Source organism: Cheilinus undulatus, linkage group 22 (assembly GCF_018320785.1).
Source record: "Cheilinus undulatus linkage group 22, ASM1832078v1, whole genome shotgun sequence".
In the NCBI taxonomy this organism is placed as follows: Eukaryota; Metazoa; Chordata; class Actinopteri; order Labriformes; family Labridae; genus Cheilinus; species Cheilinus undulatus.
Genome location: NC_054886.1, coordinates 25,275,101 through 25,347,189, shown reverse-complemented (window position 1 = coordinate 25,347,189; position 72,089 = coordinate 25,275,101). Strand labels below are relative to the sequence as shown.

The 72,089-nt window shown below is 37.4% G+C and overlaps 3 protein-coding genes across 7 annotated transcripts; all 3 read right to left on the bottom strand.

Annotated features, from left to right (window-relative positions):
• Window positions 1-36,986: 36,986 nt before the first annotated feature.
• LOC121504904 (macrophage mannose receptor 1-like) lies at window positions 36,987-46,047 on the bottom strand. Its single transcript, XM_041780000.1, has 5 exons — window positions 46,012-46,047; window positions 45,694-45,763; window positions 41,631-42,005; window positions 40,920-41,246; window positions 36,987-37,708 (listed from the first exon to the last, which is right to left on the bottom strand). The coding sequence occupies exons 2-5, from the start codon at window positions 45,761-45,763 to the stop codon at window positions 37,362-37,364; spliced, it is 1,119 nt and encodes a 372-aa protein (XP_041635934.1). The 5' UTR covers window positions 46,012-46,047; the 3' UTR covers window positions 36,987-37,361.
• A 5,063-nt stretch (window positions 46,048-51,110) lies between these two features.
• Window positions 51,111-62,543, bottom strand: ltb4r (leukotriene B4 receptor). 3 transcript variants are annotated; one of them, XM_041780051.1, is made up of 5 exons: window positions 62,442-62,525; window positions 59,497-59,570; window positions 58,833-59,365; window positions 55,749-56,025; window positions 51,111-53,581 (listed from the first exon to the last, which is right to left on the bottom strand). In XM_041780051.1, the coding sequence occupies exons 3-5, from the start codon at window positions 59,327-59,329 to the stop codon at window positions 53,195-53,197; spliced, it is 1,161 nt and encodes a 386-aa protein (XP_041635985.1). In that variant the 5' UTR covers window positions 59,330-59,365; window positions 59,497-59,570; window positions 62,442-62,525; the 3' UTR covers window positions 51,111-53,194. The 3 variants fall into 3 exon arrangements, with proteins under 3 accessions (XP_041635985.1, XP_041635986.1, XP_041635987.1); XM_041780052.1 differs by lacking the exon at window positions 59,497-59,570 and having other exon boundaries at window positions 62,442-62,543; XM_041780053.1 differs by lacking the exon at window positions 59,497-59,570 and having other exon boundaries at window positions 58,833-59,382; window positions 62,442-62,514.
• Window positions 62,544-65,906: 3,363 nt separating this feature from the next.
• Window positions 65,907-71,462, bottom strand: LOC121504776 (leukotriene B4 receptor 1-like). Of its 3 annotated transcripts, none has more exons than XM_041779838.1 (5): window positions 71,437-71,462; window positions 70,742-71,323; window positions 68,695-68,895; window positions 68,542-68,582; window positions 65,907-66,716 (listed from the first exon to the last, which is right to left on the bottom strand). In XM_041779838.1, exons 2-5 carry the CDS (start codon window positions 71,312-71,314, stop codon window positions 66,410-66,412), a joined length of 1,122 nt encoding a protein of 373 aa, XP_041635772.1. In that variant the 5' UTR covers window positions 71,315-71,323; window positions 71,437-71,462; the 3' UTR covers window positions 65,907-66,409. The 3 variants fall into 3 exon arrangements, with proteins under 3 accessions (XP_041635772.1, XP_041635771.1, XP_041635770.1); XM_041779837.1 differs by having other exon boundaries at window positions 71,416-71,461; XM_041779836.1 differs by lacking the exon at window positions 71,437-71,462 and having other exon boundaries at window positions 70,742-71,429.
• Between the last annotated feature and the right edge of the window lie 627 nt (window positions 71,463-72,089).

Here is a 72,089-nt window from a genome sequence, read left to right as displayed (position 1 = left end):
ATCAATGAACTGAAGCAACAAAGAAACTCTACATCAAATTTGAAGAACAAAAACAGCCGTTAAGACATTTAGATCATCAAATACTATGAAATGTTATTTTGATGAAAATCTCTGGCATGGTGAATGTAAATTTGTTTTATGTTTTTTTTTTTTTGGTCTGTATTTTCTTATTTTACTTTATGTCTGTTTAGAGTCACTTTTAAGATGTAGGGTTCATATTCTCTAGTAGAATATATCATCCAAAATACCAATAATATTCTTGGAAATACAAAATTATTACTTTATTTTCCAAACCAATGAAGAGCATATCTTAGTGCAGTGTTTCAGTGTTGCTTATTTTGCAAATGGCTGAAAATAACATCTGCTAACTTCCTGTCATTTTATCTTCCATCTTATCTTATTGTATTTATGTGTAGCATCTTCGTGTTGTTACATACTCATACAATCTCATTGTATCATATAGAATTTTAATTCTTATTGTATGGTATCAATTCGTATTGTATTGTATCGATTTGTATCGTATCGTAGCATAACATAACGATTCGTATCGTAGCTTAGCATAGCATAGCGTAGCATAGCCTATGGCGTAATATCATATTGTGACATACTGTATCCTATCGTACCATATCTCATTGTATCGTATCATATCATCTCTTAGCGTAGCATATGGTTTCATATCGTATTGTATCGATTTTTATTGTGTCATAGAGTAGCGTATGGCATGGTATCATACTGTATTGTATCATAACTTAGCGTAGCGTAACATACTGTATCCTATCATATGGTACTGTATCTCATTGCATCGTATCATATCATGTCATAGCGTAGCATATAGTATCCTATGATACCGTATCCATTCGTATTGTATTGTAGCATAGCGAATTGTATTGTATCCCATCATATCGCACCATATCTCATTGTATCATATCATCTCTTAGCGTAGCATGTAGTATTGTACTGTATCGTAGCATATCGATCATGTTGTATCATATCGCTTCATAACATACTGTACCCTATTATATCATACCATATCTCATCGCATCATATTGTTGCATAGCGTAGCGTAGCATAGCGTACCATAGTATAGCAAAATGTATCATATCATATATCTTAATGTAGCATATCATATCATATCATATAGTAGCATAGCGTATTGTATCATAGTTAATTGCAATTCATTAGATTAATCCTGACAGCCCTAATAGTATCATGATGAGATTAGGCTATCTCTAGGGGTCTTTGAACAGGCTGATCCAGTGAAACGTGTTTATGCATTTTAATTTAAATTAGTGCAAATTTTAGGCAAATTATAGCAATTATTTTCCACTTTTGGGCCATTTTTCCACTTTTAACCCATTCCTGACATGTTTTGCTGCTTTAAACCAATTCTGTCTCATTTTGGCCCTTTTCAACACATTTCCCACACTTTCTTGCCACTTTTAACACATTGAAGCATCTTCAATCAATTTTTACTACTTATGACAATTTTTAAGCCATTTTCCCACTTTCAGCCAATTTTTTCTACTTTCAGGCAAATTTCAATATCACATTTTACCATCTTTTTTGCCACCTTTAGCCCATTTTGAAACTGTAATCCCCTTTGCCAATTTTTACACTTTTGCCGCTATGAACCCACTCTTGCCATGTTTAGCCACTTTTAGTCAATTTTTGCATCGTTCTCGTCACCTTTGGACCATTTCACCACAGTTAACACATTTGCCAAATTTTCAACTTTCAGCATTTTTTTTTTTTTTTTTTGGTTTGCCAGTGGCAGACCTGGGAACTCCTCACTCTTAGTATTCTGGTATTCTTTGGTGCTACTTAGGCGAGTTAACCCACAATGACAGCTACAGGAAAGTTGGAAAATGGACGCTTAACAACAAAGGAGATCACTCACCAGTCAGGATGAGCAGAAACAGACTCCTCTTCATCTTTGCTCTGTTTGATTCAACTTTTATGATACCTCTATCTAATCAATATGATCAATAAATGACTAAAAAAAAACAACTTCTGAAAACAATCCAGATGGTAAAAGTGCCCTCAAGTGGATTATCAGTTACCAGATACACTTATGTATCAAATGAGATACAAACAATATATATGTTTAATTTTATGGAAATTTTGATTTTTTTTTTCAGTATAAAGTTGAATAAACATTTCAGTTCCAAAAAAAATGAGAAGTTTCTGGCTATAATGTGTGTTTTCAGGCTTTAATGGGTTAAACATACATATCACTACTAGCTACCTCAGCATCAGCATTCAAATCCAAAATATGCAAAAGAGTCAGACTCCTGCATGTCAAAGGCATCCTTGATGTGGAGAAGAAGTCAACATCAGTTATGAAAGATCTACTTTACATCAGGCGGTGGAAAACACGCCATAGAATAAAAGACATGTTTACTTCTCACAGGCAACATTTTCATTTCATGTCATTTATTCAAATACCTCAGAGCCAGGATCAGTGAGCCACACAGACAACACATTTCCATAACACCACAGCACATGTCATGACTGAATAAGGAGAAATGTTACTAAAGAGGCATCTGAGAAAATTAACCCTTTTAGAAAAATAACTGCCTCTGATTCAGTTCAAACAACGACAGATTTATTTAAACTTTGATAAATAACTTTATCTTTTTATTAAACAAACTAGATAGCAGTCATGCAGCGGCTGCAATCTTGCATTTGCCTTGCAAATTATTAGGAATGTCCAATGGAGCATAGCACCTCATTCCTAAAGAAGGAGTTTATTCTTCATGGACTTCAGCAAAATCATGATCCACCATAAAGAAACTGTGACAATCAGTTTTAATTTTAACCCTGAATAAAAATCACTGCAGTCAAAGTAACAAACACAAATTTTATGTATTTATGATGAAGCACAAAATGTAAAACCTTTTTTTTTGAGAGAGAGAATGACCTTTAATGGTTATATGTTAACAATGTTGATGGGCAGACTGGGCTAAACCATTACAAAAGTAACGTCAGACATCAGAGCTAAGCCATGACGTGCACAAACGCCAGGATATCAGAAAACTGTGGAAAAACATGAGACAGCTTTAATGAGGAAAATTTACATGGTTGTAAAAAGAGGCCAAAAGTTGAGGGAAACATTATCACAGGTTATAACTGGCAAAAAAAAAAAAAAAAAAGTCTATATATCCATCCATCCATTTTTCTCGCTTTTCTGGGGTTGGGTTGTGATGGCAGCAGGTTAACCCAGACATCTTTCTCCCCAGTGACATTTTTCCAACTCCTTCTGGGGGATTCTGAGGCATTTCCAGGCCAGATGCGATATATAAACCCTCCCAGAGAGTTCTGGGTCTACCCCGGGGTCTCCTTCCACCTTAACTGGCTCCTTTTGACATGATGTCAGAGCTCCGCACCCTATCCCTAAGGCTGAGCCCAGCCACCCTCCTGTGGAAACTCATTTCGATCACTTGAGCCGACAGTGCAGTACAACGTCTGCAATACCGCAGATGCTGCGCCTCTTCTACCCTCACTCGTGAACAAGACCCAGAGGTACTTGTACTCTTTCACTTAGGGCAAAGACACCCTCCCCACTCAGAGGGTGCAATCCGGCAGAGAACCATGGCCTCAGACTTGAAGGTGCTGACCCTCATCCCGACTGCTTCACACTCAGCCACAAACCGCCCCTGTGCCTTGAGATCCCGTCCATGAAAATCACAACCAGAATCGGAGTCAAGGGGCAGCCCTGGAGGAGGCCAACACGCATCGGGAACATGTCCGCCTTTGTGCCTAAGATGCGGACACAGCTCTCATTTTGGTTATACAGGGACCTGATGGCTCACCACAGCTTCCCTAGGACCCCATGTTCCCACAGTACACCCCACATTACCCCCTGTGGGACATGGTCGTAAGCCTAAAAATCCACAAAACACATGTAGACTGGATGTGAAAACTCCCCTCAAAGAGCCCTGCAAGGGTAAAGAGTTAGTCTGCCATCCCACATCCAGGGAAGAGTATATTTATGTAAATATAAATAAAAAAGGGTAAAAATGGCAACAATGAGAGGAAAGCAGCAGCAATGCATGAGCAAAAAGAATAAACACTTGGTTAACAGTTGAAAAACAGTGTCAGGAATGGGCTAAAAGTGGCAAAAATGAGACCGAAGGAGAAAGAATGGACAAAAAGCCTCACAATGGGGTTAAATGCTGCAAAATGGTTTAGAAATGGGCAAAAAGTGTCATAAATTGGATAAAGGTGGGAAAAATGTGGTAAAATGCATCAAAATTGGGTTAAAATGGTAAAACTCTCAAAATGGGAAAACATAACAGAAATCCCCAAAAACTGGCAAAATAGTGGAAAAAAACTGGTTTGAAAGGGTTAAAAAACCAACAACAAAAATGATGCAATGTTTCAATAAGTGGTGAAAAAGCACAAGTAGGTTTACAGAGGCAAAAATTGACAAAAAGCATCAAAAATTGGCCTAATTGTGATTTAACTAATTTTACAGTAGTTTTGTTTGAATAAAATGTCAGAAATCACTTTTTTAATTGTGAGTCTCATCACTGTTACATTGACTTAGGTCTTTAACATCTGTGATTATTATAAGTGTCCTCTGGAAATTAGTTTATAAAACTGATTGTTTCATTATTACTCGAACCTCACCATGTTTTGTAAAATAGATATTTTGTATTTGAATAACTTTTGAATGTGCAGATAAATACTCATTAGACTCTATAAGGGTTTATTTTACATTATAATCAACTTCATATGGATAATTTTGGACAAGCCACTTTTTGTTCAAATGTAAATAAAAGTTGAGAAATATCTTTTTTCCACAATGATGCCTCTTGTACATTGTCTTATTATCTTTTGGTTGACGCCTGTGTCATTTCCGGTCAAGAAAAAGACTTGCTGGTTGAGAAAAAGTAACTTTAAGTCAAAATTTGCCAGGGGTATGAATAATTTTGGGCTTGACTGTAATTTATACTGTACTGTTTAAAGTGCTTGTAAGTCACTTCATTTAGTAATCAGATTACATATAATTCCATTACATTTTCTCGAGTAGTCCGATTTCAAGTAATCAGATAGATTACCTGAAGTAATGAGATTACATGTTTTCAGTAATTTAGATTACTTTTTTGGAGCAATCAGATTACAAGTAATCAGATAACTTTCCCTAGGGCAAACTGATTACATGTTATCATATCCCTTCAAGGTGTAATCAGACTACACGTATTAAGAACATATTCCCCAAAGCAATCAGATTACATTTAATCAGATTATCTTCCTTAGAGTATTCAGATTACAAGACATCAAGTTATTTTTCGCAGATTAATCAGATTATTTTTCCTGGGTTAACCTGACACCATGCTATCAAATGACTTTCCCCATGGTAATCAGATTACATTTGATCAGAACACTTTCCCCAAATTAATCCAGTTACATGTGATCAGAAGACATTCTCCAAAGTAACCGGTTAACAGATAATCAGAATATCTTCTTCAGAGTATTCAGATTACAAGACATCAGGTTACTTTTTGCAGATTAATCAGATTATCTTTCCTTTGGGTAATCTGATGTTATCCGATAACTCTCCACAGGGTAATCAGATAACATGTGATGAGAATATCTTCCCCAAAGCAAACAGACTACATTTGATCAGAAAACATTGCCCAAAGTAATTCAGTTGCATTTAATCAGATTATGGTCCTTGGAGTATTCAGATTACAAGGCATCAGGTAAATTTTCACAGAGTAGACAGATTACAAAATAACCAAAACAAAGGCTATTTTATTATTAAGTGATAAAAAGGGTAAACTGAACCAATGCTGCCTTGCAGCTGACTAGAAACTTAACTCAAAGGAGACAGAGAAAACTATGTGCTAAAATAACTGAAACTGATGTTTAAAGAAAAACTAAAAGGCTGGGTAATGGCTTCCAGCATAATCCAAGGCACTTTTCCACTGACTGGTAGTTTCACCTGCTCACAAACACAGAAAAATCCTTGAAATGTCTCAAATGCTCTTATTTTCAAAGTTCACCCCAGAAAAGCCAAAGAAATGCTCTCCTTATCTCTGATGGTGAGATAATGAGTCAGCACAGAGTGCTGCAGCCCAGGTGCTTAAATCAGTTTGCCACACCTGGCCACAATCAGCGGCAATCAGCACTCACACACCTGGCACCGCCCTGATTGACTCACACTCAGTGAGAGGCCATGCTGAATTCCCTCACATCACTATCTATTGGGTAATCTGATGTTATCAGATAACGTTCCAGAGGGTAATCAGATTACATGTGATGCAAATATCTTCCCCAAAGCAAACAGACTACATTTGATCAGAATACATTGCCCAAAGTAATTTGGTTGCATTTAATCAGATTATGGTCCTTGGAGTTTTCAAATTACAAGGCATCAGGTAAATTTCCACAGAGTAGACAGATTACAAAATATCAGACTTTTCCCCCCAAAGTATTCAGATAACCTGAATTTAGATTACTGTCCTTGAAGTGTTCAGATTACGTTTCCCAGGGTGATCGGATTACATGTTATCAGAGTACTTTCCCCAAGGGGATTTAGGTTACATTTAATCATATCATTTTCTTTAGAGTTATCAGATTACAAATCATCAGATTACATTTCAAAGAGTTATCAGATTACATGTTATCAGATAAATTCCTACAGAGTAATCAGATTACATGTTAAAAAAAAATGACTTCTCCCGGACAGATCAGATTAGATGTGATCAAAAATCTATCCCCAATTTAGTCAGCTTATATGTCATCAGGTTACTTAATGCTGGCTAATATTCATGGATTAAGCATTTGAAGGAATGAAAAAACACCAAGCTTTGAGAAAAAAAATCTGTTCATTTATTCACTTCAAACCATGAAAAGCACGATGTTACAGGATATCAAACAAGTCTGTTTCACGAGAGAGAAAGAGGAAAACATGTACAAAAGAGAGCAGAGATTTTTTAATTCCTAAACTACCAGAAAGGGTTTAAATAAATGGCAAGGTACACTAAATGGACAAAAGTATTTGGCCACATCTGTTAACTATTGAATCCAGCTTTGTCAATCAGACCCATTGACACAGGTGTTTAAAATTAAGCACCCAACCATGCAGTCTCCATTTGCGAACATTTGTGATACCAATGGGTATTTCTGATGAGCTCAGGGACTTAAAGTGTGGAACTGTTTTGGATGCCACATTTACAATGAAACAGTTTGTGCAATTTCCTTCCTGCTGGATAATCCAAAGAGAAATTATTAGAAAGTGGAAGCATTTAGGAACAACAGCAACTCAGCCATGAATAATGCTTCTCTCTTTGGAGTTTGGTGGAGGAGGGAAAATGGTATGGGGCTGTATTTCAGGGTTTGTGGAATCTTGTAGAATGCCTTTGAAGAAGAGTGGTGACTGTTAAAGCTGAAAAAGGGCAAACTCCATATTAAGTACAATGACCAATATACCAACAGGGAGGTGGCCAAATACTTTTGTCCATATAGTGTATGTTAAAAGATTTACACTTTGACTTTAACAATGAAAAGTGTTATATTTCATCCTGCAATTACTATATATTATTAAACGAACCTTAAAAAGTCAATGATAATGTACAGAAGTATTTTTCTTGCTATATTTACATAATAAAACCTTTCTTTTCATATGTTATCCTTTGGGGATTTAGAATCAAACAATCAACTAGTAAAACTTTATTTTTAAAGCACTTTTCATACAAGACAATGTAGCACAAAGTGTTTTACAAACAGATGAATAAAAGAAGATTAAAAGAAATATGATCCAAACCCACTCCACCAAACCCTCTAACCCACCCACCCTGCAATCCATACACAATGTTGGCAAAATGCATCATAAAAAAGACACTATAAGAACAGGAGGACACTGGAGGTTATGTTGAAGTGTAGTGTAAAAAATAATATATCAATATCATATCTTTAATAATTCACCTTTCCAGTCACATTTTTGTCTGGATAGTGTTTTTCAGATTTTTCAGAGTTAAGACGAAAGAAATATAGAGACATCCAGTCTTTGAAAGCAGTTTCTGAGCAATGAAAGCTGACAAAGGTTATGTCATCTAGTGGAAAAGTATATCTAAGTATCATCAGCATAAAGATGCTATGAAACATCCTGAAAATGAATGAACAAATACAAGAAGAAGCAGCAAACTTTTCAAACCAGTGTTATGATTTTTGTTTCTCTAATCTTTTGGTGGATCTCTGTTTCTTATTAAAAATAAAAGTGAGTCAGACCTTTGCACATCTGACTGTCGTAGCAGAAGAAGGGTTTTTTCTCATCACAACCATCAGAGCCCCATTTTCCAGATTCATTTAACACAGTTGCACACTCCTTCTTGTCGATTCCATCCTTGAACAAGCCCTGATCCCAGTTTCTGAAACCTGAGTTGCTTCCATCCGACCAAGTCCAGGTGTCTCTGAAGAGTCCAAACCAAAACCGATAATGAAGTTTCAGAAATGTGTCGTCCTTCAAAATGTCGAGTCCACTGGCCAGATCGATGTGATGTTCCCTGCAGTAATCCTGAGCCTGGGTCCAGTTCATCCACTCTTTGATCAGTGTGAATCTTCCATCAGGATGATCTTCTCCTGAGGATGTTGATAAGAAATACTCAGTTTTCCCCAAATCATGATTACCAGCTAGTCAATCAGTTTTTCAAGGTACAAAAGCATTTCTCCAGAGCAGTATCAGGTATTTAATAATTCAAAGAGTTTCTATGGATGTCCCAACAACAAACTGATCCTGTGATTTGGATCTGCCAATACCGATCATATTTTACATTTTGGTAAAGCAGCTGGTTTAGCAGTTAGCTTTGTAACGTTCGGGGTAAAGCTGTGTATCTTCACTGGTCTAACGATTTGATTTGATTCATTTTATCAAGTCAATAATTTAAACCATCAGTGTCACACACTACCACTGTCAAGACCTAAATACACCCAAAAACTTCCTAAATAAATATGATGATTCTTTCAGTTAAGTTAGGTTTAAGAGCAGGGTCGTCCAGAGGGGGGAAAGGGGAGAGCTTATTAGTGCCCAGCCAAATGGGCGACCCATGGAGGTCAGCAAAATCATGGTCACAGTTAAGCTGTGTGTCGCGGAATCAAAACCTAAGTCTGCTCGATATCACACAATCCAAGGAAGAAAGATAAGGACACCCTGTCATAAAACCTGCAATTGGGAGGATCGCTTCAGAGGTTCTACCGGGGGAGGGGGGCGCTGTTTCTAAAAAAATGTTTCTTTGATGTTATATTATTCTAGAATTTTATAACCATTTATATTATTCCTACATGTTTAAATCACTAATTTGGTTAAGAGTGGTTCCCGTAGGAATATCTGGTCTCCCTAGAGGAGGGAGAGCTCATATAATGACTCCTCCCTCTCGTTTAAACTGATACCAGAACCGCGCTTCAAGTCAGTTTTGTTTCCCGCCTTTTCTCAGTTCTTCCAGCTCTGTCTTAGAGTTTTCCAGTCTGCTTGTTTCTGGAATTTTGCCTTTTCTTCAAGTTTAAGCCAGGTCCTCTTGAGACTTTGAACAACTTTATCTCCCTGAAACACGTTTGCTTCGTCAAGACTGAGCCAGGTCCAATAAGCCAAGTTGACTTTGAAACTCCATTTTTTTGATCCAGCACAAATTCTTTAATCTTTTTATAGCCTTTGCGCTAACTTTTCCAGCAAACAGTTTTTTTTGTCTCTTCTTCGCCCAGACTTAACTGTGATCCCATAGTGATGTCGATCGCTTTGAGACATTGATTTGATATGAATTGGACGAATTAAGAACTGTTTTTTTGGAACGAGACAAGTTTCATCAAGATCCTGGGAAAGATGAGTGACCCACATGGAGCCGTTGCAGACCCAGTCAAAACTAACGGAGCAAGAGATCCAATTCAACTGGCCCAAAGCGGCAGCCCAGGCGCTCAGAACCTCCTCCAACGGCTCATCTCCTTCCATCCTCCCTCAGCGGCATCCTTCTTCAGCGGCAACAAGTAAGATCTAATCCACCTCCCTGAATTGGTGGTGTCTCTTAAGTTCCATAAAACTATAGTGATTAATTCAGATCGATTTTCTTCCAAATTTACATTCCAAATTCTACGCCATTAATGATCTTTTTCTTAATTCTCAAATCATCCACTCTACATCAAACTAGGTTAGCATCATTTCTTTATTATTATATTTAGTCATTTGCTGTTTATTAACTCACATCATATTCATATAACCAGGTGATTTATGCTTGTCCTTGTGTGATTTAATAATAAATCTTCAAAACATCAGTCATTGTTGTCATCATTAGCTGGGAAGTGGAGTCACTGTCACAAGGACTCATTACTTTAGATATGAGATTGATTCATAATTAATAGTTATTAAATAAACAATCTGCATGAGTGGCGGTGCCCTATTCTTCTGCGAGGTTTATTGATAATATTTAAATATTATCACTATTTATCACTACATGTGATAATAATAATATTTAGCATGAAAAAAAATCACTCTTATCAAAACAAATGTTTTTTTTTTCTTTGCTGTAGCACAATATGTTCTTTTTCAACGTGTAAACTCCTATTCATAAAACACCTTACCCTTTTATTAGTGATGTGAACAATGTGGATGGGCACAGGAAAGTAATGTTGGATTTAAATAATCTGCACAAATCTCAGGATGCCAGAAATTAAAGTAGCAGAAATTTAGATGTTATTGGAAAAGTATAGAGCAATTGTGAAAAGTGACAAAAAACATGGTTGAATAGGGGAAAGAATGCATCAAAGTAATAAAAAAAAATTGGCATAAATTGGTTAAAATCAGCTAGAAGGAGTAGAAAGTGGCAAAATGGGCAAAAGTGGCAACAATGGGTTAAAAGTGGCAAACAGGGACAAAAATGGGCAGAATGTTGGAAACAACAATGTGTAAAATGCAGCAAAATCACTTGAAGACTAAAGGAGGAAAAAGTTGCTAAATGATGTCAGAAAAATGGGCAAAAAATGGTAACATTGGGTTAAATGTCCAAGGTCCACAGATCAGCTGGGCCCCTGAAAAACCCAGAGAGTGGGCCCTCCACAGGTGTGATTCACTGATAACATCAGTACATGTGTGTTGGATCAGAAGCGTTGCTGCTAGCATCCTGGCTAACTGTTACCTATTTGGACCTGAAGAGTGTGTCAGACTCTTACTGGGCTATGATGTTGGATTTTTTTGTCTGTTTGTTTCTTTTTTGCTGTTTGTTTTTTTTTTTGTTTTGTTTTTTGTTTTTTGTTTTTTTGTTGCAACTTTTTAACCCTTTTAACCCAACCATTTCTGTAAATCGTTGCTACTTCTTTTAACCACCTTTGCTGCCCTTTAATGCCACTATTGCCTCTTTTTACCATGTTTTGTCTATTTCAGTAAATTCTTTCTGCCACTTGTAACCCATTTTTGACACTGTTTTGCCATTTAAAACCCATCTTTACAATTTTTCTTTCCCTTTGTGCCACGTTGCCACATTTACATACATTTTTGCCACATTACCCTCATTTAAGCCACTTCTTTATGCCATTTTTATCCCATATTTGACTCCTTCGGCCTTTTTTACCCCCATTTTTTCTGTTTTTCACCAACTTTTGCTGCTTTTTGTCAATTCTAGCCAAGTTTTTTCCAGTTCTAACACATTTTTGCCACATTTCCCTCAACTTTTTGCCTCTTCGTATGACTATGTAAATATTCTCCATTAAAGCTGTCTCAGGTTTTTCTGCTTTATTTTCTGATGTCCTGGCGTGTGTGCACATCATGGCTTAGCTGACATTACTTTACAAATGGTTTAGTTTAATATGCCCATCCACATTGTTAACATTACAAATATAAGGTCATTCTGTTTTAAAGATTTTCTGATCCAGCTGTAGGCAGAATCTGGACTCATGGCTGAACACCACGTTCCTCCACATGTTCAGGTTCCAGAGCACATGTTGATGACATTTGATTGACCTTCACCTTGGCCTTCCTATGAATCTGAGCCTAAACACATTATATGCTAGCCTTATGTTACCTAATTGGCTAACTAGCATTTATCCTGACAATTCCAACACTGACCAATAGCAGCACCAGCAGCAGACAAGCTGAGGTACATCTGATTAGCATTCATTATAATCACACTTCAGTGCTTCACAGGTGATTAGCTTTAAAGTATTTGAAATGATAAATGTTTGAAAACGATCAGTGGCAGATCAACTGGGGCATCCTGAGTTTAGCATCATACCAACAGCTCTTGTTTGAATAAAGAGCAAAAATAAATCAATTACAAATGTGACATTTTCTTACCATTGAGGCAAATGAATCTACTGGAATAGCGGCACTGCTCATCGTTTAATTCACCTTTATTAAGTTCCACACAATTCTCATGATGACCTCCATAATCATCCGGCTGTTTTCTATGAAAATACTCCTTGACATCACTGAAGTCCACCCCTGGCAGCCCTGGCAAAGACCAGTGCCACTGCCTGTTGTCTCTTCCCTGGTTGCTGGAAAGACCGATCCAGGCTTCTTTTCCATCCACCAACTCACTGAGACTCTGAGCGTCTGTCATGTCAGACACTGTGGCCAGGTCTGTGTATTTCTCTCTGCAGTATCTCTGGGCTTCATCCCAGGTCATTTCATCCTCAATAAGGTGGTACTCATAGAGGAGACAGGTGACAGAGAAACACTGACCTAAAACCAGAGAATAGATAGTTTGGTGTATGCAAAGCAATCACAGATACAGCAGCTGGATTGGTCCTGTTGATTAAGGTAAAACTATCATGGCTCAGGGTTGTTTTTTTTTTTTTTTTTGATGTATAAAAATAAATAATAATATCTGCGTGTTTAACAATACAAGCCTCAATACCAACAGCAACAAACAATCTCTATGTTGGGATGGTTGCTAAAAGTTCATCCACTAGAGGGCACAGTCTCACTCAGATCTCAAATTCTCCTTCGCTGCCATCCAACTGACACTCAGTGCCTGTCTGATCTCCAGCCAACAGCCCAGCTGGACAAACCCCAGTTCCAAAAAATGTTGAGACATAAAATAAAATGTGAATAAAAAATGAAAAAAGAAAAAGTGATTTAAAAATACTTTTCAACCTACATTAACTTCACTTTAGTTATTTCGAGGTTCAGGGATACACATATAGTGTACATTTTAAATCTGTTCATTGTAATCATTGTAAATGTGTTACATAATAGTTGGGACAGGGGCATGGAATGACTGGAAATGTGCAAATAAAATCAAATCCAAAATTTAAAACACAACGTAAATAGTTAATTATCATTAATAATATTGTTATTATTATTATTAATATTATTATTGTTTTTTATTATTGTTATCAATACTAATAATAATACAATTGCTATTATTATCATTATTATTTTTTTATTTTATTTTATTATTATTTAAATTGTTATTTTATTAGTATTTAAAACAACAATAATATGAAAAATATAAACAATAATAATCATATCACTATGAAGCCTTTCTGATATATATATATACACACACACACGTGGTATCTCTCCTCCTCCTCTAAAGGTTCAGTAATTGACTGCTGCCTCATGTTCGTGCCTTACTGATGTTGCGAGAAGCCCCTGACTGCAGACCGCAGATCAGGCAGCACTTAATGTTCGGCGTTTGACTCCACCCATCTCAACGTTCCATAAACCAATCGCGTTCAGTCTCGTTACAACTTCACTTCATTTTGCAACCGCTTTTTTACCGTCTCCCGCTCGACTCCCGACTTGTAATTTCTGCCGCTTATCTCCCTATTTTTAAGTATGGTCCTGTCATCTCTAATATTTTTCAAGTCAAAGCAAGTCCTCTACTTATGCTTTATATCCAAACCTCAAAGACATCCACCTCTCTCCCCGTAGTTGGTTTGATTCAAAGACACGCATGAGATCCTCTATGCAGGTTACACAGACACATAGGTAGCTGTGTGTCACTCATTGCTGAAGAGTTTATTAGAGCATCAGCTCTTTTTTAAAATCATGTTTACATGATATGTGATGAGTTATACTGGTTGGTTAAAGAGTGTATTCATCCTGTGGTTTAGCCCTGTTGTTGCTATCTAACATAAACTCTGACGTGCTTTAACGTAGCATCCTCTAATATTCATAAGGAGATGTTAGAGCTGCGCGAATCTTAAAAGTAAGGAAGCTGACTGTTACTATCATGACTGACTTTCATAAAAAGCATCTTGTCTACAACCATCTACTTCGGACCATATCCATCTCATAGGTCCAGCTGTCTTCCTCGTCCCTCCCCTCATCCACAAACAGCTGAAACCTCATTTCTGTCTCTCCCCCACTCTTCGGAAAAAAAAACAACAACTCCTAATCAGCTAAATAAACGCCTAAATTTCTATCCCACTCATCTACATAAACTCCAAATCAGTAAATACTTTTCTAAATACTGCAAATCAGTAAATATCTTTCTAAAAACCGCTAACAATGTTGAGCTCCAACTCAGCCAATGGAATGACGTTGAGCGCCGCCCCCGAACTCAACTCAGCCAATGAAATGCTGACATTAAGCTGCGTTGAGCTCCACCCCAATCTGCGGTCTGCAGTCAGGGCTAACTGGATGTTGCTTTGCTTCCATATTGTTTTGAACAAGCTGCAACAGTTAAGAAGTCGTAAGCAAGTGCTGGCTGTAATTGTGTCAATTTAAGATCAACTCAACTGTGTGTTATGCAGCTCATTCTGAGTTCAAACATTTTTTTGTAACTTACATGTGATTTATAGCCACATGCAGCAGTGGGAGAACAGGTATGATTATCACTCACCGATCACAATGAGCAGAAATAAACTCTTCATCTTCACTCTGATCGATGGACTGATCCTTTAGTCTGCTGTAAACCAAGTGAAAACATTAACTTTTAATAGGGTACAAAAAAGCAGAATGACAGGAGCAGAGACCTGGGGGGCCATATAAAAGCATGGAACAAATACAACAGATACAGTAGGTGGCACTACAGAAAAACTATAAAATCTAAATTTAAATGCATAGAGGGACAGACCTCCATCATAAATGTGAGATTTAAGCAAATGACATAATCAATATGAGAGTTATGTTGACTTCCTGTCAAATAGTGAGATGACAAAAAAGTCGCCATCGCCAGTCAGTCTGGCAAAGAGTAGGATGAAGTTACTGAGGCCTTTGTATCTGAGCATGTTTGGGCTAGAATCATGAGGAGAGATCTAGTAGGCCCCTTTAGGGTCCCTGTAGGTGTGAAAATGACCTCTGCAAAGTATATAGAGTTTCTGACTGACCACTTTCTTCCATGGTACAAAAAGAAGAACAGTGCTGTCTGTAGCAAAATTATCTCCATGCATGACAATTCACCATCTCATGCTGCAAAGAATCCCTCTGTGTCATTGGCTGCTATGGGCATAAAAGGAGAGAAACTCATGGTGTGGCCCCCATCCTCCCCTGACCTCAACCCTGTTGAGAACCTTTGGAGCATCCTCAAGCTAAAGATCTATGAGGGTGGGAGGCAGTTCACATCAAAACAGCAGCTCTGGGAGGATATTCTGACATCTCACAAAGAAATTCAAGCAGAAACTCCAAAAACTCACAAGTTCAATGGATGCAAGAATAGTGAAGGTGATATCAAAGAAGGGCTCCTATGTTAACAAGATTTTTTTTGATAGAGTGTGTTATGCCTATTGAAATAGGCATAACACACTCAAGTTAGCTTCACCGTGGTTGTATTTATGGCTGGCAAATTCTAGACTCATTATTTTATCTGGGTTATAATGTTATAACACATAAAAACATACTAAAGATTAATAAATCAAAACAGGTCAATTTAAGTTCTAGTTTCATAAAGTGCTGCACTACAGTTATATAAAGATTGTAAACCAAGCACACCATAAATATTCAAATGACACCACAGTTCAAACTCACATGTGATGATTTTGTCTCTCAGCTTCTCTCTGATGTCTCTCCTTGAAGTGTCGATACAGATTGCTCTGATCAGAACAAAACGGACTTTTAACTCCCAAAACACGTCAGCGTCAGTATGCATATGTTTTTCTGCAGAAGTTTCAGTCCTCGTCACTTCAGGAAGAATCAATAACCTTTAAGCAGAACATGTCTGTTATTGAAGAAGTCATTTGAATAACACAGTGGATAAAGGATAGACAGCCTCCTGTAAAACAAGTATCCTTTCAAACAGCCATCCCTTGTTTGGTGAAACAAATGTGGCCCGAATTTGCCAGCCAAATTAAGAGATATGGCATGTTTTGATAAATGTGACCTGAATCCTTGGAATATTCCATATTCACTAAACGAATGGACTGACTCAGAACATACTCTCCTACATTTTATGATGAACTGAAGTAATATAGAAACTCTATGTAAACATGGAAGAACAAAAACAGCCATTAAGACATTTAGATAATTGAATGACTATAAAATGTTATTATGATGAAAATCTCTGTCATGGTGAATGTAAATTTGTTTGTGTTTGTCTGTATTTTTTTTCCTTTGTGTCTGTTTAGATGTAATGTGAATGTGTTGCTGGGTAATCATCTGGGCTTTATGGCAGAATGAAGTCTCTCCTAGTGCCAAACACAAGAAAGCCACATGGCTTTCATGTGTTTTTGGCACAAGGAGAGGCCTCTGTGTAGCCACTCTACCCTAAGGCCCAGATCTGTGCCTTGCAACAATGCTGCCTCTGAGCAGGGGTAGACTGGGACAAAAATTCAGCCCTGGCATTTTCTGTCCGGACCAGCCCTCTACATTATCAGCAGACACCAAGTGGAAGTCCACAAATCTTGCGGCATCTTCTCTCATGCAAACTGCAAAGGAGAGTCATATTTCTTGATAGCAGTTAACAAAAAAAGCACATAACTAAGAAGTCAAGGACTAAAATTGACAGCTATAGCAATCAACCAATCAATCTTTATTCATTATAGTATTAAATCACAACAGAAGTTATCTCATAAATAGGGGTGAGACGAGACTAAGGGGAAGAACCCTTAGTTCAAGTGTAACTAAGTCCCCAGGTTTTGGCTGAAGCGCCTCTGCACTCAAAATTTAAAAAATGCCTCAATGTGGGCGGGCTGGGAGGAGGAGCTAAGACCTGCCTGTCACTCTCTGCAGCCTCTACCCGCGCCGCCAACCAGACCCCCCTTCCACACACAAACCAAACAAGCACACATTTAGCTCACGTGAACCCCACTTATCAAGCTAATAATGAGCGACAAATTTCTCACATCACTATTAACATTTGTACAACAGCTGGTGCATTTCTAAAAACAATAAGTACGAACTGCAAAACCTCGTTGATAACCTGCAAAAGCAGGTCACATGCTCAAAATGTAGAGGTCATTCCTCAAAAGCAAGTATTCATGTCAATGAAAGTGTGTGTTTCATAAAAAAAAGTCCTGACACCATCATTTATGAACAAGATAGTCAAAAGGCTTTGTCATGTTTTCATTGTGACACTTTACTGGTGTTTTCCAATGCAAAAAAGTCAGATCTTTGTGACACTACCTGAAAATGCTCAAGACAGCACTATTTGCACAGCCATTTGAAAACCACAGTAAAAATTACAAATTACTGCATTTAATGAGGTAACTGAGTACAAGACACTGAATACATACGATTCACATTTTTACTGCATAATGCTCTTTGCAATATTAATTTCTTCACAGCATTGTGCAACAGAAAAATACAACCTTTGTAGAGAGCTCTGCACAAACAATATTATAGTCCACTGGAACTGTTCAATTAGACAACATTGTCTGGAAAAAAGTGCTAAAGAAATATCTAAAATTTGCTTGACAGATTTTGACAACTCGTTGAACATTTTTGTATGTAATGACTCAAGCAACTGAATGAGGACTATTAGTTTTATAAGGAATGACTATTCAGCATTCATGAGTATAGTTCATTTTGACTGACATGACATAAGCAAATGATAATGTTACAAAACAGCAGAGAATTGTATGAAAGCAATTCATGTATGCCCAAAAGCATTTGCAGTTTGTTAGAAGGAATGACAAACTGCTGCTATGATGTGCACAAATGACTCAGTGTTGTGGAGGTTGAACTAACAGTTAAGAGACTTTTAATTCTGATCAGAGAAATGCACCAAAACAACTGAGAAAATATATATTTTAGAGCCTTGAAATAGCCTGAGCACTTTTATTGAAGCCTCAAATTGACAATTTCTGACAATAACCATCCTTTCGTATCCTATCTCTCCTCGTCTTGTACTCCAGATCAAAATATGTATACCTTTATAAACATTTCTGTGCAGCCATTATACTTTTGAGGTGTTTGACCCTTAATAATTCAAAATCATCAGGCAAAACTAATGCTTTATTCTTTACATTCAAAACAGTTCATGTTTTTTTCCTGTTTTATGTCACTGGATACTTCACTGAATGGTCATAAATGTATTTTCTCCATTAACAAGAGTAAGAACGGACTAAATACTGTTCTCAGAAAGCTTTATGGGCCACTTTGCAGGTAAAGCATTGCATGAAGAAATGACTGCTTAACTTTATCAATAAAGGTAACATCACATTCAATGTAAAAACGTTTTTTCCTTTGTTTTGGACATGTCTCAAAAATGTAGCCTAGCCAGCCCCAGGCTAATGTTACTTATCATGTCTGCCTCCACTTGCTCATCATCGCTGATCACGGACTTTATCACCACTGACTCCATCTGCTAAGTCTGACCCCCTCCTCGCTCGTCTCCCAGCGCAGCACCCGCTGCTGCTGGGGTGGTGACAACAGCACCAAATAGGTCCATCAATTTTGCACATTTAGCAGCCTCAACCTCAAGAGATTTTAGCTTTTTGGTCCACTGTTTCTCAGCGCCACCCTGGTGTTCTTTCTTCCTGTCCATTTTGATTTTTCCTGGCTAGTTAGCAAAGTTAGCGAACAGTTTGCCCATCCTGCCCATGAGGTCCCGCCCCAGCCTGGCTCCTGTAGTGATTGACAGCACTGTCAGGGCTCTCTGTCAGCCCATGATTGATTGACAATAACAAACAATGGACCAATAATATGTGTCGATGGCTGCTGGCAACACACTGCTAGCCTTCTGTAGCCAATGATGAGTGGCTGGAAGGCCCAACTGGAGGGAGTTTAGAAAATGAAGAAACTTGCACCACCCTTTATCGCTAAGCATGTATTAACTTACATTGGATTAGTCTGATTAACTTTAAAATCCTCATGTGAGGAATATGAAAGTCGACCCACCATCCTAATATATTTCTGTATGTGGCCCTCTGTGGAAAAAGTTTGGACACCCCTGGTCTACATGATCACAATGCATTTCATCCAGAGCATTTAATTAGTTTTAAAAGAGTGCTATAGAGATTTACTGTGTTGATTCTTTTACTGCATCAATAGGGATGTACTTTTTTTATTTTGTTACTTTTTGGCAGAGGTGACTTAATATTTTTAAGGATGCCTTCTAAAGATGCCTTGACTAAAACAGTCAACAAAGCCTGCTTTAGAGTACACCTTCGATATAGCACAGAGAGGAAAAGGTACTGATTACATGGGCCCACAGTAGGGAGGGGCCCTTGAGAGGCCTGCAATTAAAAATGTGTTTTTTATGTATTCATAGTAATCGGTGTCATTATTGAATCAAAGGTGACTCACTGAATCGGTCAACAGATGGAAATTTGTATAGATACAGTAAAATAAAAAACTGGGGGTCCCTCCCTTTAAAAACGTTGAAATGGTGTCGTCAGTGCTACGAAATAATGCAAGTAAATTTAATTTAACCATAGTAAAAATCTTGCTTATAAATGGGAGAATGGTTCAAAAATACATTAAAATGCATAAGCATTTGTAAAAATGAAGCAACATTTGTTGCTTGGCTAGCTAGTTAAGGGGGCCCTGTGTGATATTCTTTCTGGGGGCCTAAGTCCCTAGCTACACCCCTGGAGTACACACAACATGCTTGAAGACATTACTTAGAGACTGGTGGTCATGTTGCTCTACCCACTCGACCAATCACATGACTTTTTTATCTGCATACTCAGTGTTCAAATGTTTTTAAGCAGACTCTTTTGTTAAGACCTCCGCTAGCCACTCTGCCATAAAGCCCAGATTGGTGGCTTTTAGCATCAGGCTGAACAAAACAAAATTCAACAAAGTAGAGGGGCTGTGAATATTTTCACATGTGCATGTTTAAAACAAAAGCCTCAAATGCGTGGAAAATGAATGTCAGTAGTTTTATTTGTGTAATTTTTTTAATTAGTTCTTTAAAGTGTAATTAACATCTGCATTGCATGTCCTGAAATTAAGCTAGCTTTTGTTGTGCTACTTTCTGAAGTTAAAAAGATGGCATGTACATAACAGGCATAAGATGCTATAAATTCATATATTCAAACACACAGAAAGGCTACCCCAGCCAAAAAAGTCAGGCCCAAAACTGACCACTAAAACAAAGTGATGAAAGAATAAAACATCTGCTACCAGTGTGGAAAGTTGTTTCTAATCCTTGGAGCAGATAAAGTTAAACTTTTCCTCATCCTGCTTTTTGAACCACTGATGATCTCCTTCTTTTGCCATGGCTCCAGACATGTCACAACCATCCATCTCTTGTTCTTGAGCCCAGTTCTCATAGCTGACCACCTCGTCACTGATCCAGAACCAGAAATCCAGAGTGCAGGTGTAGCGCAGTCCCAGCCACACGTGGGAGGTGGAGGCTTTCTTGGCTCTGGCTTGGACCCATCTCTGCTGGTGACGGTTTGTGATGGAGACCAGGTCATTGTAGTTATCTCTGCAGTAGTATAAGGCCTGCTCCCAGGTCAGCCTTTGTTTGACCAGGACCACTTTGTCTGTTATAAAAGGAAAATACACAGAAAGCACAAACTTAACCCTAAAACACTGGTATGCATATGAATACAGCAGATATCAAATAGATCCATATCATTTACTAGAGAGAAAGGTGCCAAACTCCCTTTGGGTTTGTTGTTCTCAGCTCTTTGTTCACACCTACAGTAACCAAGTAAGTAAATAATGTTTCTTATAATATATATTCAGCTCAGTTACAGAAACAGCAGAGTGTTGGCGACTTTAACGCTCCACCTTTCAGTCACTGACCCCACTCTTCTGCTTCATGGCTGAGTTGCTGTTGTTCCTAAACGCTTCCACTTTCAAATAATATCACTTACAGTTGACTCTGGAATATCCAGCAGGGATGAAACAAAGATGGCATCCATGACAGTACCATGATTGAAGCCACTGAGCTCGTCAGAACAACCCCTGTTGTATCACTAATGTTAGCAAATACAGATTGCTTGATTTTATACAACTGTGGGAACGAGTCTGTTTTGTACACATGAATTCAATAATGAAAAGGTGTGGCCAAATACGTTTGTCTGGATAGTATTTTTCAGATTTCTCAGGGTAATGACTGAGGAAATATAGAGACATCCAGTCTTTGAAAGCAGTTTCTGAGCAATGAAAGCTGACAAAGGTTATGTCATCTAGTAGAAAAATGTATCTAACTATTGTCAGCATAAAGGTGCTGTGAAACATCCTGAAAATGAATAAACAAATACAAAAAGCAGCAAACTTTTCAAACCCGTGTTATGATTTTTGTTTCTCTAATCTGTCAGGGGATCTCTGCTTCTTTTGAAGAAAAAAAGGGCGACAGACCTTTGCACAACTTACCGTCGTAGCAGAAGAAGGGTTTTTTCTCATCACAACCATCAGAGCCCCATTTTCCAGATTCGTTTAACACAGTTGCACACTCCTTCATGTCGATTCCATCCTTGAACAAGCCCTGATCCCAGTTTCTGAAACCAGAGTTGCTTCCATCCGACTAAGTCCAGGTGTCTCTGAAGAGCCCGGACCACAACAAACCATACTCTGAAAGTTTCAGAAATGTGTCGTCCTTGAAAATGTCGAGTCCACTGGCCAGATCAATGTGATGTTCCCTGCAGTAATCCTGAGCCTGGGTCCAGTCCATCCACTCTCTGATCAGTGTGAATCTTCCATCAGTGTGATCTGCTCCTAAAGATGTTGAAAAGAAATACTCAGTTTTCCCCAAATCATGGTTACCAGCAAGTGAAACAATTATTCAAGGTACAAAAGCATTTCTCCAGAGCTGCTTCAGGTATTTAATAATTCAAAGAGTTTCTATGGATGTCCCAACAACAAACTGATCCTGTGATTTGGATCTGCCAATATTGATCATATTTTACATTTTGGTACAGCAGCTGGTTTAGCGGTTAGCTTTGTAGCGTTCAGGGTAAAGCTGTGTATCTTCACTGGTCTAATGATTTGATTTGATTGATCTTATCATGCCAATAATTTAAACCATCAGTGTCCCACACTACCACTGTCAAGACCTAAATACACCCAAAAACTTCTTAAATAAATATGATGATTCTTTCAGTTAAGTTAGGGTTAAGAGCAGGGTCGCCCAGAAGGGGAAAAAGGGGAGAGCTTATTAGGGCCCAGCCAAATGGGCGACCCATGGAGATCAGCAACATCATGGTCACAGTTAAGCTGTGATAATAATAATATTGTTTAACCTGAATAATAATCACTCTTATCCAAGCAACATAAATGTGTTTTATTTCAGCTGTAGCACAATATAGTCTTTTTCAAAATGTAAAAACCTTTTCATAAAATACCTCACCCTTTTATTAGTGATGTTAACAATGTGGATGGGTACAGGAAAGTAATGTTGGATTTCCATGAGCTGCACAACTGGCAGGATGCCAGAAAATTAAAAAAGAAGAAGAAGAAGAAACTTAGACAGCGTTTTGGGAATAGGCTAGAATATTTTTGAAAAATGACTAAAACATGGATGAGTAGGGGCAAGAATGCATTCAAGTAGTAAAAACATGTGGCATATATTGGTTAAAAGCGGCTAGAAAGGGTAGAAAGTGACCAAAAATGGGTTAAATGGCCAAGGTCCACAGATCAGCTGGGCCTCGACAAACCCAGAGAGTGGGCCCTCCACAGGTGTGATTCATTGATAACATCAGTACATGTGTGTTGGATCAGAAGTGTTGCTGCTAGCGTCCTGGCTAACAGTTACCTATTTGGACCTGAAAAGTGTGTCAGACTCTTACTGGGCTCTGATGTTGGAATTTTTTTTTTTTTTGGTACAACTTTTTAACCCCTTTTTGACACAGTTTCTGCAAATCTTTGCTCCTTTTTTAAACAACTTTTGCTGCCCTTTAATGCTTTATTGCCTCTTTTTACTTTTTTTTGTCATTTGTCACCCATTTTGACACTGTTCTCCCATTTAAAACACATTTTTACTGTTTTTCATCCCCTTCAGGCCACATTGCCACATGTATGTATATTTTTGCCACTTTTTACCATTTTTAACCCAGTTTTTCATTTTTTAAACAACTTTTGCTGCTTGTTGTCAATTTATGTAATTAATGTAAATATTCTCCATTAAAGCTGTCTCAGGTTTTTCTGATTTATTTTCTGATGTCCTGGTGTTTGTGCACATCATGGCTTAGCTGACATTACTTTACAAATGCTTTAGTTTAATACGCCCATCCACATTGTTAACATTACCAATATAAGCTCATTCTGTTTTAAAGAAAAAGGGTTTACATTATGAAAAAGGCTACATTTCTATTGCAGTATAAATAAATGAAATCCTTCTCTTTTTTGCTTTGATCAGAGTGATAATTATTCAGGTTTAAAAATATTATTATCACAGCTTAACTTTACAGTGGACCATGATTTTTCTGACCTCCATGGCCCCAGAAAGCTCTCCCCTTCATCCCCCATTCTGGGCGGCCTTGATGACAAGTGAGGGAGATGCCGCCCCACACCATCACACTGCCTCCACCAAAAGATGATACTCAGCACTTTGACCCTACGATCCAGCTGTAGGCAGAATCTGGACTCATGGCTGAACACCACGTTCCTCCACATGTTCAGGTTCCAGAGCACATGTTGATGACATTTGATTGACCTTCACCTTGGCCTTCCTATGAATCTGAGCCTAAACACATTATATGCTAGCCTTATGTTACCTAATTAGCTAACTAGCATTTATCCTGACAATGCCAACACTGATTTGAACTTCCAATTATGATTGTCAGACTTTCTACAAAGGTTGTGGGATCTTTATTTGGCTGTTTTGGGGTAGAGGATGACTGACCAATGGCAGCACCAGCAGCAGACAAGCTGAGGTACATCTGATTAGCATTCATTATAATCACACTTCAGTGCTTCACAGGTGATTAGCTTTAATGTATTTAAAATGATAAATGTTTGAAAACGATCAGTGGCAGATCAACTGGGGCATCCTGTGTTTAGCATCATACCATTAGCTCTTGTTTGAATAAAGAGGAGGAAAGCTTGATAAAGTGATATGAACAAAAAATAAATCAATTAGAAATGTGACATTTTCTTACCATTGAGGCAAATAAATCTTCTAGAAGAGCTGCACCAGTAATCAATTAATTTGCCATTGAAAATTTGCACACAATTCTCATGATGACCTCCATAATCATCTGGCTGGTTATGAAAATAAATAAATAATAATAATATTAATAGTAATAATAATGAGAAGAAGTATTATTTTTATTATTATTATTATTATTATTATTATTATTATTACTAACAACATTGATTTTTATTATTATGGTAACAATTAATAATAATAATATGAATCATGACAACAATTGCTACAGATAAATTACTAATAAATAATAATAATAAAAATTGTTTTTATTTGTTTTATTATTATTATCATTTTTATTATTATTATTATTTATTCATTTATTTTATAAATCAGAGTAATGGAAATAAAAACTGTGCTGTGGCCAGATTAGTCCACTTTTCAAAGTTTTCTGGGAAATGACAGGTATTGAGTCCTCCTTGCAGAAAAGGAAACAGACCACCCAGGTTGTTATCAACATGAAGTTAAACAGTCAGCATCTTTGATGGTGACTGTTGAGGGTGGAGATACTGTCATGCATGTTGTCCAGACATGTCTCCCATTGAAAATGTATTCAGTTTTATTAAGCATAAAATTTAAAAAAATGGGAACAATGAGCTGTTGAGGAACTTAAGATGCACAACAACAAGAATGAGGAAGATTTCAACATTAAACACTTCAGCAAGTTCTGTCTTCAGTCCCCATACCAGTGTTTTTAAAAGAAAAATAATACAACACAAGTGGTTAGCATGCTCCTGTCCCAGCTTTTTTGGAGTGCATTAAAGGCATCAAACTCTGATGAGCAGAAATAAACTCTTCATCTTCACTCTGATCGATGGACTGATCCTTTAGTCTGCTGTAAACCAAGTATAAACATTAACTTTTAATGGGGTACAAAACAGCAGAATGACAGGAGCAGAGACTTGAGGGTCCATGTAAAAGCATGGAACAAATACAACAGATACAGTAGGTGGCACTACAGAAAAACTATAACATCTAAATTTAAATGCATAGAGAGACAGACCTCCATCATAAATGTGAGATTAATGCAAATGACATAATCAATGCGAGAGTTATGTTGACTTCCTGTCGGTTAATCAGAGAAAGAGAAAAGAATTTTATCAATCTTGTTGACCTAGATGTGTCCTTTTCTGTTGGTGTGACAGGACGCTTGATGAGATTTCTACATTAACAGGATCAAATAATAATGCAACAAAATAGCCATTATATCTCCTGTTGCCACACTGGGCTGCTGTGACAATTTGAATAATCAGAGGCATGAATGTATTCAGGTTGAATGTGTGATCATCCCTGTGATGTTTGGCGATGATTAACAAAAGCACTGAAAAGTGATGTGACTTAATTTGTCAAAGGACAGTGAAAAAAAGTAGGACAATATTGAACTTTGGCCCCTGGTTATGGCGCTGTCCTTTGATGAAAACTCATGGGGGGCACAAGATCAAATCGTCAAATGGGCAAGAATGAGCAAAACAAATGAGGAGTCAATCAGATGAAATCCCTCAGATGAGTTTGTTAAAATGAGAAACTTGTTAATGAGTGAAAAATGCCAAAATTTGATCTTTAGCCTTTTGTAGTTTGCTTCCTGTAAATTTTAGAGGATGGTCCCAGAGACTTTTATGTTCATCTAGTCATGATGCAGATGTGTGTTGATTTTCATGCATGTAGCTCTAACCAAGTCCCCTGACTGATTTCTGGTGTTGTGTGTTGAAGTGTTATAAAACAACCAAAATTCTAACATTTGCACAGGGGCTGAGTTTTCTGTAAACTTTGGAGCGTTTTTGAGCAAATTAGCAAAAAAAACAATGAATGCTAAAAAATGAATAGACAATAAAATATTAGATCTAAAAATGACGTCGCAGTAGAGCAAGTCATTAAAAGGATTTTTTATTTATTTATTTATTTTTTAAATTGACTGATCTGGAGTCGTTATCTCCTTGAGCAGCTTGCTCTAAACCACTCACCTTTAAGTGTTCACATCTAAACTACTGAGAGGCAAGCTAAACACAGGCATAACACGCTCAATTTAGCTTCATGTGTAGGCAAATTCTGGATTTTTTTATTTTATTTGAGTTAAAAATGTTGTAACAAATAAAATAGTATAGATTATTACATCAAAACAGGTCAGTTTAAGTTCTAGTCTCATAAAGTAATTGACAACAGTTATAAAAAGATTTTTAACCAAACACACCATAAACATTCAAATGACACCACAGTTCAAACTCACATGTGATGATTTCGTCTCTTAGCTTCTCTCTGATGTCTCTCCTTGAAGTGTTGATACAGATTGCTCTGAACAGAACAAAAACAGACTTTTAGCCCCCAAAACACGTCAACATCAGTATGCAAATGTTTTTTCTGCAGAAGTTTCAGTCCTCGTCACTCTGAGGAAGAAGCATTGATGTTAAAGCAGACCACGTCTGTTTTTAGAGAAGTAATTTGAATAATACAGTGGGAGAAGGATAGACAGTACTCCTCAATATGAACACATGACCAGACACAGTGCCTGTAACACCCCACCTCCACGTGACACTTCGAGCACATTTTGGTCAAACTCGGGTTCATCCTATGTCTGAGCTGGGGGGTTATCTGTAAGCGATGTAGTATCCTGAACTGGGTCTCTCTGGTTCTATTACATATAGAAATCTCCTTTGCTAATTCCCAAATTTCTGCCCATGTTGTTTCATCCATTCTGAGGTTAAAATCATTGTTCCACACCTGTCGCAGATGGTCTGTAGAAATGTTACTGGCAAGATTAAGTTCAGCGTGCCCCTGGCGAAGGACTGATTTCTTGCCTCTGTTGAGGAGCAAGCGTTCTATTTTCAAGATCTGATAGTCAAAGACGTGACTGTTTTGATCCTGTATGAAGCTACGGACTTGGAAAAATCTGAAACAATTATGTGGGGGTAGGTTATATTTCTTTTCAATTTCTGTAAATGAGAGCATCACTCCTTTATGAAATAGATGACCTAGAGTTAAGATCCCTCTATCTCTCCAAATCTTAAATCCACCATCTTTGCTGGCCGGGGCAAAATCAGCATTACCGTGTATAGGAGCTAAAGGAGACAATGTAGTCGCCTGGCCTTCCAGCTTCTTTATTGCTTGCCAGGCTTGCAGAGTCGTTTTAACTATCATATTGTTAACTGAGACACTCTTAATTTTCTTTGAGTCTAGGGCAAATAACAGACTAGTCAAAGGCCTACCTGCGTTAAGTGTTTCTAGATCTAACCAAACTGATTCTGGATCATCATTAATCCAGTCGGCTATGTAGAGAAGCTGTGCGGCTAGCTGATAGAGTCTAACATTAGGGACAGCCAAGCCGCCTTTCTCCACAGACATCTGTAGCTTAGCCATCTTCAATCGTGGTTTCTTTTTATTCCAAATAAATGTGCTAAAACAGCTGTTCAACCTCTTAATAGTTTTATTATTAAGCAAAATAGGGACCATTTAAAAATGATAAAGGAGTCTCAGCAAGATATTCATTTTGAGCAAGGCAGTCCTCCCCAGCAAAGACAATGGTAGGGATATCCACCTGTCTAGGTCATCCCTAATGCGTTTCAGAAGAGGCTCAAAATTAGCCTGGTACAGTGCTTCTAGTGATGGGGTAATTGAAATCCCTAGGTAAGTGAAACCTTCAGGTGACCATTTAAATGGAAATGAAGTGGGGCGACGAGGGTTACCTAAAGGCATGACCTCAGATTTGGAGAAATTAATTTTATACCCTGAGAACTCACTAAATTGATTTATTATTTCCAAAACAGCTGGTACAGATGTCTGTGGATTAGTTACAAAAAGTAAAATATCATCAGCGTATAAGGGTATTTTATGACCTTTTCCACCAGCAGAGATTCCAGTAATATCTGGGCTGTTCCTTATAGCTTCCGCGAGAGGTTCTATAACTATGGCGAACAGCAGCGGGGATAGGGGGCACCCCTGTCTGGTGCTCCTGCCCAAGGTGAAATAAGAAGAAGTCTGCCCATTAATCCAAACAGCTGCCAGTGGCCTGTTATATAAAAGTGTAACCCTTAAACTTTTCCTCGTCCTGCTTTGTGAACCACTTATGATCTCCTTCTTTTGCCATGGCTCCAGATATGTCACAACTATCCGGCTCTTGACCTTGAGCCCAGTTCTCATAGCTGACCACCTCGTCACTGACCCAGAACCAGAAATCCAGAGTGCAGGTGTAGCGCAGTCCCAGCCACACATGGGAGGTGGAGGCGTTCTTGGCTCTGGCTTGGACCCATCTCTGCTAGTGATGGTTTGTGATGGAGACTAGGTCATTGTAGTTATCTCTGCAGTAGTATGAGGCCTCCTCCTGTTTGACCAGGACCACTTTGTCTGTTGAGAGAAGATTCAGAAAAAGAAAGTTAAATATCAGTAGCCTGGTTTGGTTTTCTTCTCTTTGCACCAGTTTGCATGTTGAAGATGCTGACTTTACAGAAAGCTAGGACTGGCCCCTTATCTTTTCTTCTGAATGTTGCCAGATTTATTCTTTTTTTTTGTCCCGCAAACAAAGTCATCAGGAAAAGGCTGTTGGTTGGACAGTCAGCCATGTGCAAATTAAATCTTAAGGTATGACTTAGGTCCACACTAAACCCTGTGCTGAATCTAATTTTGTTGAAGCTTGAGTTGTGTCATTGTTTGGCTTCACTTCCAAGATGTAAGGTTCATATTCTCTAGCAGAATATATCCCCTAAATAACAAGAATATTCTTGGAAATACAACATTATTACTTTTTTCCAAACCAATGAAAAGCATATTTTAATGCAATGTTGTTGCAGTGCTGTTCTTTGCGCAAATGGCTGAAATTAACACCTTAACTTCCTTTACAGTTTAATCAGTAACAAAAGTGTACACAAAATTATGTCAAGACACTGCAATTAAGTGATCTTTCCCCACCAAGCCAAAAAAAATCCCCATTAACATCTGATAACTCAAGTCAGCTTTATTCCTAGATGGTGTAAATTACCTGTGCTTGTGGGTGCTACAGTCCAAAACATTCGATTAAAGATTTTAACAACATCTGGGCTTGATCCTTCACATGCACTGCTGTGCATATATAAATATGTAGATTAGTAATATTAGCATCATTTTGTTTTTATTTTGTGCTTAATTATGGGAGGAAAGTTTTTTTTCCTGTCTTTTGGTAATACATTGTTGATTATTTGGCCCTATACTGTGATCATATTCCCCCTGATGGGGATCAATAAAGCTTTGTCATTTTGTATTGTGCTGTTTCACATTGTATCATATCCTATGGTATTATTACAGACTATATCCTATTGTATCGTACAATATCTCATCGTATCATACAGTAGCCTATCATAGCTGAGTGTTTCATCATGTCATATGGTATCACAGCGAAGTGTATCAAAGCGGGTCATATTGTGTCATAGCATAGCGTGGCGAATCATAGCACAGCATTGTGTGGCATGGCGTATCATATCACATCATATTGTTGCATAGCGTATCATTGCAGTGTGAGGTATCATATCGTAGCATATCGTAGCATAGCGTATCATTATATCATATAGTATTGTAGTGTAGAGTATCATATTGTATTGTAGCATTGCATATCATATCATATCATAGTGTAGCAAATCATATCGTTGCATAAAGTATCATATATCATAGCGTATCATATCGTTTAGTAGCATAGCATAGCGTATTATCATATCTATAGTGTTCTAGCGTAGCATATGGTAACATACTGTATCCTATCATATTGTACACTCAGAAAAACCAACATGGGTGTCTGTTACATGAACCTAAGTCTAACATGTAGCTTCTATTATATAAATTAAGTTTTATGGTTGAACACTTTCAAATCATGTACTTTTAACATAACATGCAACAACTTAAAATTTACTAGACTAATTTATGTTAACACAACCTAATTCCAATGAGTTAAAATTGCAAATCACCTCTGCTTACAACTCCAGACCAGTAGGTAGCAGTAACGTGCATATTCTTAATTAGGAGTACCCCCCTCTATTTTATATCAGCTGAATGCCATGGTAAAAGTGTGTGTTCCTCCCCCCTCCCTGGCAGAGTCGACTCAACTCACAGGGTCCGTTCAAATAGTCCATTTTGCTTCGGAAGGTTCCTAACTGAGTGAATTGACCCAGAAGTATTTTAGTGTCAGCCATGATAAAGGCTGTTCATAAATATAAATAAAGTATTAAAAAAAAAAAAAAATAGAAAGGCTGTTCGAATTCTCCAACTGAAAAGGAAAGGAGCTTCAATATTTCCTTTAGCCTAGGAAACACTGGACCATCCTTTATCAAAGAAGAGATGAAAAGATGACCCACAATTCTTTGCGTAAACTTCATTTAAAGTGACGCACCTGTTGACTGCTCATCAGAACAAGTGAATAACTTGACTGTAACTTTACTAGCCCCGTAAAATTCAGACAAACGTATAATCCATGTGATAAATGGAAGGCAGTAGGGATGAACAGACAAATATCACAGACATGAAAACTTTGTCATTCAACTTATAATCACAATTTCATTTCTTCCTATTTCCATTTTATCCAAATAGTAAACCGATCAGTCAGTATTTTAAACTGTATTTGTTTTGCTATTTTGAAATATTAAAGTAAATGTGATAAGTTTGTAAATCACAACCAATTAAAGCGATAAAGTTGGCATGTTGCCATATTGTGATTATAATATTTATAATCATAATTACGCAGGGAAGACGTGATTTATAGAGCTTTTCACATGACGAGCTGAAAGGAAGATGAAACCAGAGTAGACTCTGTAACAAATCTAACAAAGACGAGAGAATTAAAGAAAAAAATGATTAGGTAGGGAATAAAACAAAACTATTTATATTGTTGTGAAATTAAAGGACTTGAACATTATTCTTCTAGTTGTATTGACTTAGCAGAAAGTTCAGATTAAGAGAAAAGTTTCTGCTGTTCTGGATGTTTACAGTCACAGTTCCACTTCCTGAAGAGATTTTAGGATATAAAAATCTTAATGAGCGCATATCGCTGACGTTTTCACATTTCATTCTCAGCACATAACAACACAGAGAACGCAGTGGTAGATGCGAATTTTGTAGTCCATCAACGTTAAATTGTAGTTTTTACACAAATAACACACATCACATCCGTAACATCCGCCTAGGGAAAGTGCAGTCGGATTCCTTAATCACCACAGTTCTCCTTTCCTATCCTCTTACTCCCAACTTTCCTCATCCTTGTGACGTTTTTCGTCGGGGTTAAGGAAAAGTGAATAGGATAGGTTTAAGGAGGTAATTTTTTGGACTTTTCAAACGGACCCATAATCATATTGTGGCGATCCAGGAAGCAGTCGCCTGGAGCAGGGACTTCTGGGATTGTTTTGTGCAAAAGAATTCGCTCTTCTGCTGTTCTATAATGTTCATGTTTCATTGCAGTTATAATTATGTATTTTTTGTTTATTGGTTCATGTTTTTAGGGGGAAATTTTTTTCCAGGTTACTACCTTGTCTGTATGTGTCAATATTTGTGTTCTAAATTAAAACTAGCTGCTTATGCTTATTGCACGGGGGCTTGTTAAACTCATTCAGCTTGGCTTGAGCCGTTCCTTATCACAGCTCGCCGCAATACCATACAAGTTTAAATGGCCCAACAAAATTATGTCAGGGTGTTACATTTACCCATAATAATAATATCTGGACTTTACATTGTGCCTTTCAAGAAACCCAAGGATGCTTTACAAGAACAAATTTAGTTGGCCTGAACCATGGTAATTAAGTAACAGTAACTCAAACATCATGTTGACACAACATATTTACATTTAGGTCACTCAACAAAATTGTTTCTGGCTAAGTTAACGCATTTTACTTGGGTGGAAATACTTTCCATAATTTTATTACGTTCACTGAGCAACTTATTTTTTTGAGTGTACCATATCTCACTGTATGGTACCATATCATATTGTAATGTATATGGGGCTGTCAAAAGATTAAAATTTTTATTGAAATTAATCCCAGGATTTCTGTAGTTCATCACGAGTAACTACACCCTTTTATCCCTGTCATAAATTCCACTATTTTGTATTAAAAATCGTTTGCCTGTCATTTTTGGATCTTTCTTCTGTTTCTACATTAAACTAACGGTTATGACTTAGAGATAAGACCAGCTTTTCCAGGTTCTGAAGACTCAACCTCAGAAAAAGGAACTTGTTATGGACTGAAAAGGAAATAAGTGAACAGCAGAAAAGTTTTATAACGCATGGTTCAGGTGACTCTTGTCTTAGCTACTAAACTCTCTGTGACATTAGGGAGCAGTGGTGTACTTATTTTACATGACTGTGGCTGCAGGGAGATGCTGCAATGAATTAACCAAAGGTCATTGAAAAAGAAAATAAAGTATGTGATTCATCATGATTAAAAAATTAGTGCACTAATTGTAGATCATTGTTAATCGCGATCAGTGAGAATTATCCTGACAGCCCTAATCATATCATGGTAAAAAGAAAATCGTGGCTGTGAACACAGGCCCAAAGAATGCAGTTATTCGCAATGGCTGCCTGAATTTATTTTAGGATTGTTTACAATACCATTAGGTGGGAATGACCAATTTACTAGTCAGATTATAAGCTCAAACTGTTGTCTACAACAGCTGGTGATATACCAGATATTTTATTTTTTAACCCTAAGAACGCCGAGATCTAGAGATGTATACTCAGGACAGAAATGTAACCTGAATCACTTAAAGAAAAATACAAGCGTTGTAGTGAGAGACACAGCCCTTTGCAAATCTTACCATCATAGCAGAAGAAAGGTTTCCTTTGATTGTAGTCATCAATGCCCCAGTGTTCAAGTTTGTTCATTACTGCACATTCTTTCTTTTAAGCTCCATGCTTCCAAATCGTGGGTTTAAAGTATGTGAAATGTGATTTGCTCCCATCAGACCAAGGCCAGGGGTCTTTGAACAGGCCAATCCAGTGAAACGTGCTTACACATGTTATTATTCTTGAGTTCCTGCAGCTGATCAAGTCCACTGATCAGGTCGGTGGAATGTTTTCTGCAGTAGTTCTGAGCCTGGGTCAAGTTCATTTTATGTTCAATCAAATGGAATCTCCGATTGGTTGACTCTTTTTCTGTAGAGTAGGCAGAAACATTGCATGAAAAGAAATATGAAGTTTCAGCATGTTATGAAGACACAAAGGAAAAGCTCTTCTTCCTCAAACTGATGGAATGATAATGAGACATACTTGAAATGTCTGTCTTTTAGATTAGGAATATGACTGTTATTAAATTTGTTTTATTGAAATAGCTGTTTTTACTCAATACAGCAAATGTGAAGTGTCGGCAGGCCTGCTCACAGAATTCACTGGGCCCCTGAAAAACTCCCAGTTGTGACGTATTTATGATGCCAGTGTATGTGTGTTGAATCAGTAGCATTGATGCTAGCATCCTGGCTAACAGTTACTTTATTTTGGAGCTGAAAGTGTTTCAGGCTAATAATGGGCCTGATGTTGAAGTTTTCATGCCACTTCAAACCTTTTTTTTTTTTTGCAAATTTTAGCACATTTTACTATTAATTAATAATTTTTAACCAGTTTTCCCCACTTAGCCAATTTAACACTTTTTGGCAAATTTTAACCCATTTAACCATTTATTTTGCCACCTTTCACCCATTTCAGCACTGTTAACATCTGCCAGTTTTGCAACTTTAAGCCAGTTTTGGACATTTTTAACACTTTTGACCAATTTTTGTTGATTTGAACCCCCATTTTTCCACTTTTAACTCACTTTCACCATGTTGTTTTTGCTACTTTTATCCTGTTTACCCATTTTTTGCCACTTTCTTTTTTTCTTTTTTTTTTTTTTTTTTTTTTTGCCAATTTCATCAATTCTCCCACTTTTAGCCACTTTTTAACCACTTTTTGGCAAGCATTTTACCTCATTTCTTGCCACTTTTGCCTCGTTTTGCCACTTTTAATACATTTCCCCCACATTCTTGCTATTTTAGATCATTTTTTACCACTTATTGCCATTTCTAACCAGATTTTCCCAAATTTAGCCCATTTTCACAATTTTGATTTTTATTCATTCATTTGGCAATTTTACCCCATTTCAGCATGGTTTTTGCAACCTTCAGACCATTTCGGTACTCTTAAGTGTTTTTCAACTTCAAGCCAAGTTTTGGATCTATTTTTGTCACTCTTGGTTCAGTTTTGCTGCTTTGAGCCCACTCCTGATACTTTATGCCACTTTTAACATATTTTACCCACTTTCTTGCCACCTTATTTATATTTTTGTATCTTTAAATCAGTTTTTACCACTTATTTTTCCACTTTAGCTATTTTTTATCACTTCCTCGCAAAGTTTAACCCATTTCACCTTTTATTTTGCCCCTTGTCACCCATTCTGGCATTGTTAATCTCTGCCAGTTTTACAACTTTGAGCCAATTTTGGACTTTTTTGACACTTTTGGCCAATTTTTGCTGATTTCCACTTTCAACTCATTTTCACCACGTTGTTTTTGCCACTTTTATCCTGGTTACCCATTTTTTTCCACATTGTTTTTTTTTTTTGTTTTTTTTTTTTTGTTTGTTTGTTTGTTTTTTGTTTTTTTTTGCCAATTTTGACCTGTTTTGCCCATTTCGGATACTTTTGGCCCATTTTGCCATTTTCCTCCTACTTTTAACACATTTTTGTGACTTTAAACCCATTTTTACCACTAAATGCTGACTCCTACCCATTTTCCCACTTTTAACCCATTATCATCACTATTTGACAAATTTTACCCCATTGTTGCACCTTTTTTCCCCATATTTAGCCTATTTTGGCAAAGTAAACATCTTTGCCAATTTGTAACTTTTAGCCCGTTTTTTGCATTTTGCAACTTTTGTCCCATTTTTGCCATTTTCTTGCCACTATTAACATCTTGTTGCTCAATTTTCCTGCTTATTGCCAATTTTAACCCATATTCTTCTCTTTTAACCCATTTCTCACCACTTTTGTATGCTAATTTTAACCAATTTTAAACCATTTTTTGCCACCTTTAGCCCATTTGTAAACACTTTTCCCACCTTTTTGCAACTTTTCACCCATTTTACCTTGTTTTTGCTACTTTCAAATTCAAATTCAAAATTTGAATTTAAATGATTTATTCCACTATCATGGCGAGCAGAAATAAACTCTTCTGCATCTTTGTTATATCTGATGAAATAAATTTTGAAGTCTGCTGTGAACAAAGCATAATGATTACATATAATTCAACTTGGAAAAGTTATTTTTCAAAAGCATAAAAGAATTAAAAAACAGACCAAGGACAACAGACGTACGCAGAGTCAAACTATCATGACACATTCACGAATGTTGTATTTGACTAGACAGTTCATCATACGATACAAGACCCATGTCAACCAATTACTCTACTATAAGAATATTAACTTGTCATATTGAAGTACTGGGTGAAGTTTTTAGTGGATGCTGCAAATAGCTTGACAGTGAGCCATATTTGGCTTGTTTTCTATGGAAGGAGGTAGCAGGTAGCCAACAGCTAGCCGCACTTAGCTTGTTTACTCTTAAATAACTCTAGCAGATACTTAACCGCTAGCCACATGTATCTTGTATACTTTTCGAGAGCTGTATCCAGTAGCATACAGCGTGCCGCCTTTGTCTTGTTTACTTTTCAGTGGCTGTCAGCAGTTAGCTAGTAGCTAGACACATTTAGATTTTTTACTTGTCTGTGTTGAAGGTAGCCAAGAGCTAGTCAATATTTGACATGTTTATTCTTCAATGGCTGCAGCAGGTGCCTAACAGCTAGCCACATTTAGCATGGTGAATTTTAAATGGATGTAGCAGGTAGCTTCAAGCTAGCCACACTTAGCTTCTTTACTCTTCAGATAATGTAGCAGGTAACTAACACCTAGCCACAATAAGCTTCTTTACTCTTCAATGGGTGTAGCAGGTAGCTAACAGCTAGTCACATTTAGCCCGTTTACAATCCGAATCAATTTACCCATGAAGTTCCTTGTTTTTTCAGGCACATGAACTACCTTGATGTGCTGTTTACATTATGTTTTTTTTCTAACCATCACTTTGCCCTTTATTTCAGCAATATATGAGTTATATTCTTAATAGTCTTTATAATAGGATAATTACTATTAAACGAATGTTCTTACGTTAGAATAATTAGATTGAGTTTCAAAAATATTACAGCTCTTGAGAAGTAAACCACTGATTTTAAAAGAAAACCTTAAAAGTTTTCGTGAATGAAGTATTTCTAATCTTCTTAAGCATCAGTAACTCTTTACCAAAACACAGAAAATTTGGAAATTATAAAACTCAACACACTTTTATGTTTTTTTTTTTTGTTTGTTTGTTTGTTTGTTTTATTGATAGAAATATAAAAACAAAAGAATTACTTTTACACACTTTATTTTAAAAGTATATGAAATACAGCAAGAAAGCATATCTGTATTATCTATAACCACACATGAAAAAAATCATTTAGATATTCCTGAAGAGAGATGGTTTTATGATTCCATCTACATATACTACCTGCGATTATAACATATCCCACAATGCCATGTAATCAATGGAGAAAAGGCAAAAGCTTTGAAGGAAACACACTGCTAACATGGGTGGAGCCAGGGGTTGTATGGGGCCTTCCTCAAAATCGGATTGGCCACTCCAAAATTCTCAACTATGGTTGTTTTATATTATTGCCTTGATTGAGCTGTGGGGCAACAAAAGGCAATGGTTTCATTTGTACATTTGCATTCACCAGTTCTTCATATTACTACTCTAAACACACATTTTCATTGAGTGTTGTGGAATATAACAGACATTATCTTAAATTGTCTAAAGTTGAAATTGTAACACCAGAAATCCTCTCTGTATATGAAGGCACTCCAAAACATCAGGCCCAAAACTGACCACTACAGACAACACGATGAAAGAATAAAACATCTGCTACCAGTGGGGAAAGTTGTTTCTAATCCTTGGAGCAGATAAAGTTAAACTTTTCCTCATCCTGCATTTTGAACCACTTATGATCTCCATCTTTTGCCATGGCTCCAGACATGTCACAGTCATCCGTCTCTTTTTCTTGAGCCCAGTTCTTGTAGCTGACCACCTCATCACTGACCCAGAACCAGAAATCCAGAGTGCAGGTGTAGCGCAGTCCCAGCCACACGTGGGAGGTGGAGGCGTTCTTGGCTCTGGCTTGGACCCATCTCTGCTGGCGAGCACTCGTGATGGAGACCAGGTCATTGTAGTTATCCCTGCAGTAGTATAAGGCCTGCTCCCAGGTCAGCCTTTGTTGGACCAGGACCACTTTGTCTGTTTGGAAGATTGAGAAAAATAGTGAATCATATCTGTAGCTTTGTTCAGGTTATAGTTGATAACACTGAGAAGAGAGTCCATTGGCCAATATGCATGTTAAAGAATTTTAGTCCACCTCTTTGTATTGAATTGTGCCAAATCCGTTTTTTAATCCCATGCAGTTCATGTCCAGCAACCCCTGTATGATGTAAAGAAGCTTTAGCTTGCATGTCTGCCTCACTCTCTTCCTCTATATTTCCTTACTAAATTTGTTGCCTTTTAATTGTATTTTTGCTCTCATTTTGGGCAGTTATTGTGCTGAGAAGAGGATATCTGACAAAAATGTTCATTTTTTTTTAATAAATTTGCAGCATCTTTAATATTTTGCAGTGTTTTGACAAAAAACTGACAGTCTTACCCCTAGAGCCTTTTTTGGCCCCGTTGACAATCATCAAAACCACTTATTTACACTGTACTGCCACTGCAATACAGAATTATGAAATCCTGTTAATTTCTCTGTAACCCTGTCCTTCAGAAACAAAAATAAATGCACACAAAAGAAAATCACTGTCAGATGTCGCCATTTTGCAGTTTTGCAGAAAGGCATTGTGGGAGATAATTGCCTCATTTGAACTGATAGGATATAATGGTGACTGTGGGCCAGTGGATTAAATCATTTCAACTAAAACTTTTTGGGTGTTTTGTGTCTATGGATGTCAGAGTCTGGTGTGTATGTGTATTGAGAAATTTGGGTGTGTAATAATTCTTGATTTCAGAGTTCAAAAAGTTGAGAAAATAATTGGAATTTAATATTTGTGTATCATGTTTTTATTATTTATGAGAGCTATTTATTTATGGTGTCCCTTTTAGGGCTGCAGATGAAAGTTTCAGCATTTTTTTTGTCTATTTTTGTGCACAAAAAAATAACAATCTATCAAAATCAGTTCTGACATATCCTCACACAAAAAAAACACACACTTTGCATTCATCAAATAGAAAATAACTATTTTTTTTATGTTAAAAAGGAGTGGCATTATTTAAATATACTGGTTTAGGAGGGTTAGAATTATGAAAATTCACATTTACTATACATGATGAGGACTGAAGTTAGTAACCAAAAAAGGGGTTTTCTTATTTAATATTTTAAAAATATATCCAGTGACCAAAAAAGGACCTTAAAAGTGACATATTATGGAAAAAACACCTTTTCAGGCTTTTCTAACAAACATATGTGCCAAATATTCCAAAATCCCCTCAAAAATCAGAAACCACCCCCCATCTTTCTGAAAATGTGTGCTGAAATAAGCCGTTCTCAGATTTTCCCTCATGATGTTATGTGGGGAGTTAGCCCCGCCCCCAGGTTCAGTTGGCCCTCCCTGTTTGGAAGAAAGTTCCACCCTCCTCTCCTGATCCTCCTCTCAGCTGTAGCCCAGGCAAGAGAAGATTAGTGAATTAATACCTTTTTCCAGGTCAGCAGGGGGCAGTATGGATTTAATTTTGGATATGGATCTGATTTGGATTTGAATGTGAGGTCTGAGTCAAAAGTAACTCCTAGATTTCTTGCAGTCGATGTGTGTAATAGCCTAGTTTTGCCTCTTTTTCCCTTTCTCAAACCCATATTTGCTGCCTTTTACCTTTTTGCCTCTTTAAATGTTTTTGCCAGTTCAAACCACTTTTCACCAACTATTTCCAGAATTTTGCCACTTTGTAACTGCTCTTCATCATTTTTCATGCCAGTTTTAGCCGCTTTAATCCATTGTCGCCTTTTTCACCAATTTAGCAAGTTTTCCCCTTTATTCTGCAATAATTTAATTGCTTTTCCTTGAGGTAATTTCATTTCCTTCTTCTTTATCCTTTGATTTCCTGACTTTTGTGAACATCATGGCTCAGCGATGTAGTCTGGCATTAATTTCTTTATGGTTTAATTCAATATGCCCAGGAAAGGCAATTCTGTTTCATGAAATTCTGTTTCATACACACCTTTAGAGGATTAAACTACTTGCATTAGAGAACTCTCTCATGATACTGTGCTGAGCATCCCAGCACACGTGTGACTGCAGCTCTGACACAGAGAGGAGGAGGCGGGGCTCTCTGCTCAGTCAGCCTGCTCTGCTCTGGTCAGACGGAACAAGCAGAAAACCGGGACTCGGGAATTACATGCATTCATGTAAATGAGATTAATTATGTAGGGTTGTTTAGTTTGTTTAATAAAGGGACTAGGTTGCTCTATAGGAAAGGTATCCTTACATGACTTCTGTTGAGATCGGGCGCTATGTAAAATACAATTAAATGAAAATTAACTCGACCTTGGAGCCCCCAATATACATTTAATATACAATTACAACCCACTTCTGACACTTCTAACCAATTTTTCCACCTTTATTTACCACTTTTAACAGTTTCACAGCCTAGTTTTGCCACTTTTTCCTATCCTCAACACATATTTCTGCCATTTTTTCCTCTTCAAACTTTTTGCCAGCCACATTTTACCATTTATTTCCACCAATTTTTGCCAATTTTAAACCAATTCTGCCACTTTCTAACTGCTTTTCACCATTTTACTGCCAATTTTAGCCACTCTAAGAAGATTTATACCACTTAAGAAAACCTGTTTCCTTTTAAAAATAAATAAATACACAAAATATGTTTTTGTTGCTTTGATTTTTAAGTTTGAAACTTGGAACAAAAAGGCAGTGTCATGTCACCCATATACAATTTTGTCGCCAAAAACCGAACACACAGAAGTTCTGAATAGCAAAATGTTTCTGACTGTTTGTCAGTGGCAGACCTGCCTAGTTAGAACTCCTCACTCTAGCATCCTGGTATCCTTTGGTGCTCCTTATGCAAGTTAACCCACAATGACAGTCGGTGTGATGTTTATTAGAGAAAGAACCGAGAAAACTGTTAATCAGTGTGGTGTTTGGATTTGGATAATTATGATTTCTGACACCAACCCAGGTCTGGAGACGTTCAAATAAAAAGGCACAATCAACTGCATCAGATGCCGAACTTAAATATAAAGAGTTAAGAATCCTTTAGCAAGCTACTTTTGCAACCCTCCTCCACACCAGCTCCTCCTTTATTTTGCCTCTGACTTAATCTGTGTCATTTGTTGTCATTGGTGCCTTCACTGCTCTGGGTTTTTTGCTGCTTCAGCAATAAGCGTAAATTAATAACTGCTTATAAGGAAAAATATTTGAAATTGTGTGTGTTTCTTGACTGAACTTACCATCATAGCAGAAGAAGCGTTTTTCTTCACCACAACTATGAGGTTGCCAGTATGCAGATCCATTCAACATTACTGCACATTCTTCATTATCAACTCCAGATTCAAAAGACCCCTGTTTCCAGTGTCTGAGGCTTGAATTGCTCCCATCGGACCAACGCCAAGTGTCTCTGAACAGGCCGATCCAGGGTGTGGTCCGTGTCTCGGATCCATTTGACTGATCAGGTCCACTGATCAGGTCAGTGTAATATTCTCTGCAGTATTTCTGAGCCTGTGTCCAGTTCATTGTCTTGTTTATGTGATGGAATTTTTCAGTTTCTGTCTGTGTTTCTAAGAAGGAGGCAGACAAATCACATTTAAAAAGTTAAACAAATCCTGAGCATGTTTACAGGTCAGTTCATAATCAATCAAAAGGAATCGATCACTGGGCAGCTTTGATACTGAGGAGCAGGCCGACATATTGTGTCAAAGAAAGATAAAGTTTAACAAATTATTGGTTATTTTAAATTTTGTATTACATAGTGAAACAGGTAGCAAAACAATGTGAGTTGATTACAAAATTCCAGTTTTTTTTTTCCTTTTGGTAATACGTTCATACTTACGTGACTTTAAATAAATAACTGAAAAACAAAAAATCATTTTTTTTAAGTACATAAGGTATAATTTTATACAGTAGATGAATAAACATCAGCATTGACAGACATATATTCTCACCATTGTAGCAGATAAATGTATGTGATTGGACACACCGAACATCTGTCCACTTGCTCTCACTCATCTTCACGCAGTTCTCGTTTGTTCCAGGATCATTTGGCTCGCCTGTTTGCCACTTCGCTGTACTTTTGTTGAACTCTAGCCCTGGCCAAGACCAGTGCCACGTCCTGTTGTCTTTTCCTGGGCTGCTGTACAGCCCGATCCAGGCTTCTGTTTGACCCTTCCACCCTCTGAGTCTCTGCAGGTCTGTCATGTCCAACACTGTGGCCAGGTCTGTGTGGTTCTGTCTGCAATACGTCTGGGCATGATGCCAGGACTTTGGTTTATCAACAAAGCGGTACTCATAGAGGTCACAGTTGGCAAAGAAACACTGACCTGAAAGCAGAGGAAATACTACAGTAAAGGGTGACCCTTTATACTGGAGTGAGTGCATAAGGTGATATGATGTTTTTATTATGTTTGGCTTTAACCCTTTAAAGCTGATTGTATCATATTTAATACGCAATATTGTGAGTCCTCTGTCTAATCAACATGATCAATAGTTTCCTTAAAAACTTTTTGTATACAATCTGATAGAAGATTAAAAAATCCACCTGTGGATCAAAAAATTACAAAAAATTCCTAAAGAATAAAATACGATACAAAAAAATATAAATGGGAAAGTTTATTGCAATTTTTCTATTTTGGATTTCAGTGGAAGGTGAATTAAACATCTCAGTTTGAAAAATGAGAATTTTCTGGCTATTATTTGAGGTATTGGCCTTACAAGGTTAAGAATCACATTTCCATGTTGTTATCACCAATTGTTTATCACTTATTTCTTTTTGCATTCATCTATCATTGTAAACATAAGAAACAAACATTTGGGGCGAGGGTTAGGGTAGACCCAGGCCCGACCACAGAATTGTCTGGGCCCAAGAAAAACCCAGAGAACTGGCCCTCCCCTGTTATGATTTACTGATGATATCAATGCATGTTTGTCAGATCAGAGGCATTGGTGCTAGCATCCTGGCTAACAGTTTCTTCATTTTGAAGCTGAAAAGTGTGTCAAGCTATCACTGGGTTCTGCTTATTCATTCAGGCCACTTTTTAATCCCTTTTATCACTTTTTCTCCCTATATGCCACATTTGTTTCCATATTAAACCTATTTTTGCCGCTTTTAAACAATTTCTGCCATCTTTTATTAATCACTTTTTACAAGTTTTACTACCCATTCTGCCACTTTAAACCCATTTTTGACACTGAAAGCCTTTTTTTCTACTGCTTTCACCATTTTTAACCCACATTGGCTATGTTATCTTTTCTTGTCTTGTCTTGTCTTGACAACATATCTTGTCTTAGGATAGCGTCAATTATGACTTGGTGCTATTCAAACAAAGATGATTGATTGACTGATTGACTGATTGATCTATATTCCCTTTTGCCTCTTTAAACCTATTCTTACCTGTTTCTGCAATTTTTTCCAGTGTTAGTCCATTTTTACCACTATTAGCCAATGTTTGCCAATCAGCCCCCTCTTTACCTCTTCTTTTGTGTAAATTTTAAACCCCTTTTCACCAGTTTTACCACCTTTTTCCATTCTTAAACTATTCATGACACTGCCACTTTTGCCATTTTTTACCAATTTTTTGCCACTTATAACCCTTTTTAGCCACTTTTAACCCTTTTTGCCATCCTTTTTTTTTACCGCTTTTTACCATTTTGCCTCTTTTTTCCTTTCTGGACTTATTTTGCTTCTTTTTAACAATTTCTGCCATCTTTTATTACCTGCATTACACAAGTTTTATCACCCATTCTGCCACTTCAAACCCATTTTTGACACTGACAGCCATTTTTTGCCACTTTTTTTTCTACTGCTTTAACCCATATTGGCTGCTTTATCTTGTCTTGTCTTGACAACATATCTTGTCTTAGGATAACGTCAGTATAAATTTGTGTTAAATTTGATTGATCTATATTCCTTTGTTGCCTCTTTTAGCCTATTTTTACCCCTTGTTTCTGCAATTTTTTTCCAGTTTAAGTCCATTTTTACCACTCTTAGCCAATTTTTGCCACTTTAAACATGTTGCCCCATATTTACCTCTTTTTAGGTGAAAAAACGTTAAACCCCTTTTCACCAGTTTTACCACCTCTTTTCCATTCTTAAACAATTTATGACACTGTTAGCAACTTTTGCCATTTTTTAAAGATTTATTTGGGCTTTTTGTACCTTTATTTGATAGAGGAAGACAGTGGATATTCCAAGTCCCCAGAGCAAGTCTCTGGTGCTGAGTCAGAGCACCTCGGTCCCCACCTTTGCCTGCTCAGACTCAGAGTCTAAAACAGGGGATGTGAGTGGGGATAGACATGAGGGAAAGAGCCACAGGCTGGATTCAAACCCTGGCCGCCCACCTACATGGGGCGCGCCTAAAACCACTAGGCCACCTGCGATCCTCCCCTAAAAATGCCCAAATGGTGTAGTCGAGGGCTGAAAACCTAATTTAACTATAATAGAAATATTGCTCATAAATGGGGAAATTGTAGTTCAAGAATACATTCTAAATGCATAGATATTTGTAAAAATGTCCAGTTAAGAGGGGAGGCCTGTGTAATATTCTTTCTGGGGGTTCAAAATCCCCAGCTACGCCTGTGTCATCACTTATTTCTATTAACCTTTTTCATATTTTTTACCACTTTCACAATTTTAATAGCCTAGTTTTGCCTCTTTTTCCCTTTCTCAAACCCATATTTGCTGCCTTTTACCTTTTTTTGCCTCTTTAAATGTTTTTTGCCAGTTCAAACCACTTTTCACCAACTATTTCCACCAATTTTTGCCACTTCGTAACTGCTCTTCATCATTTTTCCTGCCAGTTTTAGCCGCTTTAATCCATTGTCGCCTTTTTTCACCAATTTAGCAAGTTTTCCCCTTTATTCTGCAATAATTTAATTGCTTTTTCCTTGAGGTAATTTCATTTCCTTCTTCTTTATCCTTTGATTTCCTGACTTTTGTGAACATCATGGCTCAGCGATGTAGTCTGGCATTAATTTCTTTATGGTTTAATTCAATATGCCCAGGAAAGGCAATTCTGTTTCATGAAATTCTGTTTCATACACACCTTTAGAGGATTAAACTACTTGCATTAGAGAACTCTCTCATGATACTGTGCTGAGCATCCCAGCACACGTGTGACTGCAGCTCTGACACAGAGAGGAGGAGGCGGGGCTCTCTGCTCAGTCAGCCTGCTCTGCTCTGGTCAGACGGAACAAGCAGAAAACCGGGACTCAGGAATTACATGCATTCATGTAAATGAGATTAATTATGTAGGGTTGTTTAGTTTGTTTAATAAAGGGACTAGGTTGCTCTATAGGAAAGGTATCCTTACATGACTTCTGTTGAGATCGGGTGCTATGTAAAATACAATTAAATGAAAATTAACTCGACCTTCAAGGGGGGCGGGGAGCCCCCCCCCCAATATACATTTAATATACAATTACAACCCACTTCTGACACTTCTAACCAATTTTTTCCACCTTTATTTACCACTTTTAACAGTTTCACAGCCTAGTTTTGCCACTTTTTCCTATCCTCAACACATATTTCTGCCATTTTTTTTTCCTCTTCAAACTTTTTTTTGCCAGCCACATTTTACCATTTATTTCCACCAATTTTTGCCAATTTTAAACCAATTCTGCCACTTTCTAACTGCTTTTCACCATTTTTACTGCCAATTTTAGCCACTCTAAGAAGATTTATACCACTTAAGAAAACCTGTTTCCTTTTTAAAAAAATAAATAAATACACAAAATATGTTTTTTGTTGCTTTGATTTTTAAGTTTGAAACTTGGAACAAAAAAAGGCAGTGTCATGTCACCCATATACAATTTTGTCGCCAAAAACCGAACACACAGAAGTTCTGAATAGCAAAATGTTTCTGACTGTTTGTCAGTGGCAGACCTGCCTAGTTAGAACTCCTCACTCTAGCATCCTGGTATCCTTTGGTGCTCCTTATGCAAGTTAACCCACAATGACAGCCACATGGAAAGTTGGAGAAAGGATGCTCAACGACAAAGAAGATCACTTACCTGTCAGGATGAGCAGAAACAGACTCTTCTTCATCTTTGCATTGTTTGATTCAACCTGATATTTCAGCATCTGTGAACCAAACACAGTGATCAATATTTACTTTGAGTCCAGTTTAAATGAAGTGCAACATCTCAGCTAGGATTTAAATTTAGTCAAATAAGAACCAGGAGCGTTATTGGGTGATAGATAAACTGCAAACCATTCATTTATGAATTAAAGACAAAAATATGAATCAATTACAAAGCTCTATAATACACAACATATTGACCTGAGAATGGCTGTAAATCCAAACTTAATGTTCAAAAATGTAAACATACATATAATGATGCCTGCTCTCTTCGTCTCCCTCTGATGTCCCGATACAGACTGTGTCACTAGAATAAAACAGACCGTTAAACATACATATCACTACTAGCTACCTCAGCATCAGCATTCAAATCTAAAATGTGCAAAAGAGTCAGCCTCCTGAATGTCAAAGGCGTCCTTGATATGAAAAGTCAACATCTGTTATAAAAGTTCGACTGTGCATCAGGCAGTGGAAAACACACCATAGAATTAAAGACATGTTTACTTCTCACAGGCAACATTTCCATTTCATATCATTTATTCAAATGCCTCAGAGCCAGGATCAATGAGCCACAGAAAAACACATGTCCATAACACCACAGCACACGTCATGACTAAATAAGGAGAAATGTTACTGAAGAGCCGTCTGAGAAAATTAACCCTTTTTGAAAAATAACTGCCTCTGATTCAGTTCAAACAACGACAGGAGATTTATTTAAACTTTGATAAATAACTTTATCCTTTTTTTAAACAAGATAGCAGTCATGCAGCGGCTGCAACCTTGCATTTGCCTTGCAAATTATTAGGAATTTCCAGTGGAACATAGCGCCTCATTCCCAAAGATGGACCTCAGAATGACCTTTAATGGTTATATGTTAACAATGTGGATGGGCAGACTAGACTAAACCATTACAAAAGTAACATCAGACTGCATGACGTACATGACTACATGTAGTTTGTACTGTACTGTTTAAAGTGCTTGTAAGTCACTTCATTTTATGTTACTTTTAATAGATTTTAGTGATAAATAATGTCTTAATTGTTCTCTTACAAACATATTAGTTGGTAAAATTCTGAGTATTCCAGCCTTTTGTGTGTAAGAAAAAATCCTTTCTGGGTCAGACTCCCTTATGAACGTACTTCATAACTGATTACATTTTGAAATAGTGTGTTTTTGTATTTTGAATTACTTTCATCTTGCTTTCTTAGTCTCTGTGAGCTTGTTTCCTGTTGTCCTGTAAATACAAACATCACTATGTACTGCAAAAGCCCCAAAGCAATGACTGACGTGAAATGAATTCAACATTTCTGTGAGCTGTTTGGAAAATTCTGAGTATTTGACACAATTTTCAAACCATTTTACTGTCCGACACTGGCTACAACAATGCTAAATGAGGTCATAAAAACCCACAGCTTTGAATTACCTGCTCTGCACGCCATTTCTGTCCTATTTATCTGTTATGTGGTGCAGTGTTCACAAAGTGCTTCCTGTCTTAAGTGAGAGAAGTTGAAACAGAGTTAAGTGTGGACTCAGCTATTTTGATAACTAAGTGGATGATTGCAATTTATCTAATCTTGAATCTTTAGTTTTTTTCTCATAATAAAAAGTTTCTGTCCCGCCTACTGTGTGAAGCTTTCTGGTTAACTTTCCCCAGTCAGACTTATATTTCCTTGAAATTGTTATTTTCTAGAGTACCAGTATTGTTGAATTGGATAATCTGATATTAGAGTTCCAGTTTTTCTTAAAATTTGCAAAATTACCAATAAAATGACATGCAGGCATCTCATTCTGAAATTTCAGGCTTTAAAAACTTTCCTCGTACAAAATGTGCACTACACAGATTACCATGGGAAAGTTGCTAACTGTAGGCCTAGTTATTTAGCACATTTGATTTTGTTCTGATACGCTTTGTCAGCTGTGAGGTCTTCTATAGAGAGGTGTACCTTTCCATATAATGTCCAATTAGTTTAGTTTTACTACAGGTGGCCTGCCATAGAGGTTTAGAAACCTCTCAGCAAAGATCAAGAGAAATGTGAGGAACCTGAGCTAGATTTCAAGGGTTATTGCATCTGGTCGGTACACTTATGTCAATCTGATATTTTAGTTTTTATCTTGAATTAAATTGCGGAAAAAAAATTCACTTGTGTTTCTCTTTGTTATGCGATACTGAGTGTAGATAATGGATAAAAAGGAATTTTTTGACTGTAGCATCAGGCTACAACATAACAAAATTGACAAAAGTGAAGGTGGTCTGAATACTTTCTGAATGCGTTGTCTATCCTCAGGAAAGGTGTTTTTGCGTCATCAGTAGGTTTTAAGATAGTTGATTTACTTGACATCATCTTGACTAAAAACTATTCGAGTTTGGTTACAGTTAATGTGAGAGAAATTTATCTTAAATAGACTGAATAAAGAAATCATTAAATTTTCCAGCAACAGGATTATGTTTTCTCCATTTTTTTGTTCATATTGGTTGATAACATCAGATAGCAAGGTGCAATCTCTTTGCTTCATTAACTTTTTAACAATGCCACCAATACCAACCATCGTTTTGCTTCAGCATTCATGTTATAAAACTTGTCCTGATTTCATCTCATAAATTCATTCTTAAATAAACCCAGATCCAATAAATTATTGGCTTTATCTAAAAATATCAAATCTGTTTCTGTTTGCGTGTTTTTTGTTCAAATATCACAAGCGCCCCCTTGTGGCTGGCTACAATGTAGGCCATAGTGACTGATCAGACTACATGATTTTTTCTGTCGTTCACGACAACACCATGTCAGACTATGCGACCAAAATCTTGTCCTGTCTTGGCCGACAGCCTGGCCACATTACAAGAGTGATCCTGACCGCTCACTGTATGCTGACATCACCGCTGTCTCCACGACTGAGTGTGAGTTCACTGGTTGTCGGGGGGCAAGTCAAAAAGTGTCAGTCACTCTACTACAGGAGTGCTCTGTGTGATTATACTAGTCTTCTGCTCAAAAAAAGTCAAACAAGAAACAATTATGGATTGGATTATGGATAATAAATATGGATGTATCAAGAGGAGGACAATATGGACTGGCTCTCCTTCAGATAGAACTTAAGGTATGCATGTGATAATGTGAATAAAATAAAATTCATATAGTTAAATGATGATGCAAAGATAAGGAGCAAACACTCCTGTTGGTAGACGTCAGTATTCAAGTCGTTGACGTCAGGTCAGTGTGTCAAACTAGATGATGATGTAAGAAAACTTCTGACATCTTCTTGAATCATGGTCGTGGTCGACAGTATGTCATCCCCGACGCTCAAAATCAGGCCCGAGTTTTGACGATGAGCTGTGATGTTGCAGTTGTGCTTAAGTCTGGCTAAATTCGTGCAGTCTGAACCGGCCTTGAGACTTTAAATTGGATGCCCCATCTGGCACATGTGAAAGTAAAATTGTATGTTTTATTCAGTTAACCCTTGTTTTTGCTGTGTTTTAGTAAGAACCCATATGTTCTCAGCTGTCTCATCACACCTCATTGTTAACCTACTCTCGCTTCCAGGAAATAGCACAGAAATGCAAATGTTGAATGTTTACTGAATGTTTTCCAACTGACTGCACCCTGTACCACATGTGACCAAATGTTGCCTTGTGACTCCCCTTCATCCTGTGAGTTTTTTTAATCAGCCTTTTGTTATTCTCAAACCCTTTTTTAAAAACCCCATCTCAAGCCTGCTCGGGGCAGAGAGAATCTTGCCAGCCATGCTGTGAGTTCCTTCTCTCCACTGCGCAGTGAATAAAGCTCACCTTAACCAGCCACAGAATTTGGACCTTAATCATTTCTTCCACACAGACCACCACAGCGGGACACAGCCTCTGTCAGAATGGAAATGGCATGAGTTGACGTACACAAATTTCCTGTGTAATAATAAATAAAATCTGGCAGTTACATTCATGAAATAAGAACACTGCAAACATTACAGACCAAGAAACATTTCAGAAATAAAACTGCAAATTGTATATAGACCCATTCAATAAGTAGCTACGTGAACAGTGGCTTGCTTTAGCTTCATTAACTAATGCAGCTATGGTAGCTACATATTAAACATTCCTGTGTAAACCAATAAAGCTGCATTAGCTTTAGCAATTTGCAGTGTAACACATGCTGATTTAGCTACATAGGTATAATCGCTGAATAGCTACCATAGCTAAGTTAGCTTTAGAAAATGTAGCATGAGCTTGCATTGCTATTGAGCCCCAGTAGCTTGAATTCTAACAACTTAAGCTATGTAGCTATTTTAAATGAATATAATAAGAGTTTATGTACTTTGCAAAACAGTTAAAAATGTACAGCTATATTACCAACGTAGCTTGCGTAGCCAATGTAGCTTTGTTAGCTTTAGCCTTAGCTATATTGCAGCTCCCAGCTTTTTTTCTTGCAACCAGACTGGTTACTCAGGTAAGTTCGACAAGAGGGGCATCTGAGATCTGCGGTCTGCATCCATACTATCTCGATAAATCCCATATATTTTGAAAAAGAATAAAGGAAATATACTTTTTAAAATGTTAATTACATCATAATATTCATTTCATTGTAGCTTGTTTGAAAGTGTTGCCCTAACAGCATCAGTCAAGAAAAAAGTTGGCCCATGTCCAATCGTAGCTGATGTGTTATACTTTAGAGTAAACAAGCCAAATGTGGCTAACTGCTAAAACTGTTAGCTACATGCTACATCCATCGTGGTCACACTTTCTTCTCCCTGTCAGCTTAATGCTGATATGTTTTACAGGACACATTGTATAAACACTTTCCTTGTTGCCACAAAACAGCAACTTGGTCCTCAGTTTCTGACGTCCATTGTGAGCTCAGTCTTGCCGTTAAGAATCATATCAAACACTTCAAAGACTGAGTCTTGAATTCTGACATTACAGAATATGGATCCTGTTGATGTGGTCTGTTGAACTCATAATGGTTTTCAGATGTGGCACCTGTGGTAACCATTGATGGCCTGTCTGTTGCTATAATCAGGGACTTTACGCTGTTATTGAGTCACCAAGCAACAATGAAATAATTGATGGGGAAAATTCTTCTCTCAGAGGCATTTCTTCATCAATATGCACAACATTTGTGTCGTCAGGAATTTGTCATACTGAGATAAATTTTGATTTTGAATTAATGTCACACCAGCTTTGTCTGTGACTCAAATTTCCTGTGAACTCACTTCCTTTTTGAGTTTCCCCCAGTAAATCTTACATCACATTTGAGTCTCGCGCTGAACCTGAAGGAACATATTATATAACATGGCATTTTGTAACTTGGTCCCTCTGGTTAACCGTAATGAAAAAATGGACAGAGTGGCACATTCAAAAGGAAGGAAGCTTTGGTGAAATGTTTATTTCTCAACACGTTGTTCATTCGGCTGAACATTACACAAGAGGTGAAAGTATAATTCCATCCTTTGGCGAGAAATTTGCAAGCTAGCACTTCATGTACTTCTTTCATCATTCAGGGAAGAAACCAAGCCAAAAAAGTACCACCACAAAGATTTATACAAGTGAAATACAAACAAAAAGAAAAAACATATTCTATTGTAACACTTTATTTCAGTGGGCCCTTATTACCTAGTAATGCCACAGGAATACATGTAAATACCTGTAAACACTCAAGAATGAGGTGGTTATTACCTTGTAATAAATTGAAATTGCACCAACTGATAACTCGGATGTATGGTAGTATTATGGAAGTTTGATCCTGTATAATTTATGCATTATAGAGAAATTCCTTCTAATATTGTGACAGTTCTCTGATAAACAGGGGGTATTTCACCCTAAGTTTAATCCACATAAGAATAAGGCAATTATGTATTAATTAGGTGGGATTTACCATAACCCTAAAAGTTGCTTGACAATTATTTATGAAATCACTTTAATTTAGTGACAAGAAAATTTGAAATTACCCTGGAATAATCAAGCAATTTATATATAAAATCATTCTCTAATTTCTAAGAAATTAATTGGTAAAATACCACCTGTTTACCAGAAATTTGGCACTATATTACAAGGGTAAGGGTAAGGGTAAAATACCCCCAAATTACCATATAATTGCCACAATATTTACAGGGTTAGGGCCAGGGTAAAATGCCACTTTATTACCAGAAAATTAAGACAGGCATTACAAGGGTTAAGGTTTCGGGTAAAATATTACCTTATAACCATATAGCTGCCACAAAATTAAGAGGGTTAGGGCTAGGGTAAAATACCACCTAATAACCAAAACATTGGTACAACATTAGGTGGGATATGGGGTTAGGTTAAGGATTTTACTGGTTGAAGTTGTCCTGTTTTGCATTGATATAATAGACAGTCCAAACTTCAATCCCAGCATCGTTCTTGCAGACTTATTCCACCATAGATTCACATTCATTTTGAATGTCAGGAATTCCTGGATTTGAACCGTTTTGGACACCTAGTGGCGCTACTGAGCCACCCAGCTTCACCATTTAAACTCAAGATGTCCTCATAAGATCCTTACTCCCTAACTTAGGGTTAGGGTTAGTGTAAAATGCCACCTAACTTATTTCAAAGACATTTCTTTGTAAAATACCACCTAATTACCAGAGAATTGCTTTGAAAATATAAGGGTTAGGTTTAGGGTCAGGGGGAAAGGGTAAGGGTAAAATACCACCTAATTACTAGATAACTGCAACAGTCTGATGAGGATTAGGGTTAGGGAAAAAAATGCCCTTTATTGACCAGAAAACTGCCACAATACTACAAGGATAAGGATGAGAGGGTTTGGGTTAAGGTAAAGTACCTTTTAATTAACTGAGAAGTGTGATAATATTATGAGTGGTAGGGGGTTAGGGTTAGGGTAGGACTTCAATTTATTGGCCAAAATAATGAGATTACCTGGGAATTATCAATTCAATCAACTGTATAGAAAACATCCTCTTATATCAAAGACATTTCTTGATAAACACCTAAGTACCAGAGAATTGCCACAATATCACGAGGGTAAGAGTTACTATTCAGGAAGTAATGAATGTCATTACTGTCCCTCTTGGTGTAATGGTCAGGCGGTTGATTACTTTTGCCCATTTAGTGTAGCTTTCTGAAACAAAGTGTTAAACTGACTCAGTGACATTCCAATGTTACACTCTTTAAAGCAATACCACAACTTTTTAGCAACTTAAATAAATGCAGAAAATTTAAAACATCTTATAAATATACCAAGTAGGCAAGATCAAGCAAGAAAATGTAATCACATTTTGGTGTTTGTTGGGTTTTTTTTTACTATGAATGAGAAAGAGAATTTCATGCTTGCTTACTTGCAACTTGTTTCACTCTGGTCTGATAAGAGAAACGGAAATTGAAGCTGAAGAATACAAAATAAAGAGTCAAAACAGTCTGTAACCAGTTAATCAAGGCAAGTAGTCCAAGGAAGCAGAGCAGAGCAGCACTACTCCAGCTGCTCAATACTGGCCAGAGTCTTGAATTCTTGCTCATTGAGCTCTTTGGCCGCCACACTGTGGCTCCTCTCCTTGTCCTTGCCTTTGAAAGGCCTCCCAAGTTTGACCGACAACGTGTGCAGGACTGAGCTCTCATCTGGCGAAGAGCTGCTTCTGCCACCACGGGTGAAGGTAGACGTGGTCCTGCTCTCTGAGTTGGTTGCTTCAAAGAGCTTGCCCATGAAGCTGAGGCCAGCCTGGCGGATGTGAGAGCTGCCGGCGAATACGTAGAGAATGGGGTTCACAGCACTGCTGAAGTAGGCAAAGGCGGTTACGTTTGGACGGGCTGTGGTTGCGGCAAGGAGCACCGAGTCGCTTTTGGACAACACGCCAGCTACCTGGAAGTACAAGACGGGGGAAGAGGTTAGACTCGAGGGAAAGCAATTCTCAGTATTAAAATATTGCAGTTTGGTAGACGTGTAACACATCACAGAGGTCATGGTTTTGGTTTTCAATACAGTTTTGGTTCAACGGGGGGAAAAAACACATTGAGCTATTTTCAAGTCAGTCCTAGTCATTAGATTAAAATGAATTTTAAGTCTCCTTGATGAAACCTATGTGTCATTTTAGTCACAGCTTTTATTTTCAAAGAGCTTTTTCTGTTGTCTCAAGGCAATTCCTATGAAATAAGCGCTCTGTGTTTTAAAAAACAAAGATGTTGCTGTCATCTTCAGCTACATTGTTGCTGTTAGCTGTATTGCTTATGCTATGTAAACTTAAGCTAATGTATCTACATAGCTAACTTTAGTTCCCTAAGCTTTGTATTTACGTTAAGTGTTAGTTATATTAGTTATTTAGCCAATTTAGCTATGTAGCTATGTTAGCTTTAGCTACATTTGCTAAAGGTGCTAGATGTAGCTAAGGGTCACACTGCTTAAGCTAAAGCTGATGCACCTATATTGGCTTATGTAGTAATGTTAACTATGTAGCTAACAAAACTATGATTGTTTTAGCAAAAGCTAACAATGCTAAAGCAAGCCACTGTTGGTGTAACTACAGGTCTATATATAATTTAATCCTATGTAAGACCACAGACCTTTATTCTGTTTTATTTATGAAATATTGCATAGTGAAAAACATGACTAAATAACAAAGCTTTGTAGCCAGCTCATTAAATCTTAAGCTAAAAAGCATCAAGATAAGGGTTAAAATAAAAGTTAAGATACCAAAGTTATACAGGAAAAACCTCAATAAAATCACTAACAGAGCTACATTTGCTACATTAGCTTACACTGTGTTTGCTATGCTGATGAAGCTGAATTACTAACTTTAGCTACATTGGCTCTGTAGCTAGGTAAGCTTCAGCTACATTAGCTACATAGTCATGTTGCCTATTTAGCTATGATTGCCTAAGTTATGCTTTCTAAAGCTCATATTTCTAAAGCTTTAGCTAATGTAGATGTGTTGGCTTATGTAGTAATGTTAACTATTTAGCAAAGATAGCTTAGCCAACTATGCCAAAGTGAACTACTATTCATTTAACTACCTCTAAAACAGGTCTATACGTAACTTGATCCCAGATAAGACCTCTGACATTTTTCTAATTTATTTGTGAAGTGTTGCTTTGTAAAAAACCTGACCTGAAAAAATCTGATTACAAAACATTACAAACATAAAATCAACTAACAGTCTACTCATAGGAAAAAAGCTTGCCCTCAAGGAAAACAGTTAATATAGCTAAGGCTAAAGCTAAAGAAGTCATAGCGTCTATGAGATAACATAGCTAGGTAGCCAACTTAGCATTAGAGTAAGGGTTAAAATTAGAGTTAGGATCCCAAAGTTACACTTGAAAAAGTATACAGGAAAAACCTACTAACACAGCAAATGTAGCTTAACCTAACAAAGCTAAGGTTGCTTAAACTGATGTAGCTACTTAGCTTACTTTACTCTACCTTAGCTTTGTAGTGATGTTAACTTTAGCTACATTAGCTACAAAGCCATGTTACCTACATAGCTTAGGCAGCTATGTTGGATTAGCTATTTTTGCTATCGCTCATGTTGCTAAAGCTTCAGCTAACATAGCTACACTAGCTTAAGTTGTAATGTTAATTAGTTTTTAATTGTATTTAAAATGTATTTAATCAGGAGAACATCATTGACATTAGGAATCTCAGTTATGTAGCTAGCATAGCTATGTTAGCTTAGCTAAGGCTAATGAAGCTAAAGCAAGCCAATGATAGCTTAATTAGTTCTAAAATAGGTCTATAGATAATGTGGTTATTTCATGAATGTAACTTTTTTGATGAACAAAGTTTCATTTTTTTTTTAAATCTAAAGCTGGACACATGTTGTACAAATTACATTACTTCTGAAATAGTAGTAGTGTCAACACTAGGCATGTTGCTAGCATTTCTTTGTACTTCTCTTTTTCAAATTATTTAGCATTTTCCTCTTTCCTATCAGAGGCGGTTGGGGTCCAATGCATCTAATAGGGTCTAGTAAAGTGAGAAATCCTTTCTAGTCTATTTAGGTAAAACACCGTCCCTGAAAATAAAACAAAAATACCTCAATGACGTTGACGATGTGGTAGGGCAGCCAGAATATAGCGAAGGCAGAGATGATGAGCAGGATGAGGCGGCTGCCTTGTGACCTGCGCTGGAACTTGGCGCTCATCAGACGACAAACGACAGAGGAGTAGCAGATGTTGATGAGGGAGAAGGGCACCAAGCAGGCCATGATGGTCTCAAAAAGGTACTGGAACACCCGATGAGCATCACTGCCCCCGTGGTCCACCTTGCACAAGCTGAAGGTAAAGTTGTTTGGCAGTGTTATCCTCTTATTGCTGTCAGGAGGGAAGGGAGAGGGATGACAGAAAATGTTTGTTACATTTTTAAGCCTTGATTTCCAGAGCATTTACTATGTAGATTATCGACCAAATATTTAAATTAATTGTGTTTTTATGATCTTATTTAACAAAAAGATTATTAAGATTGATAAAGCCCATTGTTAACTTTGTGTTTGGAGATTAGAAATAATGCTAAGTTTAATTTTGAGGTGAAATGCGTAACCATTGACCATCTGTTGGCTCTGATTGGAACTTTTGTGTGTTTCAGTGAAAGTACAGTGCCTATAAAAAGCATTCACCCCCTTGGATGTTTTACCCTTTTATTGATTTTATAGATCAGTTATGGTCATTATAATTTGGATTCTTTGACAAAAAAAAATTCGTTGAAGTCAAAGTAAAAACAGATTTCAACAAACTGAAGTTAAGTAAATAAAAATACGTCATGTAAAATAAGTGAGTGCATAAATATTCAACCCCTTTAAAGTGACTGACGTTATTCAACAGAGGTAAAGCCAACTGGTGGTAGCAGTCTCCCAGTTAGTGAAATGGAGATCAGCTAAGTGCAGGGAATGTGTTGCAAGTGATTGTAGTATAAAGACGCCTGTGTCTGGAAGGTCTAATCCCTGGTTCATCAATATCTATGGCGACCACTACACTATGAAGACAAAAGGACACTCCAAGCAACTCAAAGAAAGGGTTTTGAAAAGTTTAAGTCAATAAATAGAAGGAATATAAGATGAATAAATCTGCCCAGATCAGGCCGTCCTCACAACCTGAGTGATTGTGCAAGAAGGAGACTAGTGAGAGAGGCCACCAAGACACCTGTGACTACTCTGAAGGAGTTACAAGCTTCAGCGGCTGAGATGGGAGAGACTCTGCATACAGCTGTTGCCAGGTTCTTCACCAGTCAAAGCTTTATGGGAGAGTGGCAAAGAGAAAACCACTGCTGAAGGAAACTCAGATTAAATCTCTACTAGAGTTTGCAAAAAGGCATGTGGGAGGGAGTTCTTTGGTCTGATGAGACTAAATGGTGCATTTTGGCCATCAGACAAGATGCTATGCTTGGTTTGCAGGTAAGTAACGGCGTTTTAGTTCACATCAAGGTTATTATAGATAACTTAGACTAACTAAATAACTATAACTAAAATTCAAAAATCATTTTAGATAACTGAAACTTAATGAAAAATAAGCTTTACCAAAAAAGGAAATTAACCAAACTATATAAAAAAGGTACACTTACAAAACTAAAGGTGCATTTGCAAAGCTAACTAAAATAAAATAAAAATAGAGGCAAACTATTCTTAGTTTAAGTCTAGTACACCCATACTAACAGGCACCTACACACATGTCTGGGGAGTGTCAAATTGATTGAATTGATTGGTTAAGACTATACAGAGAGGTAGTTTTATGACTGGAGTTGTAGTCAAACATCATCTTTGAATAAATGGAATGATAAGTGAAGAGTAGCCTGTTGAATGTTTTTAAAAAATTTACGATGTTCACTCAGCCCTGTTATCTATCTGATAAAAACTAAAACTAACACTAAAACCGATAAAAAATAAACTAAAATGAAGCATTGTTGCAAAAGAAAAACTAAACTAAACTAACAAACCAGTAGTCAAAACTAATTAAACTGAAACTGAACACAGAAAGGAAAAAACAAAATAAAAATAAAAACTAATGAAAAATCCCAAACTATTATAACCTTATAAACACACGTTTTTAAAATGGCACAATTCAAAGTACATCTTATTGTTTACCTAAGAGCACAGGAGTAATCAGACTAAAACCTGAGCATAACATTTATCATAGCGCAGGAGCCTTTTCTTAAAATTAATGTTGTTGGCTATTACTCACGCAGGGTTTTCAGCTCTCAAATATGGTGACCCTACACCACATTAGCACTGTCATTTAAACTTCACAGAAAAGTAGCAATACACTCTTCAGTAGACATGAAACGCTGCACACCAACACAAACATGCCATTCCTACTGAAAAGCACGGTGGTGGCAGCATCATTTGGTGGGGGTGCTTCTCAGCAGGCCTCAATCCAATGGAGAATTTGTGGCTAGACTTGGGAAGGACTGTTCATAACTGGGATTGATTTACAAAATCAATAAAAGGGTAAAACATCCAAGGTGGTGAATGGTTTTTATGGACACTGTATGGTGAAAAATAATAAAACATGTCATACAGGCAATATTAAGTATTCTGTTAATGTTAAGTAGCTATAATCCTAACCAGTTTGGTTTAAAACTTGTTTATGCCTTATTGCTTGTAAGGTATATGTTAATGCTGTGTTGATGATTTGCTAACATTTCCTAAAACATTAAGGCTGGTCTAGTGAGGAGATCAGAACACAGGAAAAAAATGTCTTTTTAAAAACAAGTGCTTTGTGGTTGTGCTGGGACAGGACAGCTAGCTCACTAGCTTTAGGTGTTGGTAAACTTTAACCTATCTTAACAAGGTTTCAGAGATTTCAAGTTATCCTCTCAGACCATCCTGTATCTGTCTTTATTCTCTTACTGAGACCACATTTAAAAGAATCAGATCAATCTAATAAGAATTAAAGTTAGTCAAATAATGGGGTATGTTCAGTTGTTTCAAATGGGAAGCAGCCTGACAACAGGTTTGGTCTAACTGAGGGACTGGATGATCAGTTGTACTGATTGTTGGTTACTTTCAAATTCAAGTGTTAGGACTAGGAGAACCAAAAATTACCAACTGAAGAGCATCTACTCTCCTGATTGGAAACAAACCACATCTATGAAAACTTTGTGGATCATAAGAACATTTTGGTCTCACTTGCGGTAGAAGGGCATCGGCAGTGACAGGAGGAACGCCATCACCCACACCCCCAGCAGAAGACCCAGCAGAATACGTTTGGTTCTCATCCTCTGGGATAGGAATGGTCTCGTCACAGCCAACCAGCGGTCCATGCTCATCAGGCAGATCAGATAAATGGACACGTACATGTTCACACTCGACAGGTAGTGCACCAGCTTGCACGCCGCCGAGCCAAACTCCCAGCCCCTACCTCCAGCCAGGTAACGCAGGAACAAAGGAGCGCTGAGCAGAACAAAGGCATCCGCCGCAGCCAGATTCAACACCAATAGACAGGTCACTGAACGCTTCTTCACCCGGCAAAGCACCGACCAGACTACAAACAGGTTTCCAGGGAATCCCAGCAGGAATGCCAGGCTAAGGATGGCGATGCCACCCTGAGCTGAGGCACTGATGGGCAGTGAAAAGGAGGCAGGGGAGGACCCCTGGGAGATGGCGGTGGTGGCGTTGGATGCCATCAGAAAGACGTCTGAAGAATCTGTTGGCTTCAGCAGCTGTGAAAATGGATAATCTTTCAAAACAGACAGGAAACAGGATATGTTGTACAATTTGAGAGGTGTGATGGTGTTAATGCTGTGAAACACTGCAAAATATTTTCACACTATCTGTGTTGTGGTTCCTCTACCCAGAAGAATGATGCTGATCAACCCATAAAGGTCAAATGATAGTTGTTTTTTTCAACGTCCTCTTCCGGTAACTCTAGAAGAAAAGTTACAAAAGTACCAAATCATCTCTAAGAATGTGCACCACTTTGTTTCCAGAATTTTGACTTAAAGAGTTGTTTAAAGAGTAGCAAAACTCTCAGCGTACTATTTCAGATGAAAACTAACCTACATGAGGATTTATTAGTACTATTAATCAGTAAGGGTCCAAATCTGAACATTTGAGCATAGTAACTGCCTTCTACAAGTTGAAACTGTCTACTGCAACTGAAGTATTTTGAAAAAACTCTACTGGCAGATATGGTACTCTGTGACATATGTGGGGTCATGTGTTGTCACAAGGATTGGACAGTGATGTGATGAGGAATTTAAAGGGATATTTCAGAGTTTTTTTTTTAAGTTGGGCCATATGAAGTACCTAGCAGTAGTAGTGGCATGAGCCTCTAGTGATTTTAGTGAGCACTGCTCCTTTAAGAAGCACTAACTGGTTGTAAAAGCCAGGAAGCTACACAGTGTAACAGATGGATACAAATTTCTCTGCGGAGTTTTTGGTAAAAAAAAAAAAAATGGGTCACAAAACAATGTTGACTCAAACGTACACACTATTGAACATTTTTTGAAGTATTTTATTTTATACCCAGAAGCCTTCTGTGTTTTCGCAACTGTTTTGCAATAAAGGCTTTGACCATCGGTTGCGTGCTCTTGCGTTGCAAAATAATGACAAAACAACAGAAGCTTTCTGGGTATAAAATAAATTGCTTAAAAAAAAAATTTGATTGTGCGTACATTTGAGCCAAAATTGCTCTGTGGCTTATTTTTATTTTTTCACCAAAAACTCACTCAAATTCTCTAAGAAACTGTACCCATCTATTACACTGTATAGCCTAGCTTCCTGGCCAGTACAACCAGCAAGTCCTTCTTAAAGGAGCAGTGCTAACTGAAATCATCAGAGGCTCATGCCACTACTACTGTTACATACTTCTTAAGACTCAACTTCGAAAATACCGAAATATCCCTTTAAATTGTTTGTTTCAAATATTCTGTCTAACCCACACAGCCATTTTACTTTTTTAGTTTAACATAGCCATTTTACTTACACAGAGCGTACATAGCCTGCATAGAAAAGTTTGATCTGACTGTGACAGAGGAAGAGGTTGAAAAGTAACTAATAGCATTTACTCATCTTTTTCTGAGTAGGTTTTGGGGCATACTTTTTAAGTACATTTTGAAATCAGTCATTTTACTTTTACTTAAGTAAGTTTTAACCAGAGTAACTGTACTTTTAGTTGAGCGCTATACTCTTGTTCTTTTTCCACCTCTGTTGACTCCACACTAGCACACACATAAACTGTAAAAACTGCAGTGTTGATTCATTTGACAGACTTGTTGGATGTGTTTTAAATGTGGTTGGATGTGTTTGGATGTTGCCTGTTGTGCAGAGATCCATGCTGAGGTTCTTTTGCTCATGTTTCTGGTGGATTGTTGCGGTTTTGGATGTGAGACACATTTGCACCATGAGTGAAGTTATCCACTGAGTTCCCACCTGTGACTTTAGGTGTTCCTAAAGGACACATAGAGCAGTGGCTCCCAACCTTTTTCCTTAATATTTAAGCAAAGCCAAGCCCCTCATGACCTACTTGAAAAATTAAACATCAATTTCAATTGTTTTCATTGACAAAATCCCAACATAATAGGCCTACACTCATTTGTACTTGACAAAAGATCTATGTATAAACTATCTATTATTAAAGCAGTGTATTGGGGCCACTCTAGAAAAAAGAAAAACTAAAATTTCTCAAGTTTAAAAAGTTGTAAATTCACAAGGGAAAAATGAATTTTTGATCTTAAAAAGTTCTAAATGTACTTGAACCAAAACGTGATTTTTTTTAAAACCATAAAGTTGAAAATCCAACCACTGTTTTCAGTTTTTGGTTTTTTTTTATTCATTTTACACTGATGTTGATTTACAATTTTAAACATTTGAACTCTCTGTGTTTCTAGTGTCAAAATTTAAGACTTTAAAACTTGGAAATTTCAATTTTCTTTCTCGGAAATTTCTGACTTTTTATGATTTGAAATTCTGACTTTTATTTTTTGTAAACATATGACAGGGTTTTTTTGTTTGTTTGTTTGTTTGTTTTAATGTGACTTTCTTGCACAAAAATGTACAGATTCTCCTCATTTTTTCATCTATGCTAATTGTGGTTTAAAATATATATATGTGTGTGCGTGTGTGAATAGGTGTGTGTGTCTGTGGGGGGGGGGGCAGACAGGCTTAGACAGGACTAAGTAATCCCTGCTAGCCTCCTCCTCCACCCCAGCCTCCTCCTTTATAGCATAAAGCTTGCTGCCCCCTCATATTTAGATTCATTCTACTATGGATTAATTGCTTTTGAAGTAATTGTATTGTATTCAGTACGCATTGTCTATCCAGCATGTATCTATCCAGTAGGGGTTTTATTGTAGCCATGTGATCCCTAGAAAGTTAAGCATGCTGCTTGACTAACCTAGGGAGCATCCTTTAAGCAGAGCCTTTCCTGCCAAGTAAAGCCATATATCCATTTTGCCATTAAGTGGTTAATTATATGACAACAGTCTTCCTGATTGAAATGTAGTTAACTTGCTAATTTTAATGATGTCACTTATCAACACTGGGAAGAAATGAATTAAAGACTTCTTGTCTTGCTTCACATAGAGGGTCGGTCTGTGTCGCTAAAAAAAGCACAATTCAAAAGAATTCATAAGCCAGATATTAAATCTAAATCTTCCTCTGTCTTCTCTTTAAGTCTCAAGCCTTACTTCAAATATTTAAGTTCCCTCTGTCGTACAGATTTGTATTAAACATAAAGTAAAATATTACGACACTAAGAGGAAATCTATTAGACTTTACAAAGAATATTTCACTGACCTTTAATTGTAGATCTGGGTCTGTAAATCCACCAAATCCAAAATTTGACCAAGGACCTAACAGCTCGTCTGACTTCCAGGTTTCGCTCTGATAGTAACAGATAAAAATCCTCACATCTTATATTGAGTAAGAGAGATCATGTCAGGGGAAATCTTGAGAGAACAGGAAGTCACTTTGAGCTAACTGGGTTGCGATAGAGCAGCTGTTCCTCTAACATGTTGTTTGTTGTTTTGTACATTTAAAAAAGCTAGCATGTCATATCCTGCTTTTTTCTCTGGTATTGTGATTGTGAACATCAAGCTGATGGAAACACAAATAAAAGCACAGGCCTGTAGTAGCACCCCATCTTACTGGCAGGTATTTAGCACATTATTTTCAAAGTAAAAGGAGTAGAGTTCATGAGAAATGTTGTGAAATGCATGGTTTACATTTCAAGAAGGTGCAGGATTGAACAGCACAGGAGAGAAGTCATGAGGGTGAATAAGTGAGGGGGAGAATATTCCAGTAAGCTTCTTATTGACACAGGAGTGTTAAATCATGCCCCTGTTGAATACATTCTGTTGTTTCTTGCACCAGATTCTCTGGCAGATTTACAGCAAGTTTCTCTTTCGACATAAGCCGGGCTGATTAAACAAGTGGGGATGTGTCATGGTATCAGGAAAAGAGATTTACATCATTTTGTAGTTTTCTGTATGCCATGTGAGGAGTCTCTGGAAATATGAGTTCTTTAAAAATGGTGGGGGTCACATGGTAATTTGCAATAAGATAATGTACGGTACAATGAAATATCGTTGAATATTCAGTTTGGGATATTTGGTTCCCAGTAACATCACAAATCTGTGATTCTGTGACAATTCATATATTTTAAGAGATCACATACTGATAAAGATATCTGATTTATGAAAACACAAAATGCTCCAAAAACGGTACGGGATCAATGTATCAAAAGCACTTTTGTGTCATGTCTACTTCTTATCGTGCTACATCTTTTAACTTATAAACTTCTTCTTAGCTTTATCCGATCATTTTTAACTCTTTTAAGACAAAAAAAACATTTCGTTTTCACTACAGAAGTAAAACCCTGTCTTTGCTGCCACCATGTTTAAAGAGAAAATGGTGATTTCATACGCTGACGCCAATACAAACCCTAATTCCAAAACATTTGGGACATTGAGGAAATATTAAAAAGTATGAAAAAAATGATTTGCAAACCCTTTCAAAACCAGACCACTACTGTGAGACACGTCTCCATCAGAACAGAAATACAAGCTAAAATGTTCAAAATAAAAGTGGATTAATCCTGCAGTTAAGGTAAGGGTTAATGTTAGAATACCAAAAGTTAAAAACCTGGCCTGCAAACCTGATTACAAAATGTTTAATGAAGCAGAGTACACAGCTTGTCACCATAAAAACATTCTGACTAAAGGCTAAAGCTTATGAAGCTACGTTAGCTGTGTTGGCTACGTAGATAACTACTTAACCAACAAAGCTAAAGCTTAAGCTTACAAAGCTATGTTAGCTGTATGAGCTTATGCTACATTTGCTAAAGCTAGCATTGCCATGTAACTAATAACAGCTGTATTAACTTTAGCTATGTTTGCTAAAGCTCCCATGACTAAAGCTAACATGGCTACATTGGCTTCATAGTAATGTTAACTACATAGCTATTGTAAGTATGTTAGCCTCTGATTAAGCTAACAAAATTTAAGCAAGCTGTTGTTCACTAAGCTACTTCTAAAAAATGTCTATACATAAATTTGATCCCAGATTAGACCTCTATGACATGTTATCTGTTTTATTTATGAAGCGCTGCTTAGTTTGTAATGTTCAACACAGTCTTGCCCACATTGTACATCTCGGATGGCCACTCTCATAAATTGCTCATCTGAGATGATTTCTCTGGGATGGGAAGTGCTGTAATTTCCCCATACAATGTTTTCCTTTTTTATAACTCAACTTAGTCCTAAACAAAGTCTATTAGTTAATTAATGGAATAATGCTAACATTGCTAACATTACAGACTAGGAAATATTTCCCAAATCAAACAAAATAAAGGTCAGAGGTCTTATCTGGGATTAAATTATGTATAACATTAAAAGTAATTGCAGAAATGGTAGCTGACCTTAGCCTGGTTAGCTTGATGCTAAAGCTTACATAGCTACACTAACTACATAATAAATGTTACTACATCAGCCAATTTAGAAAACAGCTAAAGCTAACAAAGCAACATTGAGAACATACATATGAAGCTTATGTAGCCGCTTTATGAGTTTAGCTTAGCTTTAGCATAGCTTATGCAGCTAACAGAGCTACTTAAACTATGATTTTGCTCTGCAGTGTTTTCATGGAGGACAAGATTTTTCCTTTAAGCAGATTTTTAGCTTTGCTTTATTAACATTTTATTATTCAGTTTTGCAGGTTGGGTTTTTAACTTTTAACTTCTAACCATTACCTTAACCCTTACCCTAACGTAACCTGAAGTTTAATCTGGTTTATTTTGAAAGTTTTAATGTGAATTTGAATTCTGACAGAGATGGTGTCAGTGGCTAGAAACGGCCCTGGGTGTCACAGATTAACTGTGACAGTGGCTGTGTGGTCTGCAGCCAGATTTCTCTTAAATCTAAAGCTAACAAAGCTAAGTTAGCTACTTAAGCTATGTAGATAACATAGCTACATAAGCAAAACTTAACTGAATCTTAGGCTATTGATGCTACATTAACTACGTGAGCTAATATCCGTACGCTAAAGCTAACGTTGGTGTGCAGCTAGCATCAGCAATTTTAGCTTCATGGCTATGTTAGCTTTTGCTATGTTTGCTGTTGTTGATAAAGCTAATGAAGTAACATTGGCTTATGTAGAAATGTTAACTTCGTAGCTGGTGTAGCTTCATTAGCTTTAGCTAAAGCTAGCCAAGCCATTTGTGTAACTACTTCTAAAACAGGATACATAATGTTATCCCGGCTTACTCCACTGCTCTTTTCCTCTGTTTTATTCATGGAATGGTTTTGTTTGTAATTTTTGCAATGTGCTTTTTTCATGAATGTACCAGACGTACTTTGTTTGTTTATAAATTTGAATTAATTATAGCACTTCCTTTCTGAGATAAACAGTGTGTCTGATAAATGGTCTGTGAGATGTTCAGTCCTCTTACTGTTGTGGCCTGTACATAAACTTAAAAGTGGCTTTTGTTTTTTTGTCCAATTTGCAGTTGTTACAGCTTTAAATGCGAAACTTTGACATGGCATATTGATCACGCTTCCCCATGCAAAAATCACTTGGTGCCCCTAGTTGGAGTTCTTTGAGGTGACACGGCGTCCTGTGCTATTTCCCATTTAGTTGGTAGACACCAATACAGAGCAACACACAAGACAACAAAGCTACCAGGGAAAACTTGTATCAAAATGAATCTTAATGACATACATCCTAAAAAAATGTGCATATAACAAACTTGAGTGCCTCAAATGCTGTCTCTGAGGTAAAGCAACATTTACTGCTTGTTTTCATATTCATATTTCAGTGCATCCAGCAGGCGTTAATCAAAAAAAAAATACACTGCATGTACAAAATGACTAAAAAAAAAATTAAAAAAGACAAAATTACTGTAAATGTATCTACAATGACAATGTACAGTATAAAGCCAAGGCACCACCTCTCTTTGAGGGATGGAGTAGTGAGGAAAGTCAGCATCCTGGATGATATTCTTTAGTTTTTCCGTATGGAGTTGTTCATAGCAAACCAAGGCTCATATTCAATCCAGTAAACAAAATAATGAGTTGTTGCACAACACAAGGAAGCACTAGTTTGCAGGGTTCAGTTTAATGCAGACGCTTGGAAAGAGAACCATCTGTCTTTGGCTAACTCCAAAGTGTATTTCACATTTATTAAGTGTTTTTGTTTGGAGATTTGAAGGCCTGAGTGTTTCAGCTGTCTCCTCCAGGGGAGCCAAATCCATCTGTGGTGTTGTACTCCTACTTCCCGTTCCTCACTGGTTTCACATTTGAGCTTGAGTTGGTAGCAGAGTCTCCGTCTTTGTCCTTTAGCATAACTGCTTCTGCGTCTTTGTCTTTCTCTTTACTACAGTTCTGGCTGTTCTGTCGGATCTTCCTGGAGGCTGAGTCCAACCCCGTGCCCTCAAACAGGCGGGCCATGAAAGCCAGCCCTTCTCGTCGGATGTAGGATTTTCCTGCGAAGAAGTAAAGCACTGGGTTGGCACAGCTGCTGATGAAGGCTATGGAGGAAGTGACAGCACGGCTCCGGTGCCATATTTTATCCAATCTGGGAAGACAGACAAGTGAATAAACACATGGAAATCACTGCATGGACTTAGAAACACTTCATGATATCATTGTCAGTCAACACAATCAACATCCAAAAATGCAAGTTAAAGCTGTTTCATGCAAAGAAGAAGCTACATGTGAACCCAATCGAGAAACATGGCCGTCTTCTCTGAGCTGAAACTCATTTAAAATAGACTGAGGCAAAATGGAAAACTGTTCTGTCGTCAGATAAATCAAAATGTGAAATTTCTTCTGGAAACCACAGATGCTGTGTCTCACAGACTAAAGAGAAGGACCATCCAGCTTGTTAACATCTCTGATGGTAAGGGGTTGTATAAGCGTCTCATGGGCAGCTCACACATCTGGAAAGGCACAATCTATGCTGAGAAGTATATAGAAGTTTCAGAGCAACATAAGCTTCAAATCAGACGATGTCACTTTCAAGTTGGGCCTTGACTATTTCAGCAAGATAGCGCTAAACTACATCCATCACAACTGCATGGCTTTGCAGTGGAACATTTGGAGCCATTAAACATAAAATTTACAATGGTAACAATGGTAAACATGGCCCAGTCCCTACTTTTTTGAGATATCATCAAATTCAAAATGAGCTAATATTTTTCGTTGGATGGTAAAATGTCTCAGTTTCAACAGCTGATATGTTTACATTCAATTGTGATTAAAATGTACATTTATAAGATTTCCGAATCATTGCATTCTGGTTTTTATATGTTTTAGACAGCGCCCCAGCTTTTTTGGAAATAGGAATGTACATTGTTTGTGTGACACTGTAACTTTTGAATGTATTCCACTTTGCAAGCTGAAGGGATAACTATCCCTCGACCACTTTTCTCATCTGAAAACTGGTGCGAATGTTTGTTTAGTAGTGTTGATCAATTCGGGTCCAAATTTGACAAAGTATTGAAATTCTGTGGCTGACCTGTGTTGGTTAAAATCAGCATTGATTTTATGATGTTGTGGCCAATGGGAGTAAACTCTATATGATGAAATTAGGTGCACTTTATCTTAAATTGTTTGATTGTTTGGTTGCACCAAAGAGATGTAAAGTTCATCTCTAATTAGCCTAAAAATGTTAAAGATACAATGATATGATATGACTTCACTGTTTTGGTCATTCAGAACATTCGGTCAATCGGTTTTGACAGTTACTTATCAAAAAGAACATTCAAGTTAAAAATAGTGTGCCCCAGGGCTCAGACTTGGGACACCTCACCTAATTTACACCTCATATCAGTGGTTCTGGTCATGCACCTAGTGCAAAATTACATCTTTATGCAGATGACACTGTTGTTTATCACTCTAATCCTACATATCAGGCTCTGCCGCATACAAGAAGCTTTTGATACTGTACAGGACGCTCTGAGTGGGTTAAAATTCATTCATTCATTGACTTTTAAGCTTCATATTGAGCATCTTAAAGAAAATTTTAAAAAGTGCGGCATTGCAGCAAAAATCTCTGCAAAAGTTGGTCTTTGCATCGACAAATTGTTGCTTTCATATGACGTGTCTTTAAAAAACTCGACTGACTTGCTGACAGCTGTATTTTACACAGTAGAGACAGTAGGGTGATGTTATCTCTACCTCAATCATAAAATACTAAGTTAAGCTAAGCTAGGCTAAGCTAACCCCCTCAAGACTCTTAGTTCACACATAGCCCTGCTCATCTAATCAAAGATTAAAAAGCATTCATTTTGGTTTCTACCTGAGTCACTTCGTCCCTACTGTGACCTTTATCTTGATTTAGTGACTTGTTTTTATTTCAGCTATTAAGACAAAATGCTACAATCTTTGTCATCACTTACATTATTTTTGCGTTACCGTCAGGACACAGAGCCCATGTAACCTAGGAGGAATATCACAAATGTACGTCAAAAATACTGGCAAACATCATGATCATAAATAGTCTTTTTAAATTTTATATCAGCATTGCTTGGCAGACAGGAAGTGTGACTTACCTGCACCATGTTGATGATGTGGTATGGCAACCAAAAGAGGCAGAAGGTCAATACGATGGCCAGGATGAGCTTCTCACTTCGAACGCGGCGCCCAAACTTGATCCTTCGTATCCGCCGTAAAATGCGAATGTAGCTGACTACGATGACAGTGTAGGGAATCAAAAACCCTAACACCAGCTCCAGTGTGTACTGAAGGACCACCTGTGAAGGAGGATTAGATGAGAAAAGAGCTCAAACATCTTGAAAATGTGCTATTGCTTTCACACAAATACAAAAAAGCTTTTAAAATGACATAAAAAGTCAAATTCTAGTCAACTAAGCAAAAAAATGTTGCAAAAATGACCAGGTAAGGTAGTAAAAGGGGTTAGAGGTGCACAAAATACGTTTAAAGGGGCAAAAACATAAAATGAAATGTTATAAAAATGGCTGGATAAAGAAGTGAAAAGGGGTTGGAAAGAGGAAAAAATGGGTGATAAGTGACAAAACGGGTTGTGGAGAGTCACAAAGGAACAATACTTGTTGGGGAAAAAAGTGAAAAGAGGTTAAAGATCGGAAAAAAAAACATGGCAAATCGCAGAAAAAAAGTAACATGGGTTTTGAGTGCCAAAAACATTGCAAAAATGACCTTTTTAAGTGGCAAACATGGCATAAAGAGTGGCAAAATGTGTAAAAAGTAGCAAAACTTGGTTTAAAAGATGCAAAAGTGATCAAGAATGGGCTAAGAGTGGCAAAAAATGTAACAGAAGCTGCTGGATAAGGTGGTGAAACAAGGTTTGAAAGTGGCAAAATGGGTTATAAGTGATAAAATGGCTTGTGGAGAGGGCCAGATGGCAATAAGTAGTGGTGAAAAGTGGTGAAAAGAGGTTAAACATTGGTAAAAAAGAAAAAAAAAAAAAAAAAAAAAAAAATCAAAACTTTGTTAAAATTGCAAAAATATTGCAAAAATTACCTTGTAATGCGGCAAAAATGGGTTAAGGAGTGGCACAAAGGGGCAAAAATTGGCAGAAAATTGTCCAAAAATGGGTTAAAGAGTGGCTAAAATTGTTTAAAAGTGGCAAAGGTGATAAAAATGGGTTAAGAATGGCAAAAAAGTTGCAGAAAAACCTGGATAAAGTTGTGTAAAGGGGTTAGAAAGTGGCAAAAATGGGTTAATACTAAGGCCCATTCTCAGGGGCCCAGCCTATTAGTGGGCAAGCCTGCCTCCCTGTGGCCTGCCGCATCATAGGGAATAGGAATAGATCTCACGGTTGATACCTAAAAACAACATGTGTTTTGAAAGAAATTACAAATTCAATAATATGTCAACTAGGCTAAAATATTCATTTAATTTGTGCTTATTTCACATCCGGTTCACACAGTCTCTGTCTAGACTAAATCTGGCCCCTGTGCAAATGTTCTTGATGACCCCTACCTTAAAGGGTTCTTAAAGTACTGCCTTTACAAGTAGGTATGAATATGAAGCCCAGGGACTTGGACCATTGACTCAGGACCTTTAAAATCCAACCAGTTCAGTCTTAATCTATGGTGGATTCCTGTACAAACTTTGAAGAAGACCCCTTAAAGGGTTCTTGAGATATTGTGATCACAAGCAAGGGTGAGCATGGAGCCAAGAGACTTTGATACATGAGACTTCTAAAATCTAACTAGTTCATCCTTGGTCTGTGGTTGATTTCCAAGCAAAATCTGAGGAAAATCACTCAAGCATTCTTATGATATTGCGTGCAAAAGTGAGGGAGCCTTTACCTTAAACATTAGACCTCAAACCTCATCATGAGGTACTGGGAATAGGAGGGACAGACAGCTGGAAATCAGTGCCTCCAGCCTCAGCTGGCATCAGTGCCAAGGCAAAAAAATATGCATTTATTTAGCCTTATCTCAGTTCTTTCAACCTATCACATCAAAAACGTACGAACCATTACCACCCAAACCCTGATGTGACTGCCAGAGCATGTTATCGTGTTGCTAATACTGGTTTCTTGTCCTTCAATGGGTGGAGTTTTGTAAATATGACCAGCAAAGGTAAGAAGTGCCGTTTTTGTCAACTCACATGGCTGTCGTAATCGTGGAACGAATCACACACTGACACCGTCCCTTTTTTCTTCACTCTTCTGAAGTACATCGCAGGAATTGAGGCGATCATCACAAACACCCACACCACCGCCAGCACTCGTAACACGGTCTTCCTGCTGGTGAGTTTCGTGACTCGCTGGGGCCAAAGAATCGCCACCAGTCGGTATAAGCTCATCAGCGTGATGAGCTGGATGGAGGCGTACATGTTGACCAGACACAGGTAGAAGAGGACCTTACACATCACATTCCCAAACACCCACTTCTTCAACACAAGGTAGACGATGAAGAACGGGGTGAGGGCCATCAGGGAGCCGTCTGCGATAGCCAGGTTGAGGATGAGGAGGGTGGTGACAGACTGTTTTCGGGCCCGCGCCAGGATGCTCCAGATGATGAAGAGGTTTCCGGGGAAGCCCAAGAGGAAGGTGATGCTCAGGATGAGGGCGCCTAGAGCAGTGCCTGTCGGGTTATCCACGATGGTCTCATTGACTGCAGCGGGGGGAATTCCAGAGCCGTTTTGGCCGGTCTGGGGTAAGAAGCTGTTTCTTTCCATTTTTGTGACCTGCAAAAGAGAGAACATGTCAGACCATTTATTTAAAGAGTTGTTCAAGTAAAGTCAGCTCAAGTCAAATATTGTCTTCAGGTCAAAATTACCCGGCTGGCGGTTGTAATCACATGCAGCTGTGCCTCTGATCCAAACAGGTGGCGCTATAGATGAGAGTGTTGAGAAATGTGGGAGCAGACAGGCCTTTATATTGAAATATAACAACACTGCCATCTTGTGGATTTGGCTATTCAGAGGCAAGGCTGTGATAAGCTGTGATAGCCATATTATAATAATCACTCTCATAGAAGAAACAAAAACTAATTATTATTTTTATATTTTTATATTTTTATATTATTGTTTTTTATGCAGTGGTAAAATATTGGCTTAAACCAGCATTACCTTTATATTGGCAATGTTACCAGTGTGGATGGTTGCACTAAACTCAATGATTAGGACAGTAATGTCAGACTTCCAGGCTAAGCTAACAAAGTTGTGTCTCCAAAGTGGCAAGATGGGCAAAAAAGTAGCAAAAATTGGTAAAAAAGGGGCTAAAACAGGCATAAGAATTGCAAGAATTGGTCAAAGAGGCAAAAAATGGGTAAAAATGGGCAAACATTCATTTAAAAGGGCAGAAAGTTCCTGAAAATGAACAAAAAGCAGCAAAATAGATTTAAAGTTGTAAAAGGAGCACATATGTGTTAAAAAAAAAAAAAAGGCAGAAAAGTGGCAAGATAGGTAGAAAAAAATGGGTTCACCAAGGAGAGATGAGTGACAAAATGGC

Coding starts and splice junctions, on each gene's coding strand:
- LOC121504904 (XM_041780000.1), bottom strand. CDS start 45,763: ATGCTGAAATATCAGGTTGAATCAAACAATGCAAAGATGAAGAAGAGT. Junction 42,006..45,693: donor GTTTCTGCTCATCCTGACAG/GTAAGTGATCTT, acceptor CTCTGCTTTCAG/GTCAGTGTTTCTTTGCCAAC. Junction 41,247..41,630: donor TACATTTATCTGCTACAATG/GTGAGAATATAT, acceptor CCTCCTTCTTAG/AAACACAGACAGAAACTGAA.
- ltb4r (XM_041780052.1), bottom strand. CDS start 59,329: ATGGCATCCAACGCCACCACCGCCATCTCCCAGGGGTCCTCCCCTGCC. Junction 56,026..58,832: donor CCGATGCCCTTCTACCGCAA/GTGAGACCAAAA, acceptor CCCTCCTGACAG/CAATAAGAGGATAACACTGC. Junction 53,582..55,748: donor ACATCGTCAACGTCATTGAG/GTATTTTTGTTT, acceptor TTGTACTTCCAG/GTAGCTGGCGTGTTGTCCAA.
- LOC121504776 (XM_041779836.1), bottom strand. CDS start 71,341: ATGTTCTCTCTTTTGCAGGTCACAAAAATGGAAAGAAACAGCTTCTTA. Junction 68,896..70,741: donor TCCACGATTACGACAGCCAT/GTGAGTTGACAA, acceptor CCTCCTTCACAG/GTGGTCCTTCAGTACACACT. Junction 66,717..68,541: donor GACGGTAACGCAAAAATAAT/GTAAGTGATGAC, acceptor CTGTCTTCCCAG/ATTGGATAAAATATGGCACC.